The sequence below is a fragment of the Marmota flaviventris genome, chromosome 17 (assembly GCF_047511675.1).
Source record: "Marmota flaviventris isolate mMarFla1 chromosome 17, mMarFla1.hap1, whole genome shotgun sequence".
NCBI lineage: Eukaryota > Metazoa > Chordata > Mammalia > Rodentia > Sciuridae > Marmota > Marmota flaviventris.
Genome location: NC_092514.1, coordinates 28,065,298 through 28,136,788, shown reverse-complemented (window position 1 = coordinate 28,136,788; position 71,491 = coordinate 28,065,298). Strand labels below are relative to the sequence as shown.

General features: G+C 49.1%; 1 protein-coding gene across 4 annotated transcripts; it reads right to left on the bottom strand.

Moving 5' to 3' along the window:
* Positions 1–14,340: 14,340 nt before the first annotated feature.
* On the bottom strand, positions 14,341–62,293 carry Wscd1 (WSC domain containing 1). 4 transcript variants are annotated; one of them, XM_071603282.1, is made up of 9 exons: positions 62,219–62,293; positions 51,024–51,725; positions 44,392–44,506; positions 42,722–42,906; positions 38,319–38,440; positions 25,792–25,951; positions 24,746–24,910; positions 21,509–21,709; positions 14,341–19,042 (listed from the first exon to the last, which is right to left on the bottom strand). In XM_071603282.1, the coding sequence occupies exons 2-9, from the start codon at positions 51,439–51,441 to the stop codon at positions 18,690–18,692; spliced, it is 1,719 nt and encodes a 572-aa protein (XP_071459383.1). In that variant the 5' UTR covers positions 51,442–51,725; positions 62,219–62,293; the 3' UTR covers positions 14,341–18,689. The 4 variants fall into 4 exon arrangements, with proteins under 4 accessions (XP_071459383.1, XP_071459384.1, XP_027778488.1 ...); XM_071603283.1 differs by lacking the exon at positions 62,219–62,293 and adding an exon at positions 61,341–61,362; XM_027922687.2 differs by lacking the exon at positions 62,219–62,293 and adding an exon at positions 60,830–61,082.
* Positions 62,294–71,491: the final 9,198 nt, after the last annotated feature.

Sequence of the window (71,491 nt, the reverse complement as noted above, 5' to 3'; positions counted from 1 at the left end):
TTCCCGTTCTCTTGAATTCTGCTTTGTGATCCTCATTTGCATTCCCCTCCTGCCTTCCTGAACAGTTCTTCTCAGCATCTTTTCTAGGCTCATTCAGATTTTCAAGAAGGAAAATGCTGGTGACTGAGTTAGAGAGAGAAAAAAAAAAGAAGTATTTGGCAGTAAATGGTCCAAAAGTCTTTGCCTTGGAAGCAACTAGAGCCTCCTGCGAATGATGCCTGCTGTGATAGAGACTAGGGATGGTGAGCTCATCTGGGACGGACAGCCACATTTAAACAGTGACATCCCCCATCCCCCGATAATAAGTACAGAGGTAAGTTTAAGCCAGTGTTGGCCACATCATCATTTCTACTACCCTTCTGGGTTGCTGGGGGTAGGCTGGATGCCTAAATCACCTGGATCTCTACATAGCCCCAGCACAGGGTCTGGCAAGGGGGCGTGCCATACTGATTGTGTCCATTCATCTTTACTATATAGGTAGAAGGGAAGGCATGCTCAGCCTTGAGCTAAAAAATATTTTAAATATGTTTTCCCCACTTCATAGCAACCTTCAACCTTTATCCACTCCATCTTTCCCTTGCCCGCACCATGTCAAAATCATTGCCATGTCAGTCTGAGTGAGCCCACTTCTGCTTCAGCTCCTCAAAGTGACCATTTACCTTCCTACACACCACCCATCCCTTCATAGTTCACAGTTAAGCTCAGATTCCACTTCTCCCATCATGCCTTCCCGGATTCCCCAGCAGGAAGCAACCACATCACCTCTGAACTCTGTTAGCCCTGCTATGCATCTCTCACTGTTGACCCTGTATCCACCCCCATTCCCATTTCTGCCTCCTGCTTTTAGACCCACTTCCCAGTTGATTACCAATTCCATGCAGCGGGAAGTTTGTTTCAAGTTTTGATTTACTCCAGTGTTTTGCCCATGGGTTTGAATAGAGCAAGGTCTCAATAAATCAATAAATCGTGGAGCAAGGAATTGGTGTAGGGATGGTAATCTGGGGGGAAAAATCTGATATGTTCTTAAAAAGTCCTATCCCAAACTATAGTTTCAGAAAAGAGAAGAGTAAAAACCTTTTTTTTTTTTTTTAAATTGAATCCATCTCCTCTTTACAGAATTATTTTGTGGTCCCTTTCATTGGACCAATTACATTTATGAAGATGAATTATGACAGGCGAGAACCCACTTGCATGTATTACTGTATGCTAACTATGTAATTAGGGCCTGCATCTAGGAAAGGAGTTTGTTAGATATTTCTATAAGGAAAAAAAACCCACATTATGATCCATAAAAAACAATGAGCAATGATAATTTCATTTTTATTGGTCATTTAAAAGCATTCGCTGATAATTCTCCCCATGCTTAATAGGCATATGTTTGCTTCTTTCAGAGTACACCCATAAACTTGTCGCAAAAAGCACTCTTACATAATCGTTCAGTCTGGCTTCCATCATGAAAGACTTTCAAAGACAGAAAGTGTGGAGTTTTGTTGAGGGCATTTAAACATGGGGCACCAGTAAATCCTGAATCAGCAGGTCTTTCCAGACAGCCTGGCTGGGCCAGGCCCAGTGCTAACTGCTGCATTATTCTCAAACTCAGGGAGTTTCACACCTGAGAGGCTTTATCCTCTGGTTTGCCTTTGAATTAGGAAAGGATGAGCCAGTAGCCTTCCCTTTTAATGGATAATCCAGAGGATGCTGGAAGTCCTTTCAGGGGACTTGGACCCCAAGGCTATGCCAAAGGATAATGAATGGTAACTACATGAATGAATGAACAGAGGCTGTACATGTGAATGAAAGGTTAGATGGATGGATAATGGATAAATGGATGGGTGGATGGATGGATGGATGGACAGATGGACAGATGGATGAATTCAGTTGAATTGGATGAAACTTCTCCATCCTATGCTTTGGGATTCTGGCAGACACTTCAGACCCCATTGCCACTGGTTCTCAGCATTTTTGGAGAGAGGACCAGATTCTTGAACACCCCACGAGACAGTTGACAGCCTCCAGAGCTGTCTCTTGAGTTCAAAAAGAAAAATACTTTCATGTGTTTCCAAAAACACTTTAGGAAATTATTTCAGTCTTCCTAACTGAAAATTAAATCCTCTGCATGAAATGCATTTTCTTTTCCTTCATGCCCCTTTTGGCCATGTAACTCTTTTCTCTGGCCCCTCATTGACCGCTGGCCTCAAGGTCAACTTTCCTATCATGTGCAAGGCCAGCAAGCCATCAAGAATGAAAATTAGGATTAAGGAGCTAATTAGCAGCCCCTCAGAGGGAAGAACCTAGTTCACTGACCTTTGGAACATGCTGGTTTCTCTCCAGAAATGAAATCCATCCATTTACTTGTGCTTTGGAAGCCTGACAAACTGTCAAGAATGTGGAGTGTGTAAGTATGTGTGCATACATGTATGATTATGCATGTGTCCATGCGGCCTGTGTGCATGTTCATGTGTCCGTATGTGTATGTGTGAGGTAGAAATTGTGTCTCCTTTTCCATATGTGCATACACATTTACACACTCGTGTATATTCATATATAGTGTGTATATATATATATATATATATATATATATATATATATATATACTATATGTGTGTGTGTGTGTATAGGTTTGTGTGTTTGGGAAATGTGGAAACAAATGTGTGTATGTATTTAGGTATGAGATAAAAGTATGTGTATGTAAGTGTGAGTGTACATGTGAAGTTTTGTATATGTATGAATGTTTGTGTGTGTCTAAGAAAGTGTGTTTATTGTGTGGTGCCCCTGAGTGTCCCTGTTTGCCTATGTCCCTAAATCTTCTCTAGGAGGGGCAAGAAGGAAGAAGGGATCTCAGGGATGTTGCAGGGCTCTCTCCCTCTTCAGAATACTGGGAAGGCTGGGTGGCCACCAGCAGGTGGGTGGGCAGCACCCTGTCTGTTTGTCTCTGGCTGAGGCCCAGGTGATATGTCCTTTTCTGAGTTAGCACATCTGCCTCATGCTCTCCCAGCATCACGGCTTCTCTGGGCTGGACACTTGGTTATGGCTAGATCTCTCCCATTTTCTCATCCATGCCCTCAGTTCTATCTGCACCTGTGACTCCTATAGTTGCAGCCTGGCATCCACCTACCAAGGCCTGCACACTCTCCACCCTTTCTCTTGTTTCCTGCATCCACTTGGCTTTCTTCCAGACATCTCCTGCCTGTTCTGCTTGCTGGAACTAAGTGGCAGCCTTAGGATTAGTGTTTGCCCCAGAGAACTACGTGAGGAGGTATAAATGAGCCTGGTCACCCCCCTACACTGGCCTGGGTGCAGTTCTAAGGCCCTGTCCTCCTGAAGGTAGTCAGAGTTTGTCCTGGACCCTGAATGATGTCCTGCGTCTCTTGGAAATGTGTCTGGAAGGACACCCATTGGTGTGGCTTCTATAATAAGTATGCCATGCGGGTTTTCCTGAGAGGGAGGAAGACAACCACTGACTGGTGGAAGAGGAAGCTATCATTGCTTGGATTCTAGGAAATGCTTTATTTGAGTCATTGGACTGATTTTAGTCAATGGACTGGATGATTTTTCTGGAACCATATGACTTTTTCCCCCTTTACTACTCATTTAATTATTAATGTGTTTACTCTTTAATTCAACAGACATTTAATGGGCACCATATAAAGCCAGTGGGTCAGCGTGGTTAGGTTGGGAATTGCCATTTTTTCCATGTTTCTCAGAAAACCCATTTCCTTATCTGTTAATCTGCCTCATGAGATTCTTTTGGGGATTGAGAAAAATCGCTTTTTAAGTCCTCCATAAATGTTCACTATTATTACTGAGGTTGATGTCACTGTTGCTACTACTTGGAGAAAACTGACAAGTGGGATGCTATAGAAAAAGGAGTGTGACACAGCCCCCTGCTATAAGGAGCTCACATCACAGTCCAGTCACAAAGGCAGATAGGAAGAGTCACCAAAGATGGCTCCCAGCAGAAGGATGAGGAGATGGAACTGTGGGGATTTAAAAGGAGAAGCCCATCAATTCTGCCTGGGAGAATAGCAAAGACTCTCTAGAGGAGGTAAGCCCATTCAAATTGGCCATGAAGGCTATTTAAGACTCAAATAGTCAGAGAGGGAAAAGACATTCCAAGCAGATGAAAGAGCTATCATATACAGTGACTGAAGCATAAATGGAGGATTACAGCCATGGAAAGGAGGGTTGTATGGGCAGGATGCAGAGGGCCCTGAAAGCCAAGCCAAACCCTTTGGGTTTTATTCTTCTGTCCCTGGAAGTGATTTCAGCATCTTAAGCAAGGAAACAATTGGATCTGACCATTGCCAAGGGTAAAACTTGCCATTCTAAAAATAAATACGTTTACTCAAGACTGAGAAATATTGGCAGGAATAAGTGGCCAGATCTCCAATTCTTTTGCCTGTGTGGATTCGTTTCCTGCCACAGGCAAAAGGGCCAAGAAGAATGATGTCACGGGGACTGTAGGATGCTTCATGACCAGAGTAGGCACGAAGCAGGGAAGACAAAGGAGAAAGCATTCAGTACCACACCAAGATTTCTCCAAACTCTGCAGACCTGGGTAATTATAGATTGGTGCATAGGGACTAATAATAGAGTGAACTGGAGCTAGATGTGCATGGGTTTCAATCTGTCTCTCTCTGAACTATCTGTGTGATCTTGGGGGGAAAACAGCTTTACCTTTTTGGAAGCCTGGTTTTCTCATCTGCAAAATAGAAATAATAATGGCGCCTATATCGCATGGCTCTAGGGAGAGAGTACATAGAAGGATTATCCGGCAGAAAGTGCTTGTTAAATGGTAACATTTGGGAACAGCTCTGGAGACTTTGAAAAAAGGCTCAGTACATAAACCTTCCTAACCTCACATCTCCCTTCCTCCCTCAGTGCTTATTGCCAAAATTGTGTCCTGACCAGGCTGTGATTTGCCCCAGGATGAGCTAGAAAAGAGTGGGAATGGAAAAAAAAACGCAGATCCCTTCCTGGGAGGATTTATAGTGATAAAACCCAAGCAGATCATGTTTTTACCACTTCTCCTAAGAGGGTAAGAAATGTATCAGGCATCTTTTTTTCCAGGACCTTTGAAATTTTAGCTCTAAGTGTAAAACACATCAATGAATTTCCCCATGAATATTTATTGAACTAGCACTTTTAATACAAAGCTCTTTGAAAAGTGAACCTCTAAGGAAAATGCATCTCGTGCAGCCATTGATCTTAAAATATTTACTATGAATATGCTCATCCTAGAAATTTTACATACTATTTTTTATTATTTGTTCTGGATGAAATCACAGGGATTTGGCCTCAATGATTCCTACAAGCTGAACAGTATTGGCAAGATGATCTTCTGGACCACATTCAACTTTCTTTCTAGCCCTGGATTTGTTAAAGTTTCTAGCAAATTTTCCCAAGATGTCTCTGGGATTCACAAACACCTGGTGAAGGGGGACTAACGCAACCTGCTAACAGGTGAGCTCAGAAAACAGGCAATTAGAGAATCATGAATACTTCAGCTAGAAGGGAGGTCACTTTGTCCGATGCCCCTTCTCATAGATGAAGATACTCTTAAAGATGCTTTCAAATTGCATGCCATTTTTCAACCCTTCTGTTGGATTGGAAAAAAGTTGAAAAGAGTAATAACTCCTGAAGTCTGTAAAGATGCAGAAGAATAAGCATTCATATTTCATGGGAAATATGAATTTCAATGAGACTCATATTTTCTTTGCTGGTGGAAATGTGAATTGCTACAGATGCTTTGGAGAGCAGATCAGAAATATTGATTAACATTAAAACTATGCACACCCTTTGAATCAGAAATTTTACTTCTGGAAATCTATCCTATAGAATTCAAAACATGAAATATATAAATGTCCATGTAGAGTGATGCTTGTTGTGTCATAGTTTGTAGGGATGCTTGTTTTAGCATCTAGAAATATCCTGAATCTTCATTAAAAGGAAAATCTATGAATAAATTGTTTCCTGAGTTTGTGGACTAGTCATTTCTAAGGCACTTTTGATTGCTCACTTAATAATAGCATCTCCCTCCTAAATACAGATATTTATTTGCATGTATTAATATCTTAAGCATAAGATAAATAAATAATAGAAATTTTTAAAAGATGAGATAAACAGAGATAGACTTTAAATATATTTTTCCTTGTGCAGTGGGGTATATTTGCCCATTTTAGAGATCCCTACTGGATAATATTATGCTGCCTTCTAAAGAAATGAATACAGTGCATCATTTACCATAAAGACATTTAAAAACAAACAACTACAAAGAAAAAAATCTGTGCATTGTATGGTCACTTTTTTTTTTTTTTACAAAAAAAAAGAAAAAATGATGGTACTCTACATTTTATATCCATACAATATCAGGGGCCTGGAAAGGAAAGTATAAAAAGGAAAGAAATTGAAGGAAAATATGTAAAAAAGACTAGAAAAATGGGAAAACAATCATGATGTATCATGTCAAAAAAGAATGAAAGTCGTTTATTCACTTATGTAGGTTAAAAAGTAAATGAGCCTGAAAAGGGGCCAGAAGATACATAGACAACTGAGGGAATTGATTTGATTACCTAATCAGAACTTTCCTCTTAGATTGTGGTTGTCCTTATAACATTCATATTGACAAACACTGTCTTGTTCTCTCTGGATTATTTACCGCTTGGTCCTCCTTTTCTCAGCACAGTGATGCCATCTGTTGCTCTCTGCAGAGACCTCAGCATGCCCATGTGCCTGCTCCATGGGCCCCTCATTCACATGTCTTCATTCCACACACCCGGCAGACAGGTCAGGAGCTCTCAGGCTCAAATCCCAGTGACCAAAAGAGAGATTCAGATTCGTACTGCCTCGGCTTAGGTCATGGGACTCCAATGGTCCATTGATCTCTAGCCAGCGAGAAAAAGTCATGAGGTCATATTCAGGTGTCAGCTCCACTACCATGTTTGAGTGACAGTTCTCAGGGAGGAGATGGTGTCTTCCAAAGATGCACAGCCAGTTAGTGGTTGTGGACCCAGAGTCTCCCTGATCCCAGGTTGGATGTTCTTTCCATTCCTTGGAGTTGCATTATTCTCTACACCTAAGGACTGGTCTTGTTGAGTGACTTATGAGATTAGAACGAGCCAGAGATATCAAAATAGGGCATCTCTGGGAAAATGGGAGAGTAAATTACATTCTGGGAAAGCAGAATGTGACTATAGATGAGGAGATCTCTGATTTATTTCCATCTGTTGTTCTTTTGCAATTGAAAATCTGCATAAAACATTTTGCATATGGCGTCTACAGGTCAGTGCAGCTTTCAGACCTGAGAGTTTGCAGGCTGGCATCCAGTGCATAGAAGATTCTCTTTGTAGCCCCAAGCCTTAGATTGACCTTGATCAGCAAAGCAAAACTCAGACCTCTAAGAGAGGGGTCAAGGAGAGAGAGTCGGTGGGAGAACAGGTCTTGGCAGAGGACCTGGCTGTTCCCTGTGGAGCAAAAGTTGGAATGATCCCTGCTCAGTGCTCCGAGGGGCAGGAAGCAGCACCAGGTCCGGGTGACTTCCCAGCTCAGAACTCAACAGTGCCAGAGATGGCCTCACTGCCCTTGGCTACTGGCCGTTTGAGGGGAAAATTGAATTATAATCCTAACATCCTTTGTACATCTGGAAATTTGTCATATTAATTAAATGCTAACAAGGCGAGTGAGATTAAATGGATAGTTTCCTTAAAGATTACACTTCACCACCCAAGGTCAGGTAGAAATTATAAGTAATGTAGTGGTGTAGTCAGTTCACTCCAGCTGAATAAATGTCACAGTGAAAGCAAGGAGTCGTTCAGTTTTCTATATTTGAACATCTCATTAGAGTCTATGTCATTTGAAGACATATTGGTGGCAGAAAGGTGACATTTAAGGTCTCTCATGGTAAGCCAAGCCCTTAATTATCTGATGGAGGTTAATGTGGCCATGGAACAGGGAGAGCCTGGGCATAGGAGGGAATAATGGATTCTGTGAAGAACAGGTTTCATGGGTGGGTCATGGAGTGAGCCGTTCCATTAGGATATCTGGCCAGAGTTTTCCTACCTTGCTGGTTGTTTAACAGGCTGCATGTGGGGACCAGAACAGTGCTCTTGGTATGAAGAACTGATGGCCACAATTGTCAGAAAGGAGACTGGCAATGATGCAGGCGGAAGTCCAGCACACTACAGGTCTGGAGAAGCTTTGCTGGGAACAAGGAAGGCTGTGATGGGGCTGCGTGCAGGCTTGGGGAATGCCGCCACTAGCTGCAGGGTAGATGGCAACTCTAGCAGAAGAGACCCTCAATGGGCATATGGAAGGCAGCTAGGAAAATTCCTGATGCCCCCTGCCTTTGAGGATTCATCTTGATTCACGCCCTCCTCTGGATGTGGGCTGGACTGAGTGACTTGCTACCAACAAACACAACAGTGACATCACTTCCAAGATTAGGTTACAAAAACCTGTGACTTCTATCTCGCTGACACTCTCTCTGGCTCTTGGCATTTGCTCAGTTTGATGAGGCAAGCTGCCACGTTGGGAGATGCCCTGCGGAGAGACCCAGATGGCAAGGCACTGAGGGTGGCTTCTGACCAACATCCAGCAAGAGGTAAGGACCTCCGTCCAATAGCCCACCAGGAATAGGATCCTGCAGCTATGTTACATGAACTTGGGAGTCAGTGTCCCCAAGTCAAGTTTTCCAATGAGACTGCAGCAGCCCAGCCCAACTCCTTGACCGCAGCCTGAGAAGAGTCCCTGAGCTGGTGGGCCCTGTGCCTGGACTCTACCTACAGAAACTCTCGGTTAATAAATATTTCTTTTAATTGTAGGATAACTTGTTACACATAAATGGTTTGAGAATTTTGGATGCTCCTCGGGTGGGAGGCCCCAGGCTGACCAGTAGGTAGGTGTTTCTTGCAGGGTCTCTGGGTTCTCACCCTTGCTCCATCCCATAGAAAGCAAGGCTCTCTCTGCACCAAACCTGGGAGTGGGGTCTGTGTTTCACTTTTGAGCTTAATACAGAAGGATGGTTTATGTTAAAACAAACAAACAAACAAATTTCACTATAGACTTAATAGTTAGCTTTAGGTAAGGAGCTACAGAGCCAGGGGAGGTAGAGAATCTGTTTTTCCCAAACTTACCCCAGGGCAGATCAGAACAGTGCCCATCTACAGTAGAGACTCTGATATAAGCCAAGGTTTGGATTGCAACACTAAACTATTGTTCTGAACATCCACAAACAGGGATTTTGACAGATATCCTGCCAATTTGTATCCTGTTCTTCTCCAAGAGTTGGGAGCAGATGGTTGACTAAGAACTGGAGTGGTGGCTCAGAACAACTCTCCAGGAGAATTTGGTGGCTGCCATATTTCTTCACCTTCTGTACCTGCAGCACCAAACAGTTATAGCTGAACTCAGTCCCTGAGCTAGTCGATAAACAGCTGATGGAAAAACACAACCAAGTGTCTTCAGCCACATTTCCTAAATAGAAAAAGCATGGTATTTATGTCCCTGGATAATATTATTTTCTTGGAAAACTTTAAAAGCCAGGTGATTTGGAATTCTCCAACTCTCCTATTTTGCTGACCTTTCTTATGCCTCCTGTACACCAGCCCCAACCTTAGTGACGATTTACCCAGGTAAATATACAACACCTTACTGTCTCTGCCTCCACTGACTTAAAATTCTAATGAAGGAAATGTATAAATCTAGTTTTTCAAGCAGATAAAAAATATTGGGAAATTGTTCATTAAATTTTTTAAATGACCAAGGATGAAAAGAACAACAAAAATATTTTCAGGGCTTTTTCTTTTTCTCAGGACACTATTCATTCAGGAGATGGGGAAACATAACCAATACTGGGAAACCAATCTTTGTGACATGAAATTCTGTCTGCTCTGATATCATTGTTGAAGGCCTATTTGGAGAAGGTACAATAATCATTCCTTTTCATGGGATTATGTGGATGAGATCAGTGAAATTTTAGAATGAGCAAGCCAGATGAAGATTCGGACAATTCTTATTTAAATTTTTTTTCTTTTTTTTTTAGTGAAGAAATTGAGATCAGAGAAGGACACTTGCCTAAGGTCACCTAGTAAGTTACACTTCCAGAAGAGAATCCAGTTCTTCTTGCTCTAATCCAGCATTGAGAGCATTGAAGATCTGATTTTTATGTGCATAGACCTTGTGATAGGTTAATCACCAAGGATGTGTTTTTCATGATGGTAGGCAAGGCAAGTACTCCCTTTATACCCTGAATCAAATCTACACAATGACATAATCATGCTTAAAAATGAGGGGGTGGGGGGCACTAGAGTGAACCCCAAACTGAGCAAAATTAGGAGAAAGCCAGTACCAAGGACACAGGTGGGAATTCTACCTCAGAAATATTGCTGCCTTCTGCAGACAGTTGACAGAATTTGGGAGCATGGAGTGGCCCAGGATAATTAACTTGGTTATTAATTAAGGCACCCTACTTAAGACAGCCGGGATGATTGACACCTTTGTAATTTTCCTCACCTTTTATCAGTCATCTTTTTTGTTTTTAATTTAAAGCATTCAAAACATAGAAGAGACAGCAGAATCAACAAAGGGAAAAATTTACACTCAAGGAAAGTGAGTTAACAGAATAAACAGCACAGAACATTAACAGAAGAATACTTAGGAACCTCGGAGAGATAAGGAAGGGTATTTACCTATGAAACAAGTTATGATTGTTACAAAAAATCTACTAGCAGTCTCAGGAATAAAAAAAAATATCATTACGGAAATCAAAATATGGGTTGAAGACTGGAATGTACACAGCAAAGAGCAAATTATGATACTTGGTTATCAAAGTGAAAAATTCTCTAAGAACCCAGAACAATGGGATTGAGAGATGGAAAGTATGAGAAAAGAGACGTTATGTGGAAACTGAACTCTTGTGTTTCAATGTCAGAATACAGGAATGCCAGAATGGGAGATCAGATAGAAAAGAAATGTCCATATTTGAAGAAATAATAATTAATAATGTTATGAAATTAAAGAAAAAAACCCAAACATTGAAATGGGCACTATGAGCTGAACAGGATAAATTTCATTTAAAAAAAAGCAGTATAGAGTGGCTGATGTGAATTTGGGGGTGTTCCTTTGGCATCACAGATCGATGGTTCTGGTTATGTTGACGCAGTAGATTGGGGACTCATGATTATGACTTGACTATAACCTGATCCATTAGGATGATGCTTCATAATACCATACTCAATAGTCCTGTGGTCAGTGATGCTCTATAGACCATAAAGCATGTCCTGATTTCTGGAATATTTCCTTACTGGTGTTGTGGTAGACAGTAGGTGATCCCTAAGGTGATCCCTAAATACCCCTCCCTGCTAGCATTGATGCTTTTGTATCATTCCCTCGCCGTCTCTGTGGGTGGGTCCTGTGACTTGCTTCTAACCAGCAGAATATGGCAAAGGTGAAGGTTTTGTTATGTATATAAAAACTCTCTCACTCTTGGCTGGCCTTAATGAGTAAACAGCCTTGTGGCTAATTGCCAATGGAGAGGACCTCTTGTCCGGGAATATTGGGTAGCCTGGCAGAACCCAGAGCCTCAGTCCTATAACCTCATGTGACTTGGTTCTGAGTGACCTTGAAAGTGAACCCTTCCTCAGTCAAATCTCCAGATGCAAACTCTGTCTGACTGACATATTGATTGTAGTCTAGGGAGATCCTGAAGCAGAGAACAGAGCTAAGCTATGTCCAGACTCCTGATCCACATAACCTATGGGATGATCAGTGGAGATTGTTTTAAGTTGTTCAATATGTGCTCATTTGTTATGCAGCAAGAGAAAACAAGCGCAGGCGATTCTGGTGAGGTACCATTCCAACCTTTGGCAATGCCACGGCACAATTGGATGGCTGAATGCTGGAGAAGTATCTGCACTTTGTTCTACTCCTCTGCTCTCCTTGATCTCCTCCAACACACTAAATATGTGCTCTGCCTTCCAAGAGTGGGAGTGGATTACTATGCCATATTCCACAGTTGACTGTGGGAAGGTTAGATATCCAAGTGACTTAATTCCAAAGGCCAGGTGACTGGGCTCTTGTCAGTTGTAACGCTTCGGATGGCTGGCATCTGATTCAAAGGGCATTTGTCTGTTGGCAACTGGAGCTCACACCAGACTGTCAGTGCACCTGTAAACATACACATGCTCTTGGACTCAGCTCCATCAGAGATGTTTGCCTCCTAATATCTTGGAATAATAGGACTTTAGGCCACCTGTGATGTTTGTGACTCAGGATGAAAACTCTGGAAAAATACAATTATTTGGATAAGTTTCCCCTCAAGTCCAGCCCATAGCACTATTGGGAGGTAGTGGAAACTATAAGAGGTGGGGCCTATTTGAAGGTCTTATGGTCATTGTGGAGGCCCACAAAGGGGCTATTAGCACCCGAGCTCCTTCTCCCTCTCTTTCGTTCCTGGCTGAGATGAAAGGGCTTTTTCTGCCACACACTTCTGCCATGGTGTGCCACCTCATCATAGTCCCCGGAGCAACAGGTCCAACCTACCATAGACTGAAATTTCCAAAACCACGAGTCAAAATAAACCTTTCCTTTTTAAAGGTCATCTCATGTGTTTTGTCTCAGTAACAGAAAGCGGACTAACTTCAAGCTATGGTCTGTCTCTTTGACTTCACTTCTGATCAGGATTCCAAGTACTGAGGATGCTTGATAAATGACCTTTAAAAGTGAACCCAGGGGCTGAGGATGTGGCTCAAGCGGTAGTGCGCTCGCCTGGCATGCACAGGGCACTGGGTTCGATCCTCAGCACCACATAAAAATAAAATAAAGATGTTGTGTCCACCGAAAACTAAAAAATAAATATTAAAAAATTCTCTCTCTCTCTTTCTCTCTCTCTTAAAAAAAAGTGAACTCAGGGGCCCACCAAAAAGTATTTAGGCAAAGAATTAGCAGTGAAATTAATGGGGTCATTTCCAAGTGAGCTGAACATTCACATATGTCTCATTTCCAGCAATTTTGTGAAGAGTTACAGGGATGCATAGTGACAGGGACAATCAGGTGGTCTAATAGAGCCAATATTCCAGTCCTAGCTCCATCACTCATTCTTACAGCATCACCTTGTACAAGATCTCTCTATGCTGAGCCTCATTTTTATACTCTGTAAAACAAAGCGCTAAACTTTGGCCAACTCAATCTCAAAAACTAAATTTTCTCTTCTCTCCCAGTGGAAATAATAATATCTATCTCACTGAGACACATGTGGAATGATCAGCCCATGGAACTCTGTGACCCATAGGACACTATTGACTGTTCACTGATCATCAGGGGCCACACCTTTAAGGTATGGATTTGTCACCATGATGCCTGAATATGGGGGGGGGAGATGTCTCAGGTACTGAAGATACCCTGGAAAGTTAATTCATTCAGTTTGTGGTTTTGCTGAAATTCTTTTCACTTTTGATTAACATCAAGTTTCCTCATACTAGAGAAGCAATCTTGTTTACAATTTAAGGTGGATCTGCTCATATTTCCCATGGCAGAGGCCTGAGTTTCTACAATGTTCCTGAACACTTGAAGTTCTCAAGAGGAGCCACAGTTGGCTATCTTCAGCCACAATTGCTGTAACTGGCAAATATACTTACACAGATGTCCTGGGATCCTCATCGATCTCTCTATATTGTACAGACCTCCACCTGGCATAAAACATGACAGTCAATCCAATGAGACCTTGAAGATAGGGACCCCACATCACTAACTCTCTTTGTTCCTCCAATTTCTGGCACACAGTGGGGTTAGAGAAAGAAAGACAGGACAGGACTCCTTGGTGGCACCACATCAGCTCTCCTCCAGTGACAATTCTACTCTGCCCCAAGCTTGCACGTTCCATTCAAAACAAAAATCAAAGTTGTGTGGTTCACTATAACTGCCCTCCTCAGAAGGTAGTTTGTTGCTCATCTGCTGCCATCAGTATCTGCTATCCCCTACAACTCTTCACCCCCAATCCAAGAAGCATATCAAACTCCTTCCAACACCACCATGTATCCTCCATGAAAGGAGTTATGTTCAATACGAAAGGGTCATACTGGAATAACCATTAAAGCTTGGCATCCCAGTCCTCTCCTCTGTCAAGCAAAGATAATGATCAAATAATAACCTCACCCTTGGGTGGATAAAGATCGAATGAGACAAGTGATGATTGGGGCTGAGCACCCAGAGGAATTATTTCCTGAGGGTGCCTGGGGTGACATCCACATACTGACTTAAAAGTCTTACACGTCTGGGCTGACTGAGCACGGCTTTTTATTGAGCATTTCACACCCAGCTCCATTCCTGTGAAAGTAACCTCCCAGTCCTACCGGCTCATGGTGTTATCTACATTAGCTACAGAGACAGAGAAAGTCAGTGCCTCAGGGCTTTTCAATCCAAGCTCTTTGTACATTGCTCTGGGTTGTGAACAACAGAAGCCCAACTCAACCCCACTTAAACAATAAAGAGACTTTATTGGATCATGTATCAAAAAAGTCCAGAGGTAGGGTCACTCTCAGGCAAGGTTTGACCTTGTATGTGAACAGTGTCACCAAGGACTGGTTTATTTCTGCTTCTTGGACTCTCCCTCCTGTACTGCCAGCTTCAAGCTGAGAGTGATTCCTCACCATGGCACCATTTCAACCCATGCTTCCTTCTTCCCATCCAGCAGGTTGCTACCCAACAGTCCCAGAAGCATCTCAGAATTCCCTCTGGCGGCATAGACTTAGCTCACCTGGTCACATTTGGACCTGTTCTTCAGCCCGGGAAAAGGAATGGGCTGTTGGCTTATCCTAAGTCAAGTGTTCCTCCCCCAAAGAGACAGCTCTACCAGATCACATGGGGCCCCAGCATAAACTAAACGAGGAAATGGAGAATGGATACTGGGGATGCAACCAATATCTATCATATCCCTTGGTTTGTGGGTGAGAGATTGAAATGGAACAGAGATGGCCTTGTTCAAGATGGCAGCAGAGCTGAGAACCACAACCCAGTCTGGCCATCACAGACTCTCTGCTATTTCCATCCCACTTTTCTCTTGTTCAGGCCAATGCACCCATGATTGAGGACCAGTGTGAGGTCAGACCAACTGATTTCTCCCTAACCCTCATGAACGTCTTTGGAATCACTGACTTTCAAACACAGTCACTAAGTTTCCAGGTCAGAAGAAAACAAACCTGGGCCCCCAAGGATTCTTGCCATCATAAGGGTCAACTTCAACACTTCCTTCTCCCCCTGTGAGGCCTCCTCAGAACCAAGTAGCTCTTGCTACTTTTAAGAGGAAAAACTGCATTCTGATGTGCAAACATTATCGCATATTCATGCACTCAAAATCTAATTTTAGCTGCAAGAAGCTTCATTATAAGATGCTCACATAATTAAGCAGCTTTCTTCCCAGGATTTGGGAGTCTGTCTATTCTTCTCCCTCATTTACACATCACTGGGATTATCAGAATGTGTTTTAGTTTTTTAAAATTATATATTTTGGTTTTTCCAAATTGATCCACAACAGGAGATAAAAATCCATGAAAATTACATGTTTTAACACAGGTTTGTGTCACTCCATAGCTTTGCTGTTGAAGATGGAATCTGTAGAGAGTCAGTGTTTTTCTCTTCTGTTCTAATTGGATCCTGATGCATTTGCCACACTTCTGCCCAATAAACAGGTCAGCTTTTACCCTTGCTGATTGGGACAGTGTCTTCTTTATTGAGCTGTAGATCAGACTTAACTTGGAGTCAAATGAACTTTCCCAAAAGGATGAGCAAATCCCCCATCCTGTTAATGAGTTATACTTAGGATGAAGGCTACTGAGGACCAGCAGCCGCTGCAGGGTCTTTGCGCTTCCTTGTTCATCCAACATCCAGAAGCATCTATCAAGTGTCAGGTGCTTTGCTATTTGGGGTGATTCAGTGTGAACTGGATGGACGCAGACATCATTGCTCTACTCACCTGTACTACTAGCTATGTGCACTGTAAACCATAGGCCATGCGAGCTAGTGGCATGCCACCTGAAAGCAGATGATGCTTTGGGGCATATGGCAACAGTGAATGTACTAACTCAGGAGAAACCTCTAGGGCTTTTGCTCGTCCCAGACTCCTGTGGTGGTAGGAGAAACACAGAGGGTCATGCCCTGGCTACAGGCCCAGTTAAGTATTCTCGCTCCATCTTTGCCCTTCCCAGCCTCCATGGATTCAGTCTTCTGGATGACTTGGGAGGTGAGGGCCTGAGTCAGGGACCCATCTTGGGAGGAGGCCAGCATTCCTATTCCCAGGCAGTCTGATGCTATGCCTATTCCTTTTTGTGAGACTCCAGGTTTGCTCTGGGACGCACACGGGCCCAGGCAGCATGGAAAGTCCCATGGGCCTCAACTCCTCCTGCAGCCCAAGGGAAACAACCTCAGGAGGAACCTTCACAGACCCAATGGGCAGAGCCATCCTGAGCCAATAATGAAAGACCTTGCTGTTCCAAATTTTCAGATAAACTGAGGGGTGCTGAGAGAGGACCAAGAACAGCCTGGCATCAGGAAACACCTGGAGACTACCAGGATGCCTCAAGCCCCCCTGATGGCGGGAACGGCAGCTCCCCTGGGTCCTGTACCCCGGCTTATTCTCACTGGGAGACAGCGGGGCCAGGGAACAAAGACTTGGAGTGCTCCAGTGTCCAGTGCTCCCAAACTCCTCATCCTGAACCTCCTCCTGATGCAGCTTGGCTCTGGCTAAGGGAGGTGTCCCCAATGGCTTTCCCAGGATAGGCCCACCAGGCCTCCTCTCCCTGCCAAGGCCAGAGTGCAACCCCATCTCCACACTCCTGCCGGCACGTGGACCACCCAGTGCCTTGCACCCAGTCACCAACCTCTCCTAAGCCCAAGACATGTGGCAGAGGGTGAGCCATGCAGGTCACTAGCATCAGCAACACTCTGGTCTCAGGCTGGCAGGGTACAACACTGAGTGGCTGTGAGGACAGAGGGCCCCACATGTCCTCACCACCCCTCTGCTCCCCACTGCAGATGTGGAGAGACACTCCCACCCCACGCTCAACCATCTGCCTATTTTGCATGCAGGCCAGGGCCACACAGCCCCTGAGCCTTTGTAGCTGCTGCTCTCTGCCTGGTGGGCCCTTCTCCTGTCCTTTGTTGGGATAATTCCTACAGATTCCTCAAGACACTTCAAAGCAGCTATGAGGCACTCCCCAAAGACCCTGGGCACAAGGGCTGAGTCCCCTCTGAGTCACACAGCACACGTGCTCCTCTGTGACAGTGCTCTGTTCTCTTGTGGCAGGGCCTCCTCTGCCCCATTAGATAGTGAGTTGGGCGGTAGGGGGCAAGAGGGGGCCTTTGGCCTCCGCCTTCCCAGGTGGACAGCACACAGCAGGCGTCAGTGTGTCTGACTTCCTTTCCTTTTGGAGGAAACGGATGAACAAGTGGGAACAATGTCAGCCTCACAGAAACAGACAGAGGGTGTGGTGAAGATGCTGTCACAATGCAACAGTGACAGGAAGTGTCAGGGGGGAATGAGTGACAGGGAGGGCTCTGCCACCAGGGCTCAGGCAGAAGCTGTGCCACAGCCTCTCCTCCAAAGGTCACATAGCACACCATCCTTATGATCCTCATAGAGAACAGGAGTTTGTCAATACATGTGGGAAATCAGTTCCAGGGGTCCCCAAGTCCAAGTCCCCATGCCTGCCCCCAGCCCCCTCTTGTTGGCACATGAACCCCCTGATCTCAGGCTCCCTTAGAGGCCCAGCCCTGCCCTGCCCTGCCCCCTGGCACTCACACCCTACTTCCCAGGGGCAGGATGAATCCCCAGCTTCCTCAGAGGTCGTGGGAAGATGGGCAAGAGGGCCCCACTCCAAGACTCCAAGGCGCACTGTTCTGGGTGAGCTGGAAGCGGGTGGCAGCTCCGGAGCTGTTGCAGCTGCCTGAGGTCAATGTGTGCCCTGGCCGAGGAAGGGGTGGGGATCTACTCTGCCCACAGTGCCGCCAGCCCACCCACAGAGCAGAGAGAATCAGGGCTACAGTTGGCGGTGCCTGGTAGTCACAGCACACACGTTTATGAGATGTCAGACATGTGGTCAGGTCTACACGGCCCAACAGCAATGATCTGTAGGTCCACCTCCATCTCCACAGTCCATGCTGCTCAGAGCACAAATACCTGGCCCACCTGGCATTTCACAGTCAAGAGCCTGGCAGGCAAGTCTGTGCTGGGGCTGCACACAGGAAGCCTAGGAATTCTTAGAGCCCAGGATGCATGTATGTTTGCACATGGGTGTGTGAGACAGACAAAGAGATGACCTCTGGTGGCACACACCCTGGCACATCACATCTGTGTACACATCTCTGGCTGTGTTTGCAAGGCTGGGGGTGTCTGGCGCACCCTGCACAGGTGGTTCAGTCACATCAAAACAGGCACTGTGAGCATAATGTCTGTGTGTGTCTGAGAACGAAAGTGTCTGGCTAGCAGTGTGTCCCATTTTTTGTCTGTCTTGTGAGGTGTGTCTGGACAGACGCTGTGTCCAGGTCTCCCTGCATGGAGGACAGCATCCGAGTGGGCCTCCCTGATGGCTGTACAAGCAGCCATGTGTCCCACAGATCCTCCAGCCTGGGCCTCAGAGCAGTGGTGAGCCACGAGGAGTGGCAGTCTATTCTCAGCAGTAGGCAGCTGGGGCCGAGGCCTATCATCTGGGCACGTACTCCCTGGGCAGCCCCGCCCAGTTGTGATCACGCAGGGCCTGGTCTACTGTCCGGATGTAGCCATTGATCAAGTCCTTCATCTCGGGGGTGAAGGGCTCTGGGTCCTGAGGGCGTCGGCCACGCCTCCGGAAGCTGCCCTCTTTGTTGTTCTCCACGCAGAGCAGCCGCTCCTCACTGACGGACACGTTGAGGAAGGCCACCATCTCCCGGAGCGTGGGCACCAGGCTGCGCCGTAGCTCCTCATAATGCACCACCAGCAGTCGCTTCCCATACTTGAGCCAGTCCAGGACGTGCGAGGACCACCACGAGGCGTAGCTGTTCACAAAGTCTGGCCACTCTAGGATGGGCACAGAAGGGACACAGTCAGGAGCTGCCCTGCCAGGGGTCGCTGACCCCACTCAAGAGAGAGAAGTGGCCAGGATTTTCCACTGCCCATTGCCCAGGGCCCACCTTCCTGGGTCCCTGTGGGAGCAAGATCCTTCCGTGATCTTGCATGAATAAAGGGCTAATATCAAGCTGGGCTCTGAGGGAGGAGTCCCAGGTCTGCCTGAGGGATAGTGACCTTGAGTCTGCCTTCGCCCAGCAGCGTTTCCTTGGAAACATACCAAGTGAAGACAAATGTGGCCTGCTGTGTGCCAAGAACTGGTTATCTCTTCTATTGTACTATGAGCTCTTTGACTTCAGGTACTGTATCTGGACAGGAAAGGATGTGGGTGGACCCTCAGGTCTCAGGCTATCATGACACAGCAACATTTCTTTTATGTACATCAAAATACCTTCTACTGTCAGGTATAACTTAAAAAAAAAAAAAAAAAAAAAAAAAAAGACTGATGGGGAACCCAAGCAGGGCATCTCTGTTCAGATGAACCACAAACACCTTGGCCCGTCTTTGGCTGTTCTGCACATCCAACCTCGAGGAGAAAGAGGTAACCAGGTTTTTTCTACTGCCCACTACCTAGGGCCAACTTGCCAGATCCCCCATGAAGAGAGACCCTTTTGGGACGGCTGGGGTTGTGACTCAGCGATAGAGCACTTGCCTAGCAAGTGTGAGGCACTGGGTTCAATCCTCAGCACCACATAAAAATAAATACATAAAATAAAGGTATTGTGTTCATCTACAACTTAAAAAAAAAAAGAAAGACCCTTTTTGTGACTGAGCAGCATTGGGAAGCTGCTGGGCCTCCCGGTGAGATGCAGCTCTGTGTCCTGTGCGGGGTCCTCCTGTGAAGCTAGGTTAATGTGGTACTTGATGGATGCCTATGGTGTCTTGTGAATTTGTTTGCCAAAATTTGAACCCGTGACCCTGCTGGGAAGTAGCACATACAATGACACCACAGAAGGACGTGGCCTCAAACTTCTTCAGATGATTTATTCTATGAGATACCCTTTTCCAGAAAATTAAGAAATTAATTTTTTGGAGGCGGGGGCGAGGATACAAATTTCATCACAACAAAAATAATTTCCATAATTGGGTTACTGATACACCTCAAATTCTGGGGCTTGCTTTCTCTCATTTTCCCTGTGACCCTATGATATAGGGGCTAACCTAGTTTCTAAGATGGGAAAACAGTTCTGAAGAGAAGGTATGTCGCTTGCCTAGGGTCAAAAGGTTTGCAAGATGCAGAGAAGGGATCCGAGCTCAGCCTGTAGGATCACAGTTTCATTTCTGACTACATTTGCATTATTTTACCATCAGACCGGCATCTCTACTATTCACTGTCAAAGGCTGGACATTTTCAGGGCTCATCTGGAAAGTCCCTCAAGGCAGGAAAGAGATCCTAATCCTTTCAGCCTGGGCCCCAGGGCCTGGAATAGTACAACTTCAGTAACTATGGGTTGGCAGACTGACTCCATGAAAAATAAGTCATTCTGAATCTGGGTGCCAGGGACAGAAAGTTTGTAGTTTCCCCAAAATCATATGTTGAAGCCTTCATCCCTCATATGATGGTATTTGAAGATGGGCTTCGGGAGGTGATTTGGGTTAGATGAGGTCATGAGGATGGAGTCCCTGCAATGAGCCTCCACAGAGCTTTCTTCTTTGTACTGTGAGGGCACAGGGAGGTGGTGGCCCTCTGCAAGCCAGGAAGAGTGGCCTCACCAGGCACTGAATGGGCAGGCACTCTGACTTTGGACTTCCGGTCTCCAGAACTGATATTTTGGCTATCCAGTCTGTGGTACTGTCATGGCAGCCCCAGCTGACGAAGATTCAGGGCTTGTGACCTATCTCTGCCACCCACCACCCAGGCCCACTGGTCAAGTCACTTAGCCACATTTTCAGGGCTCATCTGGAAAGTCAGATGGGTGGCTCTTCCCCTCTAGGACACTGTGAAGAGTCATGGGGGACAGTATAGGAGGCGACTGGCATGCTGAGCACTGACCACAGAGTGGGCATGCACTTTATCTCACTGATCACCGAATCCCCATGAGCTGCGGGTCTTGGCCTCATTTTATAATGGAGGACCCTGGTCCTGAACACAGAGGAGGGCACAGATCAGGCCCAGGTGGATCCAAAGCCAATGTTCTTCTTCCAGCTCTGTATGAGTCTTCAGGATATGAGTAGGGATAGAAAGGGGGTGCAGATTACCCCACTACCCATTCAGAGTGGGCAGAGATTCTTGGACGTCCAGTTGGCATCCATATAAAAACATTGGGACGTATGAACTGAGCGGGCTCAGAGGGGACAGAAAGGGGGCCAGCTCAAGCCAGGCACAGCAGCAAGTCCTCAGGACTGTATGTAATGATCCTGAATCCCTATGGGCATCCTGTCCATACCTTTGAAACCCCCACCTGAGCAGCCACTTACCTTTGCTCTTCCAGTTGCGGTCAGGTGCGTAGCCCAGGTGCCCGGCACATTTCCTATTGAATTCGGCCACCAGGGACCTGTAGGGATTTCGGATGAGCAGGATGGCTGAGTCGAACATTTCAATCTCCCTCTTTCCACTCTCGTGGGTCTTCACGCAGATGGTGCGCCGGCTCCGCCAGTGGTCCTTCTCACCCTTGAACCCTGCCCAGGAGAAGCGCGAGAGCACAGGTAGAGAGAGGCACCTTTGCTCCCCCAGGGGGCACCATACGTACATGGCAGCAGAAGGTCTGATGCAGGGAAAGGTCTTTCTGAGGGAAAGCCAGCATCAGGGGCAAGAGAGGACCATGGGTGGCACCACAGGGGACCCTGAAAGGACCTATGGATGGGAATAGGAAAGGAATCTACAGGAGTAGCCCTATCCCAGGGAACGAGGGAGCAGGAAGTGTTTAAGAGTCAAAAATGATGATATCTGCTTAAGAAATGAAGCAAGTCACCTCCTGTAGCCCCCAGGGGTCAGGAGGCAGAAGGCCTAACCATGTACCCGTATAGACTCTCAGATGCACACATACATACGGGGGGCTTTTCCTGGAGATAACTTCACATGAGCATTGTAAATAGCCTTTTGAGTTAATCATAGCTGCAGGCAGAGCTGGATGAAGAGATTTAGGCTCAGAGTGGGTATATGATGAACCCAAGATCACACAGCACATGAAACCAGTGCCATGGCTCTCTCCACGTGCCTTGGCATATTTCTGTGAGGCCCTCAGCTTCTATCCACCTCCCCAGAGTAGGGGCAGGAATGCCATCAGGCTTAATTGCTTTGAGTAACTGTAATCCCACCCTCTGACATTATGCCATAGCCTGTAACAAGGTCCAACCTTAGAAGTAAGAAGATTCTCCAGCTTAGGATTCAAAGCAGGTCTGGTCAAGGTCTCGTCCATAGTGTTTGAGCCTGGCCCAGAAGAACATAAGGCTCAATTTCTAGAAATGGAGGCTTACTCCCATTGACCAACCTCTCTGGGCCACTTGGGTGCTCAGAGACTCAATGAAAACTGGCTGAGAAAATAAGACTCTACCCGTCCATCCACAGAGGGTCACATGATTCCCTGAAGGCTGACCACTGTGTTGGCCTTTTCCTCTATGATAGGGATAAGACAGCCCCTGTCTTTTAGCTTACACTTTAGTAGGTGAAATGGCCCAAGCACAGAGCATAAGGACTTACGGGGATAATAAAGAGTAGGGGAGAAGGGGAGACCAAAGAGCAGGATGTCATAGAAGGATTCCTAGAAAGATCTCACCTGAACCTGAACTTATCTTGGGCTCTTAGAAACTAAATGAGTCCTTCCATCTGCACCTTCCTCATAAATGTCTGGGAAGCCCTTATGTCTACAGTGAGCAGCAGAGGTTTCTCTGATGCTGGGGAAATGTAAATCTCCTGAATTTGGAAGCCTGGGTTTATCCATGAAACCCAACGCAAGTTTCAAACTCTGCCACAACATGCGACTGAATCAGTCAGGGTCACTCCAGAGGAATTGGGCTGGCTACTAACTAACCACACAGAGACAGAAAATACCTTTTTTGGGGTCTAGCTTCCATAAAGGAGGCAAGAGAGGCAGGCAAAGAGAGACAGAGTGCATGCCTGAAACCCTCTTTATTGGGGGAAAGACACTCGAGAAAGTTCCACCCAAATAAGGCAAGGAATTGGGTTTCAGGGGGTTGCTTGGTGATGTCTTGCAGTCATCAGATTGACTGACATCTTGGAAAGCCACACCCATCTCAGCTGCTGTGTGGGATCATAGGTAGAGAGAGCGAAAAGGACACACATGTCGCACAGCCCAGTCAGAGCAGCAACGTCAGTCCAGTCCCCTCAAATGCACATAGATCACACACACGGCCCATGTGGCTCCCAACAAAACTCATCACTACCTTGGGTCAAACAGCAGGAGCCTTTGCTTTGATTCGTTTTCTCAAAGTAGCTGGGAAATGCCACAAAAGGAAGAATCAAAACAGCAGCTAAATAAGCTTGAGTTTTTGACAATCCTGAGACCCTGGGTTCCTTCCTTGGTGCTTTAGCCCATTCCATCAGCAGCTATTCTGCCTTATAGCTCAGACCCACATTCACCTGCCACAACAGGTGGGCATTCGGGCAATTGGCGCTGTCTTGTGAATTTTGAATGTGTGCGTGTCATCACTCTGTTTGTGCTCTGAGGTCAGAGGCCACATCCAGTCCTGAAAGGCTCAAAAATCCACTGGGTATCTCTAAAGTATCTTCGACTCAATATTACACCAAACTGAGTAGCTCGCTATTCCAGGCTTGGGTCAGACAGTCATAGGTAGACCAAAACATACGGTGCTTCTATAAGGGAAGGCCTATCTAGACGAACACTCGGATAACAGCAGCCTGAGCACAGGTGAAAGGCCAGAGTGGGAAGGACCACAAACTTATCTGACCACTTCCTCCCCCATCTGCAGGTGGTCCTAGCACTCCTGAGGCTGGATTACATGGGCAACTGTGGCTTTTTCCCAACCAGACAAAGATTGTTATGAGTGATTCCAGAACCTTCTGCTAAGCTTAGGATGTTTCTGTTTCTCTAGGATGTTACTGACAGTAATCATCTTTTCCTAAACCAAACTCTGGTTAAGAAACCCAGCAAAAATGCCATAACACTTGACAACAGATAAATACATTTTGCCAAATTTAGATGCCACTTGACTTGTCTGAGGCTCTTCATTCTTAAACAGCACACAGTCTTGAACCATTTAAGTTAATTTACTTGGCATAATGAGGCCTCTTATTTCTACAAGGGAAAGATTATAAATCATAAAACTCTTCGAGATTTTTGGACCTATTTAAAGAAAATTGCATTTTGATGAGCTACCCCTTGCCTAAAAAAAAAAAAAAAAAAGGGAAATTCAAAAAATGTTTATAGAGAGGGAATCCAAGCTGCGAGTCTGACCCTTTGAATCTGGCACTGTCTCATGAAGTTCTACCCTAAGTGGTCCCACGACTGGCTACATGAGCCGCCCCTGGAAGCTGGTTAGAAATGCACATTCCCGGGCCTCAACCCAGACAAACTGAATCAAACTCTGGGGTGTGGCCCAAGAATCTGTATTCTAGAAAGGCAGTCAGGTGATTCTCATGCATGCTCAAGGTTGACAGGCACTGCTCTCATGCCCCAGGAGGGGACAGTCTAACCTCTGGGAGCTCCTTTGCCCCTCCCTGCAGCTTTGACTTGCCTTTGTTGTAGAGGGTCCCGTCAAAGTAGTAGCTCCCTGTATAGAAGCCGGTGGCGTGCTCGATCAGGTGCCTGGCCCACGTGTTCCCGGCTCCCGGGAAGCTCGACAAAGCCACAAACACCTTGGATTTGTTGGGCAGGAACCTCCTGTCCGTGCACCGAGTATCTGAAAGTCCAGAAGTCATCCCAGGGTTACTCCCCTCCATTCCAGATTCCCCAGGATGAGAACTGACGGTCCAAGATTTCCATTTAACAGACGGGAAAACCAAGGCCCAATGAGGTGAAGGCATTTGCCTCCTGAACCTTGGGTGCACAGGTCTGTAGCTGGCCAAAGAAAGCCCCATGACAAGGCTGCTCTATGGACTTTCACCCCACTTCATGTCTATGGCCACAGCCAAACTCTGGCTTGTAGCATTGCCCAGATGACTCCAGATTCTAATAGCAGAGGTGGACAGGAGGTCTAGCTGGGCTGAGCCATGTCACATACCACAGGGAACCAGGGATGGCCTCATTTCAGGTGAGAAATTCTCTGGAGCTCATCTTCCTTTTCTAGCACATGAAATGGCCAGGAGAAAGTCCCCAGACCCTCAGGCCCTCAGGGCTGTCCTAGTCCGAGCTGATGCTCCAGAAGTTGGGAATCTTCCTTTCCACCGGCTTGTCCCCTCTCAGTTCTTAAAGTCAGCTAGGGCAGATGTGATGCTCACACCAAGGACGATACCAGGGTCTAGAGGTCTTAGAGATGGAGCTCTCTTCTCCCCAAGCCCCCCAACCCCACCACCTGCCATTGATGTCCCTCTGGGCCTGCCCTTCTTCCCCACTCTTCTCATCCTCCTGTTACACCATCATCCCCAGAGAGACTCAGATAAAGGGCCAGGGGTTCCTGAAACTGAGCCCTGGCGTCCATGTCTCACTGGCTAAGATGCTGGAGACTCAACTCACACACCTTCCCCACCCAGTCCCGGGGGATCACTGGCATTTCCAATCCTGGGAACTCTCCCCCACCCCAGACCAAAAGCCATCACACCCAGTGATGGCTGCAGATCTCACCTTGCACAGGCGTCTGGTAGACCTCGCAGTAACCCGCCAGCCTCTGCGCCTCGGGGACCTGGCCACACAGCGAGCTGTCCACAGCATCCCGCAGATTGAACTGTGGGGTGGGGTAAGCACAGTAGCATTCCCAGCCCCGGAGGACGGCCAAGGGGAACTCCTGCCCGGGAAGGAGAAGAGGAAGAACCGGGGTGAACATGAAGGCCCCGTCTTCCCACAGCTCAGGCTCCAGGTGGGACAGATGTGGGGACCGTCTGAGGCCTTGGTCAACAGGGGTGACTGCCCTCCTTCCATGAGCAGGTTCTGTGCTCAGATCCAGGGAGACAAACCCAACAAGATGTGACTTCTGCCCGCCAGGAGCTCTGAGTGGGTGACAGGACAACTGTCAGCACAGTGTAAGTGGCACTCAGGCAGAGGGGTGGCTGAAGGGCAGGAAGCAGGAAGCAGGGCCCGGAAGTGAGCTTTCAGAGGTGTTTGCCCAAGGTGGCCCATGTGATGGGGGTTTCCTGAAATAGGAGGGACCCTTCTGGGTTAAGAGAGAAGAAATGCCTGCCTGTGGGGACCCAGCCAGCTCCTGGCAGTCTCTCAAGGGGTTCTGGTTCCAATTTGGTGTGTCTGCACCCTCCAGTGGAGTGGGCTGGCTCCTGAAGATTGGAAAGCTACTTACACACTTGCTGGGCAACTTGGGTAAGAAACGTAACCTCTCTGAATCTCACCATTGAGAAAAGGTAATAAAATCCATCTTGTAGGTATATGGTGATGGCTAGACAGGACAGGTACAAACTGCCCAGCACTGGGCCTGGTCCACAGGAGCCGCTTCACCGAGGAATGAGCCATCCTCAGCCTCACCCCTTTGGGCACCTGCCACAGCTCACTCAAAAATACATCTACCCACCTTTTCCACCTATTTTTTTTTTGAGCACCTACTATGCACCAGGCACTGGGTAGGGACATTTAGCCCTGTTTCATCTCCACTCCTTCCTGTGTCTTTCCACCAGAGATGCTGGGTCCCCTGGAGCGTGGAGGGATGAGGGAGCCGTCCATGAGCGTGTGCAAGGGAGGAAGGCAGTGGGTGGAGGGAACTGCTCACTGCCGAGGGAATCGCTGCACGAACCTTTTTATTTATTTTTTTGCCCACAGCGAGAAATCTCATAAATAAATAAATAAAAGAAAATCGATAGCATTTACTATGCACGGCTTGGTAAAGCTGAGGATCTCAGCACTCCCGTAAGACAATAGAGAAGATGCAGACAGGGAGGGCCAGGCAGCGGGAGGAAATGCTGCTGAGTGCTTCTTGAACTGCAGGTTGGATCCTCTCCCAGGCCCAGCAGCCCCTGGGAAAGGTCCCCCACGTCCCTCACCCTTCCTTAAACCAAGGAGGCCTCTGTGCTCGCGGGGAGAGTACAAGAGGCCATGGAGCCCCACTGTCTCTGCAGCTAGACTCCACGGCTACTTCCTTCCCAACGGAAAGCGCCATCTGGGACCTGACCCTCAACCAGTACACCGCTGGCTTTGCTGGAAGCAAGTGTCCACTGTGATGTGAATTCATGAAAAGAGATCTCAAGAAGTGTGACCTCTGACCCCTCTCACAGAGACCTCGTTGAGAGCTGGGAACGGAGCTCAGTGGTGGAGGCCTGCCTGGCATGCACCGGCCCTGGGGTTGATTGCTAGTACCCCAAACAAAAACCAATCAAAAAACCCCCAAAACAACAATAACAATAACAACAACAACAACAACACCTTGTCCCACATGGACACCTCCTCCCCAGGGAGCTGCAGAACCCAGCAGCCTAGATCCCAGGGTACAACTTGAGAGCTCACACAGGGGACTGGCTGTGCCCCCCACACTTCCATCCATATTAAGCTATAATGAGTGGAACTGTGTCCCCCAAATTCAAGCCCTGAAGCTCTAACCCCAGTACCTCAAAATATGACCTTATTGAAAAGATGAGTTTAATGGAGATAATTAAGATGAAGCCTTTAGGAGGGGCCCTAATGCAATATGACTGGTGTCCTTGTGCAGAGAAGAGGTTAAGACAGACAGCACACAGACCTAGGGACAACTACCTGAGGACCCAGTGAGAAACGACCACCTGCAGGCCAAGGAGAGAGGTCTCAGGAGAAACCTTCTGATACCTCCATCTTGGAGTCTCAGCCTCCAGATTTCTGAAGGTAAATGTGTGTCATTTAAGCCACCCAACCTGTGTCAGAGCAGCCTGTGCACACTCAGACAATGGCCTTCTTGCTGTTCCTGACCACTCTGTTCCGGCTCCTACCTCAGGACATTTGCACTCGCTGTTCTATCCTCTTGGAATGTTCTCCAGATACCCTTGTGGCTCTCTCCCCCTCACCGTCTTCAAGTCACTGTCACAGTGCCACCCCTTTACAAGTTGCAGTGCCCCTCCCATCTTCCTCAACACACCCTGCTCCCATGCTCTGCTTTCTAATTTTGTTAAATAACCCCCCTGGTGTAGCACTCAATCAGTTTTGGTGAATACACACCAAGACCGGCAGCATGTCCATCACACCACAGGGTCCTCTGCCCCTTTGCCCTCATCCCTCTCTCATCCAAAGCAACCACTCCTCTGATTTCTATCACCACTGACCTGTTTTAAAATATCATACAAATAGAATCACCCAGTACCTATTTTTGTGTGTTTGGCTTCTTTCATTCGGAAAAATATTTGTCAAATTCATCCCTGTTTTTTCACGTGTCTGTAGATGGGTCCTTTTCATTGGCACATAGTATTCTATGTGTAGACGGGGCAGTGTGTTGATTCATCCACTTGTTGATGGACATCTGGGCTGTTTCCAGCTTCTAGCTATTGTGAATAAAGCTGCATTAAATATCCTCGTACAAGGCTTTTAGTGGATAGATGTTTTCATTTCTCATGGGTAAACACCTACGAAGCTTGCCTCATTTTTCTTTCCTGAGCTTATCAACACAACATACTATGTACTTTACATATTTATCTGGTTGACTGCCTGCCTCTACCCAGGAGGATGCAAGCAGGGAAGGGTTTCTTGTGAGCTTTGTATGCTTTGCTATATCTTCAGCACCTAAAGTGGTGTCTCTCCTGTGGCAGATACTCAATAAATGTTTGAGGTATGAATGCATGAATGAATGAACAGATGGATGGATGGATGGATGGATGGATGAATAGATGGATGGATGGATGGATGGATAGATGGATGGATGGATGGATGGATGGATGGATGGATGAATGGATGGATGAATAGATGGATGGATGGATAGATGGATGGATGGATGGATGGATGGATAGATGGATGGATTGATGGATGGATGGATGGATGGATGAATGGATGGATGAATAGATGGATGGATGGATAGATAGATGGTTGAATGGATAGATGAATGGACAGATGGATGGATGGATGGATGGATGGATAGATATATGGATGAATGGATAGATGAATGGATGGCTGGCTGGCTGGCTGGATGGATGGATGACCAAACTCCTTTCCAGATCCCAAGCCCCTCAAACACCATTCCAACCACCTCGAATACTATCTTTCTGCTGGTTGTTTGGCCAGTAGCCTCACTGGGTGTGAAGGAGGAGACAAAAATCCTGCTACTGCTAAGCAAAGCCTCCCCAAGCTCAGGAACCTTGGGGTTGGGGGCTGTGCTGTCTTGGGATTCTCGTTCAGAGGCAGGCATGGGAAATCCGCTGTGCTCACAGGGGCTCCGTCTCCCTCCCCAGCAGCACCAGCGCTGCCAACGCTGATGCCTCACAATCTTATATCCCAGGGCTGCAGAATGAGCTGCCCCCACCAGTGACCCGAACCTTTTTTTGGTTCCCTGAGTGGATTAAACTGTCAAGTTTCCGGGTGTTTGCAGAGCGGCGGGAGAACTGCAGACAGTAATGTGGTTTTATTTACAACATAACCGCTTCAGCAACATCACTGGATTCTGAAAACACAGAACAATTTTCAGCCCCTTGGGGATTTCTAGGACATGATTTCCATAAAAATTAAATATTGATGAATCTTATCTCTCTGCCAACTTACATTCCCCCCACCCCACCCCGCCACCATTCCAAGCTTCAGTGAGGAGAGAAAGGGCAGAGAGGAGGAGAAGAGGATTCGGAGAAAGGAAAGCAGATAAAGAAAGCAGGCGTGGGGTGGTTTCAAACAAACCCAAGAGGGGGCTTCAATGGAAGCACCTCGCCCATCCTGGGCAGGGCAGAGACACACCTTGATACTGCACCTGCGGCTGGAGGCAGGGCAGGGGGCAGGATGGGAGCTCAGCTGGGGGTTTGGGGGATCTGCATCTGAGCCTGACAGGAGGGTGGGCATTCGGCTTGGAGCCAGGTCATGAAACAGCAAAGGCTGGGCCCTGTAGATCGTGAGGATCCACATGCAAAAGCTTAGCCCATGGCCAAGGGATCGAGGAGTGGATATTCCAGAACACATGGAGCAGGGTCCCAGCAGGCCTGACCAGGCCTTGCCTCCTCCAACTCCACCCTTCTCTGAGCACCATTCTCAGGATCTCTCAAACTGTGCAGAATTATAGAGATTTGAGAGAGCACAGAGGGGAAATGGAGGCAAAAAAGGCAGGTGACCCATAGCCCAAGATCTCCAGTCTGTCAGGTGAGTGGGCACAGAGTCAGCCTCCCGGATTCCAGGACCCGTGCTTTGCCCAATCACCGTGACTTGACTCCTTGGGGGATGAACCAAGGAGAGCAGGGCGGGGGATTCCCAGAGAAAATCTGTGAGCCCGTCTCTCACCTCCGGGGCCTTCGCTTCATTCCAGAGGCAGCTCTGAACATTTAAGATGTGGGAAGGAAAGAAGATGTCTGCAAGGGTAGCTGCAGGGATGAGGGATGCCGAGCGGACTTCTGCTGTCAGGCAAATGACAGGTTGAAGGAAAACGCATCCAGTGATGTTGTGACTGACATCAGGGCTGTGGGGCTCTGAGAGGCGGTTCTGGGAGGTGGAGACAGCCCAAGGCTTGCCATCAGGAACCTCAGGTCTGAATCCCGTATGTGGTCTCCAAAAAAGGCCACTGGGTATCTCTGAGCCTTGGCTTTATCATCTATAAAAGGGGTAGGGTTTAGCGATGAGGGCTCTGGGGAATGCAGGCGTGCGTTTAAATTTAGGTGGGTTGAGTTGATATCTCCATTCCGAAGAGGGATTTGAGCACTGAAATGCTCTCGGGTACTTTTCATACAGTAGATACTGAGCAGCTTAGATGGTCTGAGTCTGGGTGAAATTAAATGCACAGGGCCAGAAGCTTTGCCCTCACAACCCCAGTGTCTTCTCTTCTCCATGTCAAGAGCTGACTCCCCTTCCATGTGTCCAGCCTCACTTTAAACAGATACTGAGCCATCTGTTCTTTGGATATGGAGAAAAGGTCAAGTATGACGGTTTGGGGCAAAGGTTAAAGAGTCTCCAGGTACCATATAGGATTGTCCCCTTGGGTGAGTAGCTTTCTGAAAACCTGAACCCCCTGGGCAGCTGACCTGCCAATCCCACTTCCAGGGAACACCTTCCCATCAAAGCCACCCATCCATCAGACAAAAGTCCACAAAACGCTCTGTGATGGACCCATCCCACCATCGAGATCCCAGGGCACCTGGGTTTCCACCGATCTGGGAAAGGACCAGCTCTGCATCTTAGGCAGTTTCTCAAACATCCCCCCATAGAGCAAAAGAACCAGGGGAAGTTGAATGATAGCAATCATCATGATCCACATCTGGAACACTTGTTACTCAAGAGACACTCAAGAACATAAATCACAGAGTCCTTATCATAATCTGGTGAGGCAGTTTCACCTCTGACAGTCCCACCTAGCAGATGAGAAAAAACGAAGGTTCAGGGCAGGGATATGAACCCAGAATACTACAAGTCCAAATCCTTCTTTCTGTCAACTTAAGGGAGAAGCTAAGAGACGTACTCCAAAAATGTATCAGAAGTCTGAGAAGCACACACCTAAAACGTACATATCCTGAGTCCCAACGATTCCATATCTGCTAGCACAGTCCAAGGAAATAATAAATAATGAGCATTTTAAAAAGGAAAGGAAAAGAAAAGAGGAAGTGAGCTCAATGTCCACCAGGAGAGAGTGGAACGCATACAGTCATGGGAGGCAAAGCATGAAAACATAAAAAATGTCCTGGACATAAAACACAAGAAAAGGGAACAGATGTAAGGAGGGAAGAGTCAATGTTCATAACGCAAATTCCCTATACTATACCTACAATAAAAGACCCAAAGGCTGTAAAATGTTAGCTGTTTTCTCTGAGGTGGTAAAGTTACGGATGAATTTTATTTTTATTTTTACGCTCTCAAATTTTCTAAAGTAGACATTCCAAAACACAAACCAGTGTTCTTAAGAGCACACACAAGGTTCAATATTGACAGCTTCTCTATGGATTCTTCCAAAGTGTTACTTCAGCCACCTATTGGCAAGATAGTCTTTCGACAAGGGAAGATTCTTCACATCAAGGTAGCAATTCTGAAAACCCCACCCCGGGGAAAGATGTGGAGGGCTAGATGCCAGAGACCAAGCGTCTATCCAGGATGGATTGCATCTGCCCAGATCCATGTGGACTCAGCGAGAGCAGCTACCTAGCGGAGAACAAGCAGGCTCCACGTGAGTGCGTGCCTTTCCAGTTCACAGGTGGCCCTGTTAGCACCACCATTAAATGGCCAAAGAAAAAGCCCTTAAGAAATGTCAATGGGAAACCATCCAGGTGATTAATATTCTGCAAGCAAACCTAGACATCAAAAGAGGCTAAAAGAAGGTAAAAGAAAAATGTGATCCCTTTTCTACCCACCCCCCCTTCCTTTATCAGCACAGCCACTGAGAACAAAGCTCAGGTCCCAAGGTGTACTAGCTGGTGAAGCCTCCCTCCTTGGTGACCTGTCTGCAAAGGGTGTGAGATTTCACCTATCAGCCCCATTTTGGAATGCTCACTCCCACAAATGGTCTATGCGTTTGCTTGTGGACAAATATCAGGCTTCAAAAATCAATGACCCCAGATCCGAACTGGTAGCAATGCAAATATCTACCTGCCCCTCTGCTCATTCGAACTTTGCGTACCAACGAAGGAGCCGATAGGATCTTGAAGGCGAAAGAGGGTGAGCAGGTCTCCTCCCACCTCAATATGATCACCACCGGAAATTAGGCAGGATCATTTCAGGAGGCTTTAAAAACACGTTACACTGGTCAAGTCCCTCTCGCTGGCAGAAAATCAGATCATTAAGATGCTAATATTGCCCCAAATGTTCTTTTTCTTTTTTCTTTTTTTTTTTTTTTTTGTTCAACTGCACTCCTGGAGCTCCCCAAATCCATTTTCACCAACAAGCAAAAAACACAGTAGAGATTTTTATCGGGGGGGGGGGGCCACAAAGAAGCCTCAGAGGGCAGCTCTAAGGTGGGGGTGCTGCAAGGAGGGCTCCCCCTCTTTGCCTGCTGCCAAGCCCCACCTCTACATCTGTCACTCCCAGCAGCCCTTCTACCCAGCTGGCCCCAATTAAGCCTCTGGTCCCCTCCCCTACCCCGACCGAACATTCTGCTGCGAACATTTTCCCTCACGCAAGTCTTTGGAAAACATTTTCAATGGCTCTATTATAGACCACGGTATGACCCTGGCATAATTTAGCCATTCCCACCTCACAGGGTATTGGGAGCCTGCTTTTTTGGCCAAATGAGCATGAGATAAAGCTTCCACGGGGACTGCCCTGCAGCCTCCGTACCACCGGCCTTCCTGGAGAAGAGGGCTTGGCCTTCAGAACAGGAAAGCACCCCCAGACATCCCAGAATGCACCGCTTTCACCACCCTCAATGTTCAGGAGAAAAATTCCTTGCAGAGACCAAGGTCAGATGAATTTCCAACTGCTTTCACATGCCCAGACCTCAAGGCTAGAGGTAGAATTCAGACCTGGGGGAAAGTGGGCCAGGCCTGGGCATTGCTAACCAACGTCTTCAAGCAAGCCATGGGGCTCAATCAGGGGTGCTTTTCCCTCCAGGGCCCTTTGGCAATGTCTGGAGTCTAAAATTGTCACAAGTGAGAGGAGAGTTGCGGTTAGTATCTGGTGGGCAGGGGCTAGGGAGACTGTTAAGTATCCTCTAATGCACAGGCAGATCCTGAAACAAAGAATTTTCCAACCTGAAATGTCTTTCCTCCACCCTGCCTAAGGTGAAGCAAAGCCCCTACCAGGAATCTGCAGGGCTCAGGGGCTGCCAGCCCAGAAGGCTTGAGTCTAAGTTATAGCAACATCCAAAGGCTAGACAAGGGAGCAGGGATAGCTGGTCTGGGAACCAAAGGCTGACGCTGCTGGGTCAACGGTCATTGTAGTGGGATGCACGATATCTGGGTACCATTCATGCCCTTCCTGGAATCCCTCACTTTATAGCCAGGTCATCGGTTGACTTCTGTGGCCGCTTTGTCAAGGCCTCTCTAAGGAATGCTGCCTTCCAGAGGGATCCACGGGAAACTCCCCTTCTCCTCTGGCCTGATGTTTCCCCCTACCCCCCACATGCCTCCTCATCCCCCCAGCTGATGCCCACGTCTCATGTGGATTCTGCTCCTGCAGCATCTCTCCAATCGACTTCCTCCTTCATCCGCTCTACCCCTCTCCGTGTTCCAGAATAACCTTCTGGCAGCTGTGCAGTATCATGTGGGTCATATGACTCCTTCCCTGCCACACCCTCAGGAACTCCCTCTCTTTTTCCCCCCTGAAAAAAAAGTCTGAATTTTAAAGCAGACATCTCAGTCTTCTGCAACTTGTCCCCACCCTACGTTTCACGCCATCCCCAGGTAGCCCTCCACTCTGGCAGGACTGGGCAGCTTCCCCACCATCTTGGTCCCATTCCACAGGTGCCACCTCTCACAAGGCACTCCCTGCTCCACTCACCCAACCTGCTGACCTTGCCCAACTGCTCCAGCTCCAACCTCCCTAAAAGGGGCCATCCTCCTCCCTTCTAAGCCTCCCTCTCAGTTTCCTTCACCTGCTTCAAGCACTGGCCTTACTCTGCCAGGAGTGAGTCCCCTGAGTTCCCATCCCAGCCCCTCCTCAGACATGAGCCGGGTGTGATGAGTGGGGCCAGTGATTACAGATCACTAGACTCTGCAGGCACCCAGCATCTGGCTTCACCCACTATAAATATCAGCGTATGTGTTTTGCCAAATTTCACTCCACGTGCGTTTACTAAGTCGGGCTTTCAACTTTCAAACTGGAAATAGTGACTCTTCCTACAGCTGCAAAATCCTGCAGCTCTAAACAATGGGACCCGAGGAAACACCCACCCTCCCATCCGACAATACAGATGGGCCGGATGAGGGAGACGCTGTCACGCGGAATCCAATGCTGCAGGCACGGAGGGCACAGGCACAGGAGATGCCTTTCCCTACGGTCTGACCAGAATGATTCCCAGCCACATGTGCCAGAGCTGAGCAGGTAACTCGTCCTTGAAATGTATCACAAGGGGAACTGGACAAGGTGCTAAGGTCTCAAATGGCTTAAGATCCCCAAGAGCCTGCGGGTATCTTTTGGCACAGGCTCCGCTGTGAAATTGTAGCAACCTGGATTTGTGCCAGTAAATAGGAAGGAAGGCTGAAAATAGAAGTTTGAAGAGTTCTAGATCTTGAAAGTCTTGCCTGTGACCACAAGGCAGGACCCTCTGGGTTCTAAAGGGCTGGCCAATCAGTGGTGCTCCTGGGGTATCTGCCTAGGATTGGAATCCACCCTTCCCATAGATGAGGGTTACCAGGGTGGCACAGTTGTCCTCACTCTTCACTGGAAGGGAGATACAATTAGTATAACCTTTGCTAAGGGCAACCTGACAACTCTTGACTACAATGACAGACACTTGAACTCTCCTAGGGTTGTTTTATTTCCTTACAGATTCACTCAGACAAAATGACCCCAGGATAGCCAATGCCATGTTGTTGTAACAGCAAAAGACTAGAAATAACCTAAATGTTTAACAGGCAGGGGTGGGTTAAATAAATTATAGGCCATCTGTGTAATGGGGAAAAAAAAAAGATGGAGAAATCACTTTCTCTGCTGATATGGAACCATCTTGAAGATGGATAGTCCAGTGGAACGGGTTTGGTGCAGAATCGTGTGCGGGGCTCTATACCATCCGGGGGGTTCATAATGACATTGAAGAGGATGCAATTGCTTGAATATTCCATCTCGGAAAGCAGACAGCTGTGGGCTGTCTGGGAGGATGGACGTGAGCGGAAGGACTCAGGAGTGAGGAGCTTCCCGCCAGGCCCTCTGGTATCTTTTCATTGTGTTACATGTGAACAGATTATCCACTCAAAGCCATCTGAAGTGCTCAGGGCACACAGCCATGGTGACAGCCCATTCCCTCTCCTGTTTCTTCTCATATTTTCTGCCACTTACACAGAGTGGCAGCGAGGCCCTGGTGTCAGGAGACAGGGCTGTGAAGCTAGTTGCTTGGTGCCTGGGTGTGGACATTCCCACCTTGCAAGCCTGCGCTGCCTCTTGCAGCAACCAGAAAGGAGAATGTCTCCCTGGCAGAGCCCCTGGGAGGACTGAGGCAGATGACTCATGCCCAGCACCCAGCCCTCAGCAGGAGCCCTGCAGGGCTGCTGATGGAGGGAGCCAGCCTCAGCCTGTGTGACCAGTGCAGCTCCTTGATCCCAGTGGAGGGTTCCTTCTGGGGAACTACTCAGAACTGCAGATGTGAGGTTCACCTTGAGGGGGTGGTTTGTTCCCCTGAGGGTACAGGCAGGAGCTGGTGGCTGAGCATGCATCCCGACTGCCTCCCCCAGAGGTCTGCCTCCCACAGGTCCGCAGGCCAGATGTCTGAAAATCAATAAACTGGGTGCAGAGCTGGGTGAATTTTTGTGTCCTGTGGACTCTGATCCCCAAGGCATCCTTGGCAGTGGCTTTAGAAATGCTGGTGATGCAGTAGAGCTGCTTCAAAGGACACACTCAGGCAAGAGGGAAGCCCCAGTGGAAGCTTTGTTCTCCATGCAGCCTCAGAGGAAAGCTCTCCAGGCAACCGAGGAACACAGGAAGCAGGAAGAGGGCAGCTCCCAGGGCGTGTGGGGTGGGGTGCAGCAGAGGATGTGCTCATATAGGCCCGAGGACATCTGCTTCACTGAAGCCCCTCCCCCGTACCCACTGAACCAACAGCTGACTGCGGAGCTGGCTGATGTCAAGCCCTGGGCTCCACCGCTTACTGGCTAGGTGACCTTGAGCAGACTACTTGGGCTCTCTGCCTCAGTTTCCTCACCTGGAAAATGGAGTTGACCTCAGTCCCTACCCTATAGGATTCTTAGAAGGAGTAAAGGAGTTAGCCACATAAAGTGCTTGGGATGGTACCTGGCATGAAATACATGATCAGTAAATGTCCCCTTCTCTTGATCATCATTGTCACCATCATCGTCATAGTGAAGGCCCTTGCGAGGTTTGGATATGAGATGTCCCCCAAAGCTCACGTGCAAGATGTTCAGAGGTGAAATGATTGTATGAGAGTTGTAACCTTATCAGGGGATCAATACACCGATATGGGTTAACCCAGTGGCAGCTGTAGGCAGGTCAGGTGGAGCTGGAGAAGGTAGGTTACTGGGCTGTGCCCTTGGGGCTTTTATTTTGTCCCTGGTGAGCAAAGTGCTCTCTCTGCCTCCTTGAGCCGCCTTCCTCCACCACGCCCCTGCTCCATGCTGTGCTGTCTCACTTTGGGCCCCGAGCTATGGAGTTGGCCATCTATGGACTGAGACCTCTGAAATCAGGAGCCCCAAATAGACTTTCCCTCCTCTACGTTGTTCTCATCAGGTCTTCTGGTCACAGCAATGAAAAAGTCACCCAACACAGCCCTTTTCTCTCCTTAGTCCTGTTCTATTATGTAGATTAAGTACCACAGTCCTGTCAAGACTACTGAAACGCAGCACACCCAGGTAGCCCTGGACCCCAGCCCAAGACCTCATTGTTCTCTGGACACTGTTTGCTGAGTCTCCCAGCCTTTTGTCACACACTTCTGGCCCTGCCTTTTGCAAGCCCCCTGTGTCCTTGTTCAACTCCTTCTACTCCTGAGCTAGCATGCAACGTGGGGACAGTGGCCTTGCGTGCTTGGTCCAGTGCTAGCAGAATCACCCTCCATTCCTCAGTCTGGATCCAACCAAAGGAGCAGGTGTGACCATGACCCCTGCAGTCAGATTTGCAGCCCAACATCATCGGTGCAAACAACAGAAAATCCATCAGCTATCCCCAAGTCCCAAGCCAGCATCTTCACGCATCCAAACCAAGTCAATTTAACATCTGACACTTGTGCAGAGCTCGCATCCAGAAAAGCACATTCCTTCCAGCTTTATAGCCTTCACCGACAATTCCCTACCTGGCCTCAAACAACTGGCATCCTCTGTGCAACAGGTGCGTGGCCTGCCTCCCTCCTGTACCCACTGCTTAGCTCCCACCTGGGCCAGAGCAGACAAAGGCAGCTCAGCACGGGCACCTGTCCTTTCCCCGCAGACCACCACACATGCTGGATCCTTAAAGGGCTGAGAAATTATCACGGATCTTACTTTCTGGGAACAAAATCCTGAGCACGTCTCCACGGTCACATTGGCCTCCACCAGGGAGGTGGGGAAGGTTTGCGTGACGTTCTCTGGCAGTCGGAAGCACCCTCGGTAGGTAGCAGTCCGCCCTGGGAGGAAGGAAATGGGTTTGTGGTGAGAAATGGTGTCCACGGGTGCTGATGCCTGTTACAAGGGCAAATGTTGACTTTGGATCTTGAGAAAGGTGTAGGCATACTCAAGAGGGGCAGAACTCAAGTCAGGCAGAGAGACAGTCCTGGAGAGGGTGCAGTCAAGATCCTGAAGGAAACCAGGCACAGGACCTTGGTTGTCCAGGGTCACTGACAAGGGACCATTTGGCTGAAACTGCTAAGCTCAGGGTTTGCTTTTACCAGATCTCTGCAGATGGTGTCCATCAGTCTTTCCTTTCTTCTCTCCTTCCTTCCCTGGGTTGGGCAATTACTATGTGTCGGAGTCCATGACAGGTGACCTGAGAAGCTGATATTCTAGAAAACTCTATGCCCTCTGAATATAGGCATTAAAAGAAAAGCAGACTTGGAAGTTCGCAATCCTGCTGTGCCACTGGGACCACAAGGCTGCTTTGCTTCTGAGCAAGTTTTGCCTCCCTCTGATCTTGAACTCCCACCCGAATTCTAGGAATACTCCTGACACCTGTGTCACCAAGGAAGCTTCCTGCCAAGTTGTTCTCTAGACCTTCTGGTGGAAAAGCCCAGCTCCCTCGTTGGCTCCCTTGGTGCTGAACAAACCTTCTGGAATGTTCCGGCACCAACTGTTCTTATTTCTTCCAAACTCATCAGAGTTTCTCTAGGAAACATCCTGTTTCTCATCCCACACTCCCTTGAACAAAAGGTCTCCCAGGGCTCAGTCTCTCTACCAGGCTGCTCTGCCTGCTACACCTCCTGTCCAGCAGCAGAATCCCTTTCGCTGGCATTGACCATGGCAGAGAGCACTTTCCGTGCCAAACTGCCGAAGCAGGATCAAACCCTGGATCTGGAAGCCCATCCTGGCTGACCACAGCAGCGGTGATTGGAAAGTCAGGACTTAGACCTAGTAAGGCACGAATGCAGGAAAGCAGCCTGTTGCAGAGAAAACAGAGGGACTTAGAGTCCCCGAGGCCTGGGTTCATGGGCAGTCACTGCTCCTGACTAGCTCTGCAACCCTCCTGTGTCACCGGCTCAGAGACTCTGTTTCCTTTTACATCCCACCAAGCTGGGGCTGGCTATGAGGAGCACAGTGCACCACATGGCTGAGTCGTGTCTTCCCACACCCATGCACCTGCCCTGGGTGTGTCCAGGCGGAGGGCGAGGACACACATGGGACCCACAAGGCTGTCCTGTGGCATGGCTGGTCCCCAAGGAACCAACCTGTAGATGCACTGGGTGCTAGGGTGGGACAGGCACAGGGACAAGACAAGGGGAGAGTCAGTAGGACAGGAAAACACAGGGAGGGTAGAGTGACCAGGATCCTAGTGAGTCCCCAGGTCACAGAGAGGGAAGCAAAGGGCATCTGCATCTGGCACCCTGAGTGGCCTTCAGCCAGCTGACCCTGACAGAGCAGGCTCCCAGGAAGAGCTGAGTAAATGAAGGAGCTGAGCAGACAAGGTACATGAGGGGACGGCATTGACATGACAGGAGAGCAACACATGGGCTGCAGGAGAGGGTCACACCAGCTGTCCCCAGGTACCCCAGATGCGACTGTGAGCAGTCAGGTTGTTGCCTAGAGCTGCCTGTTCCACAGCCTCTCCGTGGCTCTCCAGGTGAGAACCCAAGGGCCACTCAGGACAGAATGACATCATCAAGGGGAACACATTAATGAGCTCTCAGGACTGAACCCTGAGTCTGACCTGGAAGCTGGTCCATGAGTCTTGTTAGCCAGAAACCGCTGCTAGTTACAATAGTGGGGTCACCTGGTCACCTATGAGAGAGATCCTGTCAGCCTGTCCTCTCGAGAAGGGAGTGGGAAGGCAAGGGTCAACCACACAGGGCTTCACAGCCTGCCCAAAGGGGAGGTGTGGACACCATTTTCCACATGAACCATGACAGCAGGTCTGGCAGACTTGAGATCTGGGGCTGGCCCAAATGACTGGGCCATGTGCCCCTTAGCCAGTGGACAAGAGAAGTACAACACCTGTCTCTGAGAGTTAGTGACAGCAGAGAGGAGAGTGGGTGGCACATCCTAGAGTCCACGTACAGGACTGGTCCTGCTGGGGGTCAGAGGTGAAGGGTAAGGGGTCAGGCTAATGTTTGAATCCAAAGAAATAAAAGATCCAAGAAAGCCAGCCTAGGGCAGCCTGGTCCTCAGGAAGCCCATGTGGATGTCCAGGTGACGGCAAACCTCTGTGCCAAGTCAAGGCCTGGTGCAGGGTAGGTGGCAGTAAGCACCTGTGGAGGTAATGGCCTCTTTGCTGGACCCTTAAGCGGAAGAGCATGTTGTCAGTTTCCCCATCCTGTGCCCATTGCTCTGTCTGGCCCTCCTGGCTTCCAGACATGTCCTGTCTGAATGCAAGGAACACCTGAGTATCCCCAGCTGTCAGGGACAAACACTGGGCTGCTGTCCCTACACTCTGATCCATACAAGGTGGCCAGGGCTGACCTTTAGGTGCACTGTGGTTCTCAGGGATGGGCATCTGAACTGCTTAGAAAACTCAATTGTTGCTAGAGAATCCCCCCAGTAACCCCTCTACAGACTTGGATTTTGACTTGACACCTCATTTCCTGAGTTCTGTCCATTCCTGAACTGATCCATTGACCTCATGGAACCATGGACAGAGGCAAGACCATGGACAGAAGCAGACCATGTCTGGGTTGTGCCACCATGATCTGTAGTTCCACCCTGGCCAGTGGTAACGTAAGTCTCCATCCATGCTGTGGGAGAAGGCTCACTTCTTCCCGGCCTGGCCCTTCCAGTCACAGGAAAAATGACTCCCAGAGCCAGGTGTGGTGGAACACGCCTGTAATCCCAGCGGCTCAGGAGGCTGAGGCAGGAAGATCACAAGTTCAAAGCCAGCCTCAGCAACTTAGTGAGGCCCTAAGCAACTCAGTGAGACCCTGTCTCTAAATAAAATACAAAATAGGGCTGGGGATGTGTGTGGCTCAGGGGTTGAGTGCTCCTGAGTTCAATCCCTGGTACCAAAAAAAAAAAAAAAAAAAAGACTCACCCCCAGCACATGTGAATGTGCACAACCCTGTTTTATTTTATAGAGGAACCTTTTGTTATCTGGTTAAGTAAATCTGAGGCCCATCATCTTATAATAAGGACAACCTTGAGTTTCAACTTTATCTAATTGGGCCCCCTCAGGTGTCATCTCTAATTGACAGTACTCTCCTTGAAATTCTTGTTTGGAGTTATCAGCTTATTCTCCCTTATGGTTGATTATTTTCTCTTGAGTTCTGTAATTTTGAATTGTAAATTCATCTTCAGTGAGAATTTACCTGTGGGAACTCTGAGTGATGGTCCAGCGCGCTCTCTCTCTCTCTCTCTCTCTCTCTCTCTCTCTCTCTCTCTCTCGATTTTGCATTTGTCTCTACCAGATACTCCATGCATCCCAGAACCAACTTTAAGGTTAGAATTTTTAGAAACACACAGTATAAATTTGAATCCCAGAACTTGTAAAAATGTATAAGGACTCATTTGTTGAAAAAGTTTAATTTCAACTGAAGTTCAAGTTAAAATAGAGAAGCTTCCTTTCTATCTCCCTGAACTGGTGGGTGACTTAATAATTATTTTCTTTCATCGAAATTTCCACTGGTTTATACTTCAGTGAAATGGAGTTCCACTTGATGCAGAGGTTTTAATCCACTTCCCTGTTGGATGACAGGCCCAAGGTCTCATTTCCTGCTCTGCTCAAACAGGAAAAACCTAGACCTTAGTAAGTTTACCAAGACTGATGACCCAGGGCCCTGAGACCCAGGGCTGCAACCATCATCCCCTCCTCCTACCACCGTGGTTCTTACTTTCCTGCTAATGAAAGCTGTCCATTTAAAATGATATTGGCTAACCTTACCCAACATTTCCAGATGTTTTCTAGCTAGAGAACTTTGAGATTCTCTGTCCGCCCTATTGCTAGAAATCTAGGTCTCCTCAGTGGCAGTTTACAAAATAGACTAGAACCAAGAGAAGGTAAGTGAGCTGTCTGAGGTCACACAGCATGTATGAGGCATATCTAGGCCTCCTAATCCTTCCCTCCTGCAAGGCATGTCTCAGTCACGAACTCAAGCAGTTGAGTCTTCAATGGGCCCTGACACCTACCATGACATAGCACCATATAATGAAGATGAGAGAGAAGGGAGGACACAGGATCTGCCCCACATAGTGAGGTTGAGGGGCTATAAGTAGGGGACAGTTGGAGCACGTGGGACATGCACAGTTCAGGGAGAGGCGGGCACACTCACGCTTCCTGGAGCTGGACAGCAATGCGTCCACACGATACACAGAGAGCCGGTCCACAGCCCCGCACACGGTGCCCTTCTCCCCCTTGCACTCCTGGTTGCACTCCTTTAGCCCAACGCGCAGGGCTGGCAGCCGGTTCCCGCAGTAGCAGTCCGCACCGGCCTCCAAGCCTGCGTAGACGTAGGACCTGCAGGGACACGGAGACTGGGTGAGTCCAGACCTTGGCTCAGAGCCCTAGGTGCAGAAAGGTCCGGGTCAGGCATCAACAGCTGGGCCTTGAGCCAGGATAAGGGTTGGACGGGAAGCCGAGGTTAGGTCTGGGTGAGGAGGCAGGGGGGATGGCCCACAGCCTGTGGCTGGCCTGAGGAGTCAGTGTTCATCCAGAATTAAAAGTCATCTAGGTAAGTCTAGGGGACCATTTTCCCTTTGTAATAAGTCATTAGCCCCACTGTTCTGTCCTCAGCCCTGAGCTTTAGTGACCTCACGTCATAAGATACATGGGGCTGGATCAGCCATGTGCTGGGAACCTAGTTCTCAGCAGGGGACAGGGAGAGCCCTGATATGGAGTGCTTGCCCATTTTTGTGGTGTAAATACTCTCACTGCAGACAATGTCAAGCTAGCAATGTTACAGTTGCACAAGTCAAAACTTTAAGTGTGTCCCAGGCCCAAAGCACCTGCCACTTGTCATATTATAAAGGGGCCGTCTGCCCAGTCCCTGGCTCCGGTCATTTCTCTACCTCCTTTCCCCCCGTTGTAATTGCAGCTGTAAACAAAAAGAGATTGGAAATGGAATGTATTAAGTTTCACATGGGATTGCAACCACAGAAAGTGGTCAGTGTTTTCAAACTCCCCTCTCAGTGGATCCTGGAATAAAAAGCCCCATACTAAAAACCCAGACAGAAGCATCTAGACCTTGTTTAGCCACTTAGTAGCTGTGAGATGCTGAACATCACTTCCTACCTCCAAGTCTCAGTTTCTTTCATTGTTAAGAAACTAAAATGAGATGCTGCCATCTTCAGTTTCAGCTTTATCTAAGCTGCAAAGTGCATCCAATGCAGGAGGGTCTTGTCCTGCCTTTCCTCAGCCTCAGTTTCTCCATGTGAAAAAGGGGACAAATTAATTTGCTACCTAACAGAGCATTGTGGGGCTCTGTGTGACATCAAAATTGTAAGAGGATCTAAGGTGATAGAAATAGATGACAGTGTCCTCTCATGCTGCCTTGCCTGTCCTCTACTCGTGCACAAGCACACATGCACAGTGGACCCTTGCTTGGCACATGACAAATGTCTGCTGACTATTAAGAGAGCTGGCAGTATCCGAAAAAGGAAAACTTGTTATAAACGCAAATAGAAACACTTTTGCTAATGGAGTTGGAAAGATCCTTGGAGAAATCTAGATTAAAACGTCTCATTTTATTTTTAAAAGGTGGGTAAATGGAGGCTCATGGAAGGAAAAAAAAAATCTCACCAAAGTCACACAGCAAGTCCCTGGCACAACTGGATTAGAAAGCAGGTCTCTGGACACTGGCCCAGCACCTTACTTCTGGATGATGGGGATCTGATCTCATCAATTGAGGTCTAAATATATTGGCAGCCACGGCATCACTCTTTCTGGGACTCTCTTCTGACCTTATCTCCAGGGGAGTCAACAGCACAGGGTCCCAGCACTTACCGCTCAGCGCATGCGTCCTGGCAGTGGGTGACGGTCATCTTTCTCAAGTCATAAAACACTACCCCCTTCAGAGTTCTCTCCTGGCCTTCGTCACGGAAGCAGCCAAGGTAGGTTCCTGTGGGAGGAAGGATAAGATCAGGGAGGGAGAGGTCTGAACCATGGGGCCATGCTTAGGAAAAGCCAAGGAGTCTCTAGTCCTGTCTGGCTCAGTCACCTCTCCAGGGAAGAGCAGGGGGTGAGGGCTGCAGCCCAATGCCCGCTCAGTGCAGGAGCCAAGTGGGCATCTGGACAGCTCCATCTTGTTCACTGCCTGCCCCTCTTTAGTAAACGGCCCACTGTCCACCAGGGCAGCCCTGTGAGGAGCTTGGCTCATGCTGACTACTGCTTTCTCCACTACCCACATGTGGATTTGTTTTTATTCATTATTATGATTTTAATTATACATTATACATTATAATTATAGCGTGATGATCCAATAGACATATAGGACGTATTGTATAAATCAGGGTAGTGAGCATTTCCATCTCATTAAACTTTTTAAAAATTATTGACTTGCATGTAACTGAATAGTTTAATGACCTCCCATGGCCACTACCCCCTCCTCCCCATCCTTAGTCTCTCTAGGCTCAGAGAGGCCCTTCTGCCTCCACAAGGTCTCAAGAGAAAGTTTTGCTGCTTCCATGTGAGGCCAGAGAGAAGACAGGACTCCAGGAAAATCTGATGTCAGGTTACATAAGGAAGAGCTTTCCAACAGGCTAAGAAATTAAAAAAAAAAAAAAAAATCCACTGTCCTCTGCTGGTGCAAGCAGCATCTGTTAAGGGGATAATAAGTTAGGTGTCCTGTGTGGCAATCAATGGGACCAACTGACCACGGAGCCTTCTCTGGTCACTCCGGCACATCCCTGGATGGGGACACTGGGGGACAGCTCCATGAGGGGACACTGGGGGACTGCTCCACTGGTGGGTGGGAGTCTGTGACAGCCTATTCTGTTCCGCTAAGGGAAGGAGAAGCCTCCCAGAGACGCACAGAGCAACACAGAGATCAAAAACACCATGCGAACGCGGCACTGGGCAGGTGAATGTCACACACACCACCGTGTTTTGAAGGAACAGAATGCTGGGAATTTGGAAACACGCCATCTCCCAGTCCCCAAGCTGTGAATGCACACCCACAATAGCTGTGCTGAGATCTGGATGGGGCACCTGTGATAAAGAAGCTGCACCTCTCCCTGCATCCTGCTCCTCTCCCATGCCACTGGCAGTGGGCACCACCACCTCCAGGGAATGAGGCTCTCCGGAAGCTGCACACCCAAGGCCTCCAGCAGCCAGCCTGCTGGCTCCCCGATGGAAAATCCTGATGGTCTACTGCTTCACGGGCTCCCCCAGAGCAGGGGAGACTCATTTTTATTCTTGGGCAAGGAGCTGGTCCAAAGCAGGGACTCAGGGGCCCTGTGCTAAGTGATATGGAGAAATGGGTCCACTAACCTCATGCTTGAGGCCTGAAACCCAAGGTGGCTTTTCTGTCCATCTCTGATCTGGCTGAATCACTTCAACTGGGCCTCAGTTTCCCCAACTGTCAAATGGATAGTCACCCACCCTCGCCGCCTCCCCTTGTTCAAGCTCATTTCTCCTGCCCCACTCCATCACTGCTCCCCTGACACATCCACCCTGTTCTCCCTGCCTGTCCTGAAGACCAAGGGCACACCTGCCCACTCCAGCCCACCGCGACATGTCTCTTCTTTGGATTCTTACAAGTTGTACCTGGAAAACTCATCTGTTAGCCAAGTTCTTGTCATTAACTGTTGCCCTTCACCATCTTGCAAGCCAGTGGGTCTTGTCTCTACATGACTGAAGCCTCCTGGAGCACTGGGGCCAGACCTTTACCCTCACTGATGACCCACCCTGACTCAGCAGGGTTAGGCACAGTGATAATGTCAACACCCAACTCTGAACAGTGGATTACGGCTCCTAAAAACCCACGGATGTTCCCTATGGGTGCAAGAACAGGAGCTGAGAGCTCAGATACAGGGAGGGATGGTCCTGCTGACGGCACCAAGGTGCAATTCTTGAGGCTCTAGTTTAAGAGAGAGGAAGCAGAGAATGACCAAGACGAGAGTAGACTGCACTCCTCACCACGCCAGGACCCCCAAGAGCCTTAGGGTCAGAGGACACAGGGCTGAGGAAGAAGCTGACAGGCATCTTCAATATCTGCCAAAGTGTCTGGCCATCTTCCAAGCCAGAAGCCTCCCGCGGTCACTCCCAGCAGGCCATCCCCTGGCACCGGGCACTGTGTGCTTCTCTGAGACCCAGGCCCCGCAAGCTTCTCTGCCCTGTCAGCCTCAGGACGATTACAACCATCATGCTTCACTGCAAAGAACTTTCTCCCAGGACAGCAGGCATGAATTTCCCTCCTCTGCCCACCTACTTAGCAAAAGAAAGCTCGTATCTGGGAAATTTTTGATGTGTTGCCCAGCAAAGAAAAACGTCCATTAAAGCTTTCAATTAAAAATCCAAAACATGAGCTCAGGGAATGTTAAACATTTATCACTGTAGTTGGGACATTAGCCACAGGGTTTTAAAAGTGGCCCATCTCAAGACTTTCCAAGGCTGAGGTTCCAAGGTTTCTGGGAAACCGGATGGAAACAGCCTTGGGCAATGGGTTGACTTAGGTTCAAATCCCTGCTCCACCACTACCTGGCTATGTGACCTGGGATGTGCAGCTTCCCCTCTCTGAATCTCAGCTTTCCCATCGGTAAAATGGGCACAGGGTGGCAATTCCACAGGCTGGTTTTGAAGATTGCAGAAGATAACACATATGAAGGGTCAAATGCAAGGCCTGACACAGGAACTACCCAGGTTTCTAGATCATTATTAATAATGAAAATTTCTCAATGACTTTACTTTCCTGAAACTCATATTCTTTGCCATGAAAACGGTGAGGGTGCCATCAGAAGGCTATGATTAAATTAAATGAGAAAACAGATGTAGCCTGTATAGAGCTGTGCCTGGTACTTGACAGATGTTCAAGTAAGCAATAGCTATTATCATTCTGATCCTCCCCTCTAACCTGGGACCTAGTGTGACAATGGATCCATAAATATTAGCCAACTAATGAGCATGCCATTAAAAGAGGAGGGGAAAAACTGGTTCCCAGCAGTCAGACTCCAGTTCTTCTTCAAACAAGGAGTGGCTAGCAGTTACCAGCTGGCCAGTTATGGACCTGATCAACGTAGAGAGGAAGCCCCGGCCTCAGATGCAGATGGCCACTCTGGTTTGAGAGGAGCAGGTGAGCTCTTTCATCCCCAAAACACCACAAATGTTTTCTCTAACTCGCCGACAGAGGCGAGAATGTGCAGGAAAGAAGAGAACTTTCGAGGGATGTGCTGGGACACATCCTGCCGCGGATTTATTACTTTCGGCTGAAATGGAGGCGATGCATTATTGTCTGTGACTCTGCATCTGTTCATTTGCACATCAAAATGGACAAGCCGTGAGGCTATTAACGATGGCTTTGGAGATATTGGAATGTCTTTGAAAATTACTATCAATAAAAAAACAAACTGGCTATGGAGAAGTTACTATTTTTTCCCCCAGTAAACTTACTGACATTTTATTCCATTATGGATGTTGTCCAAGGTATAATGAAATGCTCAGTGATTGATGGAGCTTCCTGCAGCTTTCGCGCCTTGCAGGATCCCCTTTCAGGAGGATGGCGGGATGCCCAGGCCGCAAAGAGATGCTTGCTTTGTCTGTGGCCCCAGCGGCTGTCCAGAGGGCTGCACTGTGACCACTCTCCATCAGTGAGGCCCGCCTGGCTCTGCAGGCCCTCCTGAGCCCTACAACGGGAAGGGAGCAGGAGGGGCTCCCAGAGAGCCTTGGGGCCAGTGCCCTGGCTTCCCCTGCTTTCACTGAAGACCTCCAGCCAAGGGACAACAGAGACGATTTTGTTATTCTGCAGGGAGAGCAAATGCGTCCTGAAACTGTGGGGCATATTCAAAATATTTAACAACCCATGGTGCGGGGCAGACCATTCAAAATTGTCACCATCCTGCTGGAACTGGATTCCGAATACCTCCTGTTGTCCCAGGAGTTAATCCTTTCTTTGCTGAATAATGAGGAGGTTTGATGGTCACTGGGGAGGCAGCCAGAGTACAGAGGGCACCCCAGAGGCTATGGGCAGTAACTATCAATAGGTATGGAAGTATTTCAATTTTTTTAGCCCTCAATAAGACCATGCTGTTAGATAACAGTTGAACATCAGTCCTGCTTATATCTAGCCACAATTTCTTCAGCTTTTATTACTAGAAGTAAGTTAAAGAATGCTTATTGGTTCTCTTGGATATACATATTCTATACTCAGGGTCATAGCTGGTCACTCTGAGCCCTCTTTTCTGCTGGTCAATAGCAGAGGTCACATTTTTTTTTTTTTTTTTTTTTTTTTGCACCAGGAATTAAACTCAGGGACATTTAACCACTGAGCCACATCCCCACACCATTTTTTTTTAAGTTGCTTAGGGCCTCATTACGTTGCTGAGGGTGGCTTTGAACTTGTGATCCTCCTGCCTCAGCCTCCCTTAGTTGCTAGGATTCCAGGCGTATGCCACCACACCAGGCTAGAGGTCACTTTTGTCTAATGAGTCTGCAAGCCCTTTGCCATGCCGCTATCATACCTGGGTCATGGTGTGTAGTAATCGCTTGGGCACAAGTCTGATTCCACCACCAGACTGGGCTCTCAAGGGCACAGTGAAAAACACATGTGTAGACCCATAGAGAAGATCCTCAGTGAGAACAGAGAGAAATGAATAGAGGAATTAAGGCCAATTTTCCCTAGGTTGCAGGATCAATGGATGGCAATACCAAGAAAGAAACCCAGGTCTGTTTTCAGAATTATGCTCTTATCATGACTTCCTCTCAAGAAGTCTATGCTGCCGTCTGTCAGTCGTTTACACCTTAGTCTAAACAAGTTGCATCAGTGAAAACTGCATAGAGACAGATTCTTGGTGTGTTTGGGTGAGTTTACAGAAAGCACACCTGTGTAAAATAAGCTAATGAGGAACCATCAGCTATTTCTTTCTTCTAATGTGCAAGCCTTGTGGAGAAATCCTAAATCCTATAGATGATTTCTGAGAAAACTTCTTTCCTCTAGTTTTCAATCTTTGGGGCTACCAGAATCATCTTCCTAAGGCAAGAGAAGCTTGGGCTCCTTTCTTTCCCTTGGACCCCTTTTTCTTTCTTGGGCCCTTCTCACCATCCTCAGACCCCGGCACCCCTCCCCCAAAGAATACAGCTTAACTCCAAGGCCTGGCACTCATAGCTCTCCTAACTCAGATTTGGTGCCCACCCTGACCTATCTCCTTCTACACGCTTCCACATAGGACCTGATGTTCCAACTACACCTTTTACAGTCAAGAAAGCAGTTCTTCTTGTAACTTAGGGCACAGGACCAAATGAGGAGGCGTCAGAGATGCTGAGAAAATGACTGAGCCCAGTCACCATTCAAGAGCAACTTCAGCACTTACTGACTACTCACCAAGCACCCAACAATTGACTGAGCCCTGCACAGACAGTCTGCATAACTCAGTGTCCCCAGGTGGGAAACCCAGCCTTGTAACCATGGCCAATCCTGCTGTGCCTCCCCTGTCTCTCAGGCCTGCTGCTTCCAGGTCACCAGGAGCTGTGTGATCTATTCTGACTCCAGACCCTTCCGAGCTGGTCAAGCTCTGGTTGCCCAGTAGTAACCTGCTCAATAATGCACATTTATGGCTGCTTCTCTTCTTGGTCTCTTTCCCACTCTCCTACCAGTGTTTGCTGGGATCACACCCCAGATCTACTGTGTGCATCTGAATCCCGGTCTCAGGGTTTGCTTCCAGGGAACCCAAGCAAAGAGAATGACTTTGGTGACTTAATGAACTTCCCTGTGCCTCAATTTCTTCATCAGAACATCTGGAGATAATTCTAGTACCTGTACATGGTAGATATACAGATGCCCAGGAAGCGCTATATAAATTAGTTTTACTGAATAGCAAAAGCTGCGAGGGAGAGTGCCAAAGGATATACTAGGCCCCTTCTCTTAGTGGCTCTTGGCTGAAGCATGCATCAGAATGATCCCAGAGAGAGAGTGCTGATACATGGATGGCCGGCCTCACTGAGTGTGGGAAAACCTGAGCATCTGCGTCAGGAACAGGTATCCAGGTGCCTGGTGCTGCAGGCGTGGGACCCGCTGCTCTATACTAACACCCACAATCCTCACAATAAACCTGGGGTGGGTGTCTATCTCCATTTCAAGGGGGATCCAGAGAAGTTAAGTTGATCTGCCCAAGGTGCCCAGCAGGGTGCGACTGAGCCAATAGAGAAAGTTATTCTGAACCCAGAGTTGGAGCTTTGGGTTCACACATCTCGACCTTGAGCCCTATGAAATCCCGGCTGGTGAGTGAGCAAAATGCTAAAGGACTTCACATCACAGTTCCTCTCTGTCTCGGGCTCTGCAGGAGTAAAGGAGTGATCTGGGAAGGCCATAAGCCGGTAGGACCTATTTCTCCAGCTGCCTTAGCGACAGAGAAAGGGAACATCAAACCTGGAAGCCTGAGCAGGGCTCCTAGGAGCAGCCCCCCAAGATGCAGCTGAGCACCTACCTCGGCTGAGCGCGGCCGGCCTGGGGGCCTCGGGGCCCAGGGTGGGCGACCCCTGGTGGTGAAACCAGCGGCGCCGCAGCTGGCGCAGCTCAGTGTTGCGGTTCCTCCGGGGCCAGCGCAGGGGGACCGGCGGCGACCGAGCCAGGGGACTCCGCAGCGCGTCCTCGTGGAGCAGCGGATCCGGGCTGACACGGGGATCGCGCAGGGCTCTGCCGTCGGGCAGGCCCACGCCCAGCGCCACGGTGGCCACCGGCAGGGCCTGCAGGGTGCCGGGCGCCCGGGGGCCCGGTGGGAGGGCCACTCGGGCCCGCTGCAGGAGCAGCAGGCTGCCGGTCATCAAGTAGGCGGCCGTGAGGAAGAAGAGCAGGAACTGCGTTCTGCGGAGAAACTTCTGGAGTCGGAAGAAAGGTTTGGCCATGCCCCTGGGCAGCTGGGCTCCCGGCTGGGGCCTGGGGACGGCTCCTAGCGCGCGGGCAGGAGGGAGGCTGGGGCCTCCGGAGGCGTCATCCTCGCATCCTGGCTCCCAGCACCTGCCCGTGCTCTCCTGGGGCTACGGTTTCTGCACCATTTCTAGCAGGTGTTCAAATGGCGCCATCACTTATCTCCAGCAGCCACAGGGCCCCAAGGCTGCAGCTTCTGTGCGGATGGCACCGTCTTCCCCATCGCTGAGCGCTACCAACCCTCCTCTCCTGGCTTGGAAATCTGGGAAAATGGAGAAAGGGCACTTAGATGCAATAGGAGGGTCTGCCACTACCTTCCCTGGGATCCAGGATACCCCCAACCCTAGGACTAACTTATCAGAAGGGCTGTAGGTATGGCAGAGGGTGGGGTTCAGTCCTCAGCTCTGCCACTGGCCAGCTGTGTGATGCTGGGCAAGTTGCTTAACCTCTCTTGGCCTCAGCTTCCTCCTCTGTGAAATAGGGATACACTCTGCTCTTGAGGAGCAGTGAAGATCCAGAGATAATAGCAGTAGCAATAAACAGCAGGAGGAAACACAACAGCAGCTTTTTATTGAGTCCTTATGTGCCAAGCACTCGGCAAAGTTCATTGTGCATTATCTCATTTAACCTCGCATCCATCCAATAGAGGGGATATTGTAACATCCTCACTTTACAGGTGAGGAAATGGGCAAATGGAGGCAAAGCAGTTTTCCTAAGGTCACAGTCGGCAAACACAAGAGCCAAGCCTTTGATCAGTCTCTATTCAGATCCTATCCCCTCAACTACTACACGGTCCAACCTGTGATGAGTCACCGTCATATAAAGTGCACCTAGCCTGGGTAGGTGCATACAGCAGGTACTCAATGCATGCATGCATTCAGCTGACTTCCAGGGGTGCGATGGGACTGTGAACTATGTTCTGGAAGGAGCTCCTGCAGAGCTGGTCACTGCCTTTCACAAAGAAGGGGGCCCAGGGGAGGGAGTGTGTTTCAGTTGGCTTCCTTCCAGGGCCAAAGGGCGGGGACAGCACCAGAGGCCAGGGCACGGGGTGTGGAGAAGGTGGCGGGGCCTTTGAGCAGCCCTCCATGGTGCCTTCCACCCCCAGGGACGCCGGCGCTCCCGACGGGCTTTGATTCCCCTTGGCGGTGCCTCTGAAGTGCTCTGTTAGGGTTGGCCGAGGGCTCTGCAGCTGCCCAGCTGGGCTGGGCTGCGTGTGAGGAAGGCCTTTAGCACAAGGACAGGCTTGTCCCAGAAGAAAGGCCCCCAGAAGCATGACTAAGCCACTGCCCATAACTAACATGGCCTGGGACTCCTGCCAGGTCCGCCAGGGCCCCTCAATGGCCTATCTGTGTGCCTGGGACAGTCAGCCGGTGTGAGCAGAGAGACATTGTCTGGGCTCCAAGGCCTGCATTCCAGGCCCCCCGGGAGGTTGGGGGCTCAGGGAAACTTCAAAGGGGCCCAGACCAGCCTGGCCCTTCCTGATGGAGTGGTGAGGGCCGCCAGATCGGGGTAATCAGCAAATGGAGGTGGGATCAGCCCTGAGTCAGGAAGCCATTCCGATGGCCCCAGAGCCTTTCCTTTCTCTGTAAGCTGGTGCGTCTGCCAGGCCCACCCCACCCAGTCTCTCTCGTCTGCCAGGCCTACCCCACCCAGTCTCTCTCGTCAGATTTGTAAAACCAGAGAGAAAATCCCCCCAAATCCTGACTGATCTCTCTGCCTCCAGCTTTGGCCCCTCCAATCCATCTTCCACAAGGCCGCCAGGGTGATCCTCCTAACTCGCAAATCTCATCACGGCACTCCCCTGCTTAAAACCCCTTTCAATAGCTCCCCGAGGCTTTGGGGATAAACTCCAAGCTCCTTAGCATGACATACAAGGCCCCCTTCGTGATCCAGCCTGTCCAGACTCATCTTCTGCCAAGCCTTTTTCTTCCACTTCCGCTTTCCCATCATACACACACACACACACACACACACACACACAATCACCTTCCAGCAGAGCCTCAGTAGCCACAGCACATCGAGCCCCAGTGCCTTTGCACATGCTGCCTGTTTTCTCTTCCCTCTATGTCTGGAGAATCCCTGCATTTTTCCAGGGATCAGCCCAGATGTCACCTCCTCCAAGCAGCTTTCCCTGCCCATCACCCACCTACCGGTAGAGTTCTTTGGTCTTCTCACAGCCTGTGCTGACCCCTATCCCAGTACTCACCATCCTGTGACAATTAGCATTGTTCCTGTGTTTTCCCATCAACCTCAGTGATGGAAAGCCATCTCCTATTTATTTTTGTAACTCTGGTCCCCAGCCAGAAGCCTGGCACAGTGTAACTGCTCAGTGATCCTGTTTATGAATACACTTTTTATACTAAGCAAGAGGCTAGATGAATGGATAGACTACCAGAAACCTGTTCCTGTAGGATCCTGGAGCAATCAAAGCTCACATTCCACCTACCCAGAGCCAGAGATGAAGGCTGAAAGGTGGGAGAGATGGAATGTTGCATGGGTCATCAAAGGATGCAACTTTGCAGAGTTGAGGTCACATGCATATGAACTAGAGTACCTGAGCCTTTTATCTCCTCTAATGCCACAGACAGGGCTTTCCAGATGTGTTTGCAAAAGGTTCTGGTGAAAGGAGGTTGGGATCACTGAAAAATCCCACACAACTAAAATAAAAGGCGAGAAGTGGTACCTTGGCCGTGGAGAGGAAGTTCCTGGGGCGATGGAGCAGAAAGGTGGGCAATGGCTCTACGATTCAAATTCTGAAGGCCAGGTGCGGCATGAACTGTACATGCATTTTAGAGATAGGATTGGGATACAGGGCACTAAGAAGGACCGGGGTGCTGTAGGGCCTCAGAACCAATCAGGATTCACTCTCAGTTCCCCAAGACCTTACAGCACCCTCCCCGGCACTCCTCCACCCCACAAGGTCTCCCCCTGGCCTGGGGAAGAGGCTTCTGGGCACTATGAGGTGGACAGGGTGCTTGCTAAAGGTGGGCTATGAAGACGTTCTGCCCAAAGCATCAGAAACTTGTTCCCTTACCCCAGACTTCAGCCATCCTTGACCAACAATATTTGCCAATGGTCCCTCACTCTGCCACGCTCACCTCTCCACAGGGACACAGCCCCTTCAGGACACGGATCATGCCTAATAGACCTTCACACCCCCAAACCCCAACTCACAGCTAGCAGGGCAGTGATGGGAAATGTTTGTTGAGGGACTAACTTCCAAAGAGGGGGCTCACAGGTGAGCCACAGTGAAACCAGCAGATACCTGGGCAGGTGTCTGGCCACTGCCTGTCTGCATCGGGCCTGTGAGGCTATCGGCGGTGCCCAGTGCATCCCAGAGCCAGCGGGCCCTCCGGGGGAGCACATCTACCATGGGCAAATCATTGCCCAGGACAGGGCCTCAGGCTTCTCATTTGTTCAATGTGGGTAGATGGTATTGCTATGGGACTGAAGCAGGGGAGTGGATGTGACACTTCTGTTACCTACAGACTATGTAATGCTCTGGTTATGAATGCAAAAGAGGTGAACAAGGCCAGGTGTAGTGGCACATGCCTGCAATCCCAGTGGCTCAGGAGGCTCAGACAGGAGGATCTCGAGTTCAAAGTCAGCCCCAGCAATGGTGAGATGCTAAGTGATTCAGTGAGACCCTGTCTCTAAATAAAATACAAAATAGGGCTGGGGATGTGGCTCAGTGGTTGAGTGCCCAAGTTCAGTCCCCAGTACCAAAAAAAAAAAAAAAAGGCAAAAAAGGAGCAGTTGGAAGACAGGCCTATAGCAGCTCTGTCACTGGTAGAATCAGTCTCAAGTAGCAGGCAGTCTCCTTGTTAGCCCCCTGCTCCCTGAGATGGGCCCGATATCCCACTCTAGCTTGACGCTGATCTCAGCTAAGACTGCCGTTAGCAACCGCTTTATTTCTCAATGCCATCACTTATGAAGCCCTTGCAGCATTAATAAATAGGCTACATGGGTTGTGTACTTCACCGGCACCATCTCGTTTCCTCCCTGCCGCTTGCCAAGGCAGAGGCTCTGCTTCCCCACATTTGAGAGCTCAGATCTGTCCCTGAATGTCAACCAGGTGAAGCTCAGTGCCTAAGGGCAGACATTCAGGGCCAGCCTACGGGCCCAGCCCACCAGCTCCCAGAGCCCACCTGGCTACCACTGAGCTCCCTGCCTGTTTTCTCCCCCTCGGTCCTGGCTTTGCCCAGGCAAGATTTATTCTTGAAAGGAGTTTAGTGTGCCTCCGTCAGCACCTTTTTGAAATCATGCCAGGCCAAAGCTCCTGGAGATGATGCGACACATGGCATCTCCTGAGCCAAACCTTCCAGACACAGCCATGTGGGTAAGTGTTCCAGCCTTCTGGGGCTGGCTGAGAGACAGCCTCAGAGTCTCTCCCCTCTTCTGGAAGTCTCCATCCTTCTTCCCCAAGGCCCGCCTTCCAGGTGCACTCCCGTTTGTAACCATGCAAAGTGCTTCAGTAGGAGGTTGGTGAGTTCTCTCCAACTCCCCCCACTGCCTGAGGCTCAGCCCCGCTGGGAAGGGACATCCAGAATGGACGAAAATGCACACTTGCCATCCCATTAGTGTCTTCTAGAGGTCTCAGGTTACTCAAGCATGGCCTAAGAAGGGACACCCTGAGTTCCCTCTTAGGAATGGGAGAATAATCAAACAGAGGAGTTTCTGGAAGCCTCAAGGAGTAAGAAGGAGCCTAGAACAAGTGGGTCTCCTTCCTGAGCCCCAGGAAGGAGGAGGTGGGGGACAGGTGTTGGACAGTTAAGCTGGGAGTTAGAGACTGAGGGGTGGCAGCAGGAAGAGAAGACAGCACAAGAGCCAGTCTCTGCAGCTGGCTGACCAGTGGCCACTGGAGTTCAGGCACGTGACCATCTCTCCTTTCAGTTGCCTGCCCAGAGATGACACTCCTGACACCCCCGCTCCCCACAAAGGATCTCAGTCATGGTGGCCACTGCAGCAATGCTCAGAGCTCTTAAGACTCCGAGCTCTGAGCAGGACAGGGACTCTGAAGACAAAGGACATGGCCCAGCCTGTTGCTCTCCACACAAGAAAATGGGCACCCATGTCCCAACAGCTTAGAGCCCCTGGCCTCAGTGACAGGCAGCCAGGGAGTCTTCAGCCTTGGGACCTCAGTAAAGCCATGTATGGGAGCCTCCAGCTGGATTCTGGGGTCCTTGGTTACTTTCTCCTCTCCATCCCCTGCCTCAGCACCTGCTCAAGCTCACCGCCTGTCATCAGACCTCATCTCCTCTCTAAGAGACTGTCCCCTTCCAGCAGCCTAAGAAAATGATCTTTCTGATGTAAAGATCATACTGCTACTGCCTATAGTGAGTGCCCTGGGCTTGAATGAACAAATCTAAGCTCCTTAGCCCAGTATTCAGTGGTCTTCCCTGACTATTCCTTCTAGAACCCTGTGTCCCAACCAGTGTTGTGTCCCTGGCCAGGTACCACCTGCCTCCCCTCAACCTCTTCCTCCCTGAGACCCAGATTTTCTGAGTCCCACCTGCTCTAGGGTCCTGCTCCCTCCCTGAGAAGCTTCAAGCCCTTTTAAGCATGCTCTCCCCATAGTCACCTCTGACTGTGCCTCATCTCAGAGCTCTGAAATGCTTTCTAGCCACCAAGGCTCAGCCCCCCATGCCACCTCTTCCATGAAGCTCCTCTGGTCCCCAGAGCAGAGCCATTCCCCAGTGCTGATGGTGAGCTGGATACTGCCCTGTGCCTGGGTTTTGTGTTCTCCCTTGAGTTAGGCTTCCTGCTGTCATCCCAACTTCCTCCCCATCCTGCCCAGACCCTTGCAGGCACAGAGGTGCCTCTGTCCTCTGTGTATGAAGCCCTCACTCCAGGGTCCACACCCCTGGGTCTTAAAGGCTGAGAAAAGGAACAAGGAACCTATTAAATATAAACCTGCTGGACCCTGGAAAGGGACAAGTTCTAGGAAACGGAAATGGCGTGGGGTCCCTGTCTTTGAAGAGGCAAATCTTTGATCTTCTGAACTTTAAAACTTAAAAAGAAAGGGTTCAATTTTTTTTAAATGTTGCTTTAAAGAGATGCAAAACATAATAGTCAATAAGTGTAACCACTCCTCATGGTGTACAGGTATCAAACATCAAGTTGCACCCCCCCCTTAGTGTATACAGTTATGCTTTGTCAATCATAAATAATAAAAACATAAAAATAAATTATAGTAAGGCCCAAACGTTTAATGCCAACCTGGAAAACCCCTTCAGTAAACCTACTGCTGAAGTTCATATAAATAATAAATATTTTATACCACACTAAAGAGCGCAAGGCACTTTCATGTACTATCAAGTGCGTGAATGAATGAGCAGAACAGTAAATGAGTAATCCTCCTATAAACTTACAAAGTTATTATATTATGAATTAGGATCCCCATTATATAGATGCAGAATCTGAGAAAGAAAGCAAACCAATTAACTTGAACAAAGAAACAGCTTTTGCTAGACTGAACTCAAGTTTTCTGATTCCAAGTGTGTGGTATGATCTGCTGGATCATAGGGCCTTCATTGCTCAATACCAGATGGGGAGACTTTCAAGCACCGTGCTAGAGGCTGACAATGGTTGTGGGGGCTGGGGACTGGCGTTTCCCTGTTTGGGTTGATTGATTTGGAGTCCAGTCCACTCTTAAAACCACCAATCATAATCTCTTCTGAACTATTGCTGAACTATTCCTCTAATAGTATCCTAATTTATTCATTTGTGTTTCTTCCACCTGGTGGTGAATCCTTAAAGACTGTCTTGGGTCTAGCTCAGAGGGTAGCAGGTAAACAGGTGTTTGAGTGACTTGGATCAATATGGACCAGGGAGTGGAACACTGAATCAAAGTCAGGCTTCCCCTTCCCTGGCTCCATTCGTACCCCTGGGATAGGGCTTGGTGCTGTTGAATGGGGGCCAAGAAACCCTGGGCATTCCTGTCCTCAGAAGCCCCCTATCCCCTCATGCCAAGGGGGCTCATATCCCCAGGACTTTCTAAGGAAAGGGAAGCCAAATGGAGGGAAGGGGTCTTAACACCCACCAAGAGGTGCACCGTATTGTATGGCTTACAAAATAAATCCAGCCCATTCCTTCACACACTTCTCACAGTCATGCAAGGAGACGGTGTAGAAGTAGAGCTCCTCCCTGACCACATTCCCCTCAAAGTGGCACACCTGTGATAATTTTGTAGGCCATAAATCAACATGGTGATTATAAAAGCCAAGAGGAGGAAAGATTAGGGGAAGCAATGAGAAGGTATGCCTGTGAGGCCCAGGGAGAAGGTAGTGGAAGGCCATGCTCACCCACTCCTTCCCCAAATGAGCAGCAACAGCCTCTAGCCCAGCCTGGCCCCAGATGTTAGGACCCAGCTCTGGCCCTGCTGTTTCTCAGGATTACCACTCACATCTTATGGATAAAGCCCTAAAGGCATAAACTCAGAGCTGCCCCAAAGTCCTTGAACTTGAACTCTTTGAAGCTCCAGGGAGAGGATCTGGTCTCAACAAGACTGACCAGTGTCTAAGCCAGATGAGAATGTCCACAAAGAGAAATACACCTTCTTGAGAGGCCAGACTCTGTCTGGGCCTGGAGGCTCTGAATTTGGAGGCTCTCAGTCACATTTTTAAGCTGACTCTACAAGGAACCCAGCTCTGCGAATCACTGACTTGCTCTGCAGTGCTTGGGCTGAACCAGCTGGGCTGGAGACTCAGGCTTAACAGGAGGCCAACTGGTGACCCATAATATCCCCTCTGCCTGGTGAGACCAGCCTTCTGCTCAATCTAGGCTTCTCTTCACTTCTGACCAGATGGGCAGCAGGCCGCATGATAGCACCATTGAGAGCTCCATCACCCACTGAAAAGAAGGACCTCCTCACCCCCAAAATAAGGTCTTCCAGAGGAGCTGTGGGAATCATACTATTGAGACCTGAAGGGTGCAGCTGCAGATGAGGGCCAAGAGGCTTCTGGTGGGTAAGATGAGGGAATCAGGCTCAGCCCACCAGCCTGGTGGCCTGCCAAGTTAGCTTCAGCCACTGCACTCTGGAAAGGTCCTGCTCTTCTCTACAGAAACCCGGAGCTCAGGCAGCCCGCAAGGCACCTTCTCCACACAACCGCCAGGGGCCATGCTGACTGTGTGTGGTAGTGGTGGTGGTGGTGGTGGGGAGCATGCTTAGGAGAAATAAATGTCTTCCTACCCCAAAGAAACCTTCCCCCTGCCCTCCTCCAGCACTTGTAGCTAAGTAGGGGGAGGCTGCAGTCAGAGCAGGGCCAGCCAGCTTGAGGCCTCCTCTAATTCTTTAACTACCCACTAGCCCTCACTTCCTGTGTCGGATAACCCAGTAATTCTCTGGAGAAAATGCCCCTACTTCTGATCCCAACCATGGGTCCCAACATGGGTTGGCCCAAATGCCTCCCTCTTCCAGCAACAGGAGGGTTGCTAGCATCCAGGGTCACAAAAGTACGGTGGAGTTCTGAGTCTGTCCATTTGGGAGCATCTGGGACAACAAGAATGACCTGTCATTCAAGAGACTGGATCACAGGGCAGGGCTGTGGGGCGAAACCCCTTCATCAGCTCTCCTAGGAGTCAGAAGAAGGGCCAGAGGTCCCAGTCCCTGCCCCCACTTCCCCACCAGTGAGCCAGCCACGACCAGGTATCTTCTGTGGGGCCCATATGCTCATGTAAAGCAGTCATCGGGGTTATCCTGAGACAGGGGACCCAAACCTGGGATGCTTCTGAGTATCAAAGAAAAACGCAATAAACAGCGTCCAGTCGTGAGTCTCCGTCCACACCTAGGAAGATGCAAAGCTCTATGCTGGGTAATTTTCCAGACAAAATACATACGTTTAGATTGATTTTTGCCTTTGCTTCGGTCTCTGTTCAAGTTCACGAAGAAACGGGGCTGGGGGCAGCGGCGGGGGGGGGGGGGGGACCTCCGCTGACCGGAAGCCTGGCTTGGTAGCGGAACGAGAGGGAGCTGCTTCTGCTGAACGTCCCCGACTAGGAGGGAGTCAGTGCGCACCCCAAATCTTGCCCTTGCCCCCTCCCTGGGCCCGGACCGCGGAGCCCTCCTGGGAAATGGACTGTCTCTCCGGACCCTGGCGAGGGACCCGTCTTGTGCAACTGGCTAAAGCACCACCGGCTCAGCCCGATTGTTTCCAAGCGCTCCCCACACACGCACACGCTCCCGCTCCCGCTCCCCAGCCCCCCGGGAAAGGCACCCCGCGAAAACCCGCCCCGAAGCCCGAGCAGGTGCAGCCCCTGCGCGCTCCCAGTCCGGGCTACAAAAACTTGTTTGCCCACGGCTGGGGGAAATCCGACTTGCAGCCCGCGCGGGGGTCCCAGCTGAGGCACCCAGGAGACAGGACTCACCCCGCGATCGCCGCCGGCTGGGACGTCCGCACCGCCGGCCACGCGCCCGCCTCCCTGGGCGCGGAGCCCGCAGCCCCGCAGTGCCCGGAGCAGAGGCGCCCCTGGCGCCCGCACGCCCCGGGCGCCCGCTGCAAGCTGACCGACTTGTCCCGGCACGGCCCCGCCGCTCAGCAACCCGGAGCTGCGGCTGTCCCGGCTCAGCCGCTGCGGAGCGGGCGGCGGAGCGGGCGTGCGGGCGCGGAGCTGGTTGCGGGCGCGGAGCGGGCGGCGGGCGGCGAGCGGGCGAGCGGGCGCCCGGCTCTGCACATGCTCACTCGCGCGGCCCGGGGACAGCGGCCGGCCGCCGCCGGGTCCTAGAGGCGCCGGCGCTTGTGCCCTCCGCTCAACTCGCAGGAGGGGTCTCGGTTTCGCGGGCGGGGGTCCGCACCTGCCCTGGCCCGCGAGATAGGCACACGCTGCGGGCCACACACGCCACTGCCAAGCAAAGACACTGACACTCACTGATACATACACACTCAGCCACAGCCTTGCGTCGGAGCCTCTGTTGGCTCTAATACACACATCATGGTGCTCACACGACACACACACAAACACACTGTGCACCGTCACCCAGAGGAGCACGCCCCCACAACTCACTCAGATGCAGACACGGTGACAGACACACACCATCGGATACAAATACACACTGAATCACGGCTTCACAGATAGATACACTGACACCCACACTCACACATACGCACACACTCTGGGCTCTGCTCCACTCACACAGAAACAAGCTAGGACACTGTAACAGGCGTGCACACACACATAGAATCATGCAGTTTGTAACGCTCTCTTACAAATACACAGAGTCAGGCACAAGCTGGATCACTGTCCCATGCAGAGCTGGACACTGATCACCACATCTACAGGCATAGACACGGGCACAGACCCACACAAACACTCAGAAACAAGCACATGCTACAACACACCCACCCACAGAATCTGAAACAGTCCCACACAGAATGATAGCCCCACAGACAAATCACTGACACCATCTGCCTATGCGTTCAGGGCTCTGCCATTAGCTTATTATTACACTGCCCCACACTGACACACAGTGACAGACCCACTCACTCCTTGATATAGTTACCCACAGAAGCAATGCCACATACTAAATGGAGTCCATTAGCAAGCAGACGCACTTGTATAGAGGGACATACTGGGCATTGCCTCACAGACACACACATATGGACAGATGTGGAACACTCCCATAGTTCTTTAGACAACCTTCTCTTCAGATAAAGGCTGGATCCACTCTTAAGGAATTACCCCCATTAAGGAGTCCCCCACAGCTCCCCAGAACCCTCAAGTCACAGCACCAGCTATACCAGTGGGCCCAGATCTCACCCAGGGCAGGCTGTTAAGATGCTCCCAGAGTCTGAGGACAGTAGAGGTGGAGAAGCAGGTGGTGTGGCTCTAACTCCGCGCTTCCTGAAAGGGAGTTTCATGCCTCCAACTCCCACTAGGGGCAGAGCTGCTCAGCCAGGCTTAGAGCAGGCTTTCAACAGGTGCAGGGCAGCAGGGAGAGGATTAGATGGGACTAGTGGGAGCTGGCTTGGTGCAGATCAGTGACATTCAGAGAGGGAAGAGACTGCTGAAGTTTGCACAGCTAATCAAGCCAAATCTAGAATTAGAACAGTGTCCATGGCCTGGGAATGAAAGTTGAGTTTTCTGGAGTCCTTGGAGGACCTGGGTGAGGACACAGTGACAAATTCTATGCTATCCCAACATTCCAGGCTTGCAGAAATGTACACACCCCTCCCTGCCATAAATATACATATCCTTTACAGACATATTTGTATCATTGTAATCAGTAACACTAACTGTGCTTTACAATGCTTTTTGGGTTTTCAAAGCCCTCTCTATGACCAGCTACATAATTTGCAGAGCCCGGTGCAAAATAAAAATGTGGGCTCGTGTTAAAAAATTATCGTGAATTTCAAGATATGAAAGTGCAGGATCCTTCTGAGTACAGACTCCTGTGCCTTGCATAGTCTCATTCCTATGAAGCCATCTCTGACCACTTTATTCCCATTGTTCCACTTAAAACTCACAACAAACTGTCTTGGTGTATCCACTTAACAGATGAAACTTTTGACACCCAAAGTTAGATGATGGCCCCAGGCTTGCATCAAAGACAGCCCAGGGTAACTGAAGCCCAGTTTCTCTGGGAGGTCAGATGCAGCCCCACGGCTGGGCGAGGAGACCTTGGAGAGTTATCTGGGACATAGGACTCAAGCTGAGGAGTCCATGGGGTTGCCACCAGGAAAAGAGAGAAGTCTCAAGGACAGAACCTGATGTCCCACTTCACCTGCATTGCAAAGTCCTCCAGGGAAGCACCTGCACAGACCTCTGTGTGGAAGACAGGTGGTGTACCTGCTGACCGTAAAGGAGGGATGTTGAGAGAGGAGACACATGAAGGGACCCATGGGGTATTGAGAAGGGCTTGGGAAAGGTAGCTTAGGTGTCAAAATGGTCAGGAGCATTTCAGCATTGGGATGAATCCCTCTTCCCTAGTGATGGTGACAGGTAAGAGGGTGTGAGGAGGACACATGGGCCAGGCCTGATAACAGAGTTGCTCCCAAGCCACACCAACTCCCTGACCCCATCTCTTCTCTACATAGCCAGGACCATTTGCATATTACCCCTGTCTATATCCCAAAAGCTCCTGTGGGAAGAGATTCTAATGTCACCAGGGCTTCTATAGCGGTCCCACCATGGTTCTGATATGTCCAGTAACAAATGGGTAATGTACCCATCACTGCCTTCCCTGCAAGTCTGGGTCTAAGAATCAGATGGATCTGATCTTACCTCACGTCCATCTCTCTGTTTGGCTCTTAACTTCATCATCTCATCTCTTGGTGGACCTTGATCATTGGATCTCAAGAATTTACACTACCTCCTAACTTTAGGTCATCTGCTGGCTGGCCTGCCCATCTGCCTGCCTGCCTGCCTTCCTTCCTTCCTTCCCTCCTTCCTTTCTTCCAGCCATCCTTCCATCTATTCACTGAGCAAGCACCCACTGTGTGTCATATTTTGCCACAAACACAGGAGACTCTTGATGGGAAGAACCAGAACCCTTAAGGAGTTCCCAGGGTAGAGAACTGGTCATAAAACAGACCCAAAGTCTGAGCTGATGAGTGCATAAATAAAACAGCATGTGCCACAGAGCAAGCACATATTTTAGTAAATATTACATGGAGGGGTTCTTCCAAAGGCTTTGCTGAAATCCAGATGCCTCATACATTGCAAAGTCCTCTTACCTGTCACCATTGCTAGGGAAGAGGGATTCATCCCAATGCTGATCCACCAGGCTCAGGGTACCTTCTCTTTCTCTAAATGCCACCTCCCCAAGGGGCCTTCCCTGACATTCCAGCTACAGCACCCACCCTGCTGTCCAGTTCTCAGTCCTCATGATACTTGTCCCCCCCACCAGCACCTTGTACATATACTGGTTTATTGTCTGTCTTCTCCTCCTCAGTCCTCTGAGCCCCCACATAGCCAGGGAACTTTCCATCTCATTTAGAGCTATATCCTTAGTGCTAAGCTTATTCTTGGCACATAGGCATGCTCACTAAACATTTATTAAATAAATAATTGATTTTTAAGATGCAATGTGTCTAGCATGAAATATTTTTAATGAACCCAGGCAGGTTCCCAATGGATCCCATGTTTCTTTTCAAGAACTCCGGAGTCTGCTTGCTCTTGCTCTGGTCACAAAATAGATCCCTGTTATATGGAGCCGTCATCTTATTGTCCATAGGATTCTATCGGCCACCAGGGAGACCCTGAGGGACAGTGTGGGTATCACTGCACGACATTGCCCTATCCCCCCTGCCAGGGACTTGTGGTGGGGTGAAGAAGCACGTGGCCCATCAGCATGCGGAGTGGGGCTGCATCTGAGCACCTCCATCTTTACCCACACAGCTCTTGGCTGCTGCTCCTCTACTACCCTGTCCTGCAGGGTAACACAGACTTGACCATCCTAGAATATTCTGGGAGGTTACTTTTCACTCTGTGTGTCATCTGAGCATCTGTCATTCAGAGACCAAGAGAACCTTTGGCAGCGTCTCAGAAGGGGAGATGCAGTTTCCTCTTTTCTTCCTTTGCATTTTTTCCAGAGTGCTGTGAACTCTTTGATGTCTGCTCCATGCAGTCAGACCTGAGGCTGGGTTCAGCGCTTTGCTGGGCTGTGTATTTACTTGCTCTCTCCTGTGAGTGCAGCAGCGACTTAAATATGCCTCTGTAAAGATGCCAGTGACACAGATGGTAATTGCAACCCCCTGCTGAGCTGGGCCTGCAGACACCGAGGTGATGATGGGGGGTGTGAAGCAGAGCAGAGAATCTGTACCTACCTGGGATAGCAGAAACTCCCTGAGCACTGGACTGATCTGGGAGCAGCTGGACTCCAGAAGCATGGGCCAGAGGCACTCAGAAAGTATTAGGAATTTAGAGGCAGAGGCATAAGGTGGTGGTGGCGGGGGCGGCAGGGGGGAAACAATGAAGAAATCTTGGTTTCTTTTTTAACCAAACCTGGCTAGGCTGTGTGGCCTCATGCAAAATTTACTTATTATAATCCTGGTTTGCCTCTCTGTCCAATGGTCAGTTTGATCACTCTGGAAGAGCTTCTTTAAGGGAGGCAGGAGAATAAGATGAAAGTGGTTTGGGGGTCCAGTCTGTATCTCTGGTTGGGCAAATTATGCCATTTCTCCCAGAGGTAGTTTTGTTTTTGTTTGTTTGGGTTTGGGGAGTTTTTGGTCTTATTTTGCTTTTCCTACCTGCTAATACAAGGTCCATTCTGCAGTCCATGAATCAAGGTTCAACTTTCAAGTCTTATTATTTAACAAACACTTTTTTGTAAGACTATAGCCCCACCATAGATAGTGATTCCTCTGATGGATCTGGGCAAAGTGAATTGAAAACCTTCTGGAATAGATTTGCTATTCTAGATATCACAAAGAACATTTGTGATTCAGGGGGAAATGTCAAAATATTAACACTAACAAGAGTTTGGAAGAAGTTGAATCCAACCCTCATGGGTGATTTTGAGAGGGGTTCAAGACTTCAGTGGAGGAAGTAACAGCAGATTTGGTGGAAATAGCAAGAGAATTAGAAGGTGTGACTGAATTGCCGCAATCTCATGATAAAACTTGAACAGATGAGGAGCCGCTTCTTAGGGATGAACAAAGATAGTGGTTTCTTGAGACAGAACCTACCGTGGTGAAGATGCTGTGAATGTTATTGAAATGACAACGAAGGATTTAGAATGTTACATAAGCTTAGCCGATAAAGCAGGGTTTGAGAGGATGGAGTCCCGTTTTGGAAGAAGTTCTACTGTGGATAAAATGCTTTCAATCTGTACACCGTGGAAAAATGAGAATTCATACCCCATTTGAATCAAATGTATGATATGTCAAGATCATTGTATTGTCTTGAGCAACTAATAAAAAAATGCTAAGATGTCATTTATTACATCCTTGCAAAATAGAGAAAGTGTTTCATTTCCAGGGCATTGTTTCTAGCACAGAGATTGTAATAAACAATAACCATGATCTAGCCCTGGCATAGGGTCTGACATGGCAGGTGGCTAGAATAAGGGTTGTTGTACTGGGAATTGTAACTGCCTGATCCCCCACCACTGCCATTGGCACCAACTTGGCAATTGGCTGGGACTGAGGAACAGAAAGCTTTGAAGAACGGCCAAGTGTGAAGAACTGGGTTGGGGTAGATGTGAAGCCCGTGGAATCAGCCATCGGCGGGAAGGGGTGAGGGGGGCAAGTAAGCCATGGTGCAGAGGGACGGCAGAAGTGGCCCCTGCTATGTTCCCTCTGCCAACCTGTGTGCACCAGCTGGCAGACACAGATGAGGGCAAAGCACCTCATCTTTGCCCCATTTTTATGAATTTCTCTGTTCATCACTCACCCAAGACCTTGAACTTGAAAGTCATTTAAATCAAGCTACGGGAGAACCTCAAGTGTATACATAGCATTTATACAAGCATGGGTTCACTTAAATAAACTTTTCACGTTGGAATAAACTTAAATTTGCAGACAAGTTGCAAAGAGAACAACAGCATTCTCATTAGTTTTCCCCATGGCTAACATCTTATGGTACTTTTGTCAAAACCAAGACACTGGCATTGGTACACTGCCGTTAATTACACTCTAGACAGAAGGTGTGTCTGTTCTGGTCTGTGGAGGTTTCTTATTTCTTTCCTTGCTTTTCATGACTTTGACAGTCTCAAGAAGCACTGGCCAGATAGAATGTCCAGTAGGCTCATTTCAAACAACCAGACATCCCAAACTAGAGGACTTTTTGAAGTTGGTGGCATCACGTGACTACAGATGCTGTCTCTCAGGGAGTGAGACCCATTGACTGACCTCCAGGGAGGGAGAGCTGGTTGATATCCCAAGGAAAGGCAGAGGGTGGGGGAGAAGCTGCTGTGGTAGAAATTCCAACAGAATGGGGGCTGGCCGATGGCTAGTGGTTGAAAGAAAATTCTGGAAAAAAGTCAGTGGCAAGTTCAAATGTGCTTCTGAAAGATTACTGGAGGCGCACCTGGTATACAAGGGCCGCTCATTTTTACCTATGCCGTTCCTCATCCTAGGTGTCTTGAGGGCACAGGAAGGGTCACTTTGAGAGATGGTTGGCTTTTCCTCAGCCTCCATCTGCCCCTTCACCCTAGATGGATAGGTTCATCCATTTAAAAGCCACTCCCCCCTTCCCTTACATCAAAAACAGCACATTGATGTCAGTGTGCACAATAAATGGGCCATATTTCAAGGCAAATTGATCCTTTGTTTAGAAATACTTTTAAGTAAGAAAAACAGTTTTAGTCCGTTCTAATCCCTTTCCTCACCCTTTCTTTCTGAGGGTTTCTATCAGGGCATCTAAACTCAGCTGCTTTATTCTTTGTGTCACTTTGGGATCATAAGGTGACAAGCTAACCCTCAAGGGGCAGAGGACAAAGAACAAGGAAGCCTGAGTCCTCCATGGCAGCCCTGAGCTGCTGTCCCAATGGAAGTACAGTGTTTTCTGAACACTTATCAGAAAATAAGGTGTTTTTGTATAGGGGAAAAAATCCTACTCACCTGTGTGCCTTCATGTGATTTTTTTTTCCTGCTACAAATTTCCCTCCAATATTCAGCATAGGACCAGTAGATTCCTAACAAATGTCTGCTGACCAAATGCATGAAACCCTTTAGAAGTCATACTTCCATATGGGGTTCTTCTGCCTTCTGGAAGGATCGGTGTGCAAGCAAATGGATGATAAGAGGTGGATGAAAGGACCAGGTTTTGTGCAGATGGGCAGAAGGGGCAATGAGTAACCAGGGGCTGGATTTGCAAGAGCAGGTGTGAATATATAGACCGTGTGCCGAGAAAACAGGAAGCTTGTTGGTCTTCACAGCTGCTGATACCCATCACCTAGAAGAGAGTCTGCAGCCAGCAGATCCTCAATAACTATTGATTGATTGAATTAATGACTGGTTTGATAGCTAAGAAGCAAGTGTGGATGGATGGATGAGGAGATAAGGGAGAAAATGGGTGACACATGGATGGGTAGACTTCTGGGTGAATGGATAGGTGAATACTGGGGTATCATATTCATTTTCTGTTACTGCATAAGAAATTAACACAATCTTAGTGGCTTAAAATGATTCACATTTATTATCTGAGTCCCTGTACACCAGAATTCTGGGCATAGCTTAACTGGGTCTTCTGCTCAGGGACTCATCCGGCTGCAGGTGAAGATCAGCAGAGCTGCTTTCTCATGTGGAGTCTCTACTGGGAAGAATCAGTTCCAAGCTGATTTGGATTTTTTGCAGAACTCATTTCCATTCAGCTGGATGACTGACACCCTGGTTCCTTACTAATTAGTGACTGGGAGGCCACCTTCAGTTCCTAGAAGTCATCCACAGTTCCCTGCAACGTGGCCACATTCACAGGAATGACATCTTATCACATTTGCCTATTTTCCTGGTAAGAAGCAAGCCACAGGTTCTGCCTGCATTCAGGGGGAACAGTGATTTCTCAATGGTGGGCTGACTGGGGGGGGGCACCCAGAGGGGTGTCCCACACAGGATTTAAAGGTCCTCTTTTGAAGAAATACCCATCTTGACACTGCCAACTTCTTAAAGGCCCCTATCTCACCTGCTCTTCCATAGCCCACCCAAGAGAGCAACATTCCTCTTATGTACCTTGAGCACCCACCTCACATGTTTTGGCAGAAAATGCTGGGATATCAAAAGGAGTGGCAGGAGCACGGCCTTGTCCTTCAGCATGCCTTGTCTCTGAGCTTCAAATAGCACCTAGATTTCCCAGAATGTCCCTGGCTCCTCAGTTGGGTATTTGGAGTCTGCCCTGAGCAGAGAGCCTTCCAGATGCCCACCGTCTTCATCCAACCTCATAGGCCTAGTTCTATTTTGAACTCTGTGCAGTGTGTCCACACATCAGTGCAGCTGCAGGCCAAGCACCCCCTACCTCTCTCTCCAATGGTCCTTCTCCCTGTGCCTCCTAACCCCCACCTCTAGAGAATTGCTCTTCCAAGTCTCCAATTTCACTGATGAGGCTGACATGTTCACAACCCTCCTCACTCCTCACCTTAGGACTCTCTGTGTCTTTAGACCTCCTGTGTCCCACCCCCCCTCTCCAAAAAAGAATCTTTCCCAGACATTCCAGACCCTACTTCTTCCCTCCTTCCTCTGTCCAGCCATTTGTGTCACAATCTGTCCCTCCTTTCCCCTGGCCCCTGCTCTTCCTTGCATCTCCACAATATGGAGGCCTTCCACCAGTACACATGTCCATGTGACCACCAACTCCTCTTCCTCCTCATCTGCAGCATCTAGTCATGCTCTGGCCGCCTTCATTCCTTCCACTACCTCCAAGTCTGCCTCTCACCTGCACCACTTGCTTGAAAGAGCTCCTCCCAGATGTCAGCGACAACGTCCTGACTGCCAATTTCAGAGGCCACCTCTCCGACCCTATCTGACCCACCTCTGTGGTCCATTCCCTCACTATACAGCCCCAGGAGCCTCCAATCTCCTTGCCTTCCCTCCTCCTCTCAGCTCACTATCTCACTCACAGCCTCCTCCTTTTCCTGTCCCACACCTTAAACCAGGTGGAAGTTCTGTCCCCAGACCTCGTTTATTCTTGTTCTCCTTCTCTAGATCCTGCCTATTCTCTGTTTGACCTCTGACTTGAGCCCCAGATGTCTTTTCAATAGCTCCCCGTGGATGGCTTCTGATCGTTTGTCAGTCACCTGACAACATATCTCCCTTTCCCATCCCTGAGCATCTTCTGCCCCGGATCCTACCTCCCTTGGTTCTCCCATCCATCAAGGACCTGAGCTAGACATGTGGGTGTTGTTGGTCTTTGGATTTCCCTCTCTCACACCTCAGCTCACCTCATTGCAAACCCTCATCCATTCCACACCCCTAAATTCTGTTCAGATGGCTCTCATCTCTTCCATCCTGACCACCTCTCAACTGGTCCAGATTGTCCCCCACAGCCCTGCTCTTCCAGCCCAGCCCTAGCCTGTCTGACATCATGGATGTGATCTTAAACAGCTCTCCTTATGTCCCTTCATGATGTTCTCACTGCCTGCAACTTAGCTGCTTTCCAAGGGCATGGCTCAGGAAACATGTGTCCCATGGTTCAGGGTCCCTTCTCTCTTTATTCATCTGCTCTGTCCCTGTCTGGGATTATGTGTGGACAGGGACATATTCCCTGCACCTGGGAGACACAGCATTTGAGTGCCTGCCAGGGTGGAGAATTGCGGGGGAGGTTAGTGGGTGAGGACTGTGGTGGAGGGCAGGCAGGAAACCCGGGGGGCACAGAAAGTGTCCATACATTCAGAAGGGCCCTGCATACCACGCTTTCCTCAGGGTAGGTAGCTCAGAAGAGCCCATAATGTGATTTAGAGGACTAGAAGTAGAGTTTAAGAACACTTTGAAGTAGAATCCAGGAGTGGATGGAGAAGACCGCTCTGGGGTGAGGAAGGTCTGGGATGTTTCAGCAAAGTCTAGAGAGAAATCACACTTGGAATGCTTGGGTGAGGGGAGGAGTCCTCTTCAGTGACACAGGTGTGGGACAGAAAGCTAGGCATGTTAGGAAACCCTAAGAGCCACTGAAGGTCTTTCACCAGTGGACAGGAGCTATGAGCTGGACAAGGGAAGGTGGTGGATCTTGACCATCACTCAGGGGCCTGCCTGCCTGTTGCCATAGCAACCAGCGCTGGGGAGCGTGGAGAAGTATGTTTTAACTTCTCTCTCTCGGAGTTTGATCCTCAGAATCTCAGGCTGAGTTTGGAACAAATAGCTGGGGTTACTTATTTCTCCCTTTGGGTCCCCTGGTGAGGAAGCAGTATCAGCACCTGCCTATCCTCCTGTCCCCCCTCCTAGCTAACAAAAGCCTGGATTGAGGGGCTGAGCAGCCCTCTTGGTTCCTCACACCTGAGGGATGACAGGGCTCAGGTGTGCATCAGGCTCTCTGACCAACCTCCATCCAGTTCCAACCAAGCTGTGAGGAGCAGAAAAATGGGAAGTGACAGCAAGTGCCAGGAGTCACTAAGTCTCTGTCACCTCGATTTCCAGGCAGACAGAACTGGCTCCAAGTGAATGC

Excerpts from the sequence above, each read along its gene's own strand:
- Wscd1 (XM_071603282.1), bottom strand. The coding sequence starts at position 51,441 with ATGGCCAAACCTTTCTTCCGACTCCAGAAGTTTCTCCGCAGAACGCAG. Across the intron at positions 44,507-51,023 it reads GCCGGCCGCGCTCAGCCGAG|GAACCTACCTTGGCTGCTTC; the intron begins GTAGGTGCTCAG and ends TTCCTCCCACAG. Across the intron at positions 24,911-25,791 it reads CTACCAGACGCCTGTGCAAG|ATACTCGGTGCACGGACAGG; the intron begins GTGAGATCTGCA and ends CTGGACTTTCAG.